This window comes from Cavia porcellus, unplaced genomic scaffold (assembly GCF_034190915.1).
Source record: "Cavia porcellus strain 051 isolate PalLab524CR breed Dunkin Hartley unplaced genomic scaffold, mCavPor4.1 scaffold_17, whole genome shotgun sequence".
NCBI lineage: Eukaryota > Metazoa > Chordata > Mammalia > Rodentia > Caviidae > Cavia > Cavia porcellus.
Window position 1 is genome coordinate 17,390,109 of NW_026947500.1, and position 72,089 is coordinate 17,462,197.

At 46.8% G+C, this 72,089-nt stretch overlaps 1 protein-coding gene across 5 annotated transcripts; it reads right to left on the reverse strand.

The window, feature by feature from the left end:
- Nucleotides 1-13,740: 13,740 nt before the first annotated feature.
- On the reverse strand, nucleotides 13,741-53,353 carry LOC111758019 (endogenous retrovirus group K member 113 Gag polyprotein-like). Of its 5 annotated transcripts, XR_010040043.1 has the most exons (5): nucleotides 53,066-53,353; nucleotides 32,338-32,539; nucleotides 30,799-30,840; nucleotides 15,475-16,526; nucleotides 13,741-13,851 (listed from the first exon to the last, which is right to left on the reverse strand). XR_010040043.1 is itself a non-coding variant. In XM_063227271.1 (4 exons), the coding sequence occupies exon 4, from the start codon at nucleotides 15,352-15,354 to the stop codon at nucleotides 14,194-14,196; it is 1,161 nt and encodes a 386-aa protein (XP_063083341.1). In that variant the 5' UTR covers nucleotides 15,355-16,526; nucleotides 30,799-30,840; nucleotides 32,338-32,539; nucleotides 53,066-53,353; the 3' UTR covers nucleotides 13,741-14,193. The 5 variants fall into 5 exon arrangements, 4 of the variants coding, with proteins under 4 accessions (XP_063083341.1, XP_063083342.1, XP_063083343.1 ...); XM_063227271.1 differs by having other exon boundaries at nucleotides 13,741-16,526; XM_063227272.1 differs by lacking the exon at nucleotides 53,066-53,353 and adding an exon at nucleotides 51,071-53,050 and having other exon boundaries at nucleotides 13,741-16,526.
- Between the last annotated feature and the right edge of the window lie 18,736 nt (nucleotides 53,354-72,089).

The window sequence follows — 72,089 nt, forward strand, 5'->3', positions numbered from 1 at the left end:
TTTAAACATTTGGTGGGTGCTATGTACTGAATTGGGTCTTCCTAAATTAACATGCTAAAGGGTAACCCCCAATGTGGCTGGATCTGGAGATGGAGCTTGGAGCATTTTTCAGTTTGGATGAAGTCACCAGGGTGAGACCCCCATGGAACAGACTGTCCTTATTTTAAAAAGCCACCCGAGAGCTTCCCACTTCTACCACACGAGGAACACCATGTGAAGGGGACCCATCTGCAGTCAAGGAGTACAAACCTCACCAGGGCCAACCATGCTGAATCTTTGAACTTCTAGTTTCAAGATCTGTGAGCGAACGAATTTCTGTTGCTTTTTCACCCAGTCTATGACACTGTGTTACAGAAAACCAAGTTAGCAAGATAGACAAAACTTTCAGTAGTCTCAGAAGTCTGAGGTATGTGAGCTCAGGTGTGTCCCTGGACAGGGTTTCCATAAATGTTCTAGGCTTTTGGTTAGGAATCCCAGAGAAACAAGGGCACCCGAACTCTACCAAGGTTTGAACTGTGACCCAGTCTCAAGCCAGCTCAACCCATACACGCATCAACACCATCTGCTCCCCTCTGTCAGCGACCCTGTGACCCTGTGAAGAGCCTGTCACTGGAGGAGTACCATCTAATAGACAGGAATCTCACTACGTGTGTAATTTTAAATGTTCTTACAGGCTTGTTTTAAGAAGAAACAAGCAAAATTAACATAAGTGGTATATTTTTCTTAAACCATATGTAGAAAATATTATTGCTGCAGTATATAATCAATACAAATATTATTAAACAGTTAGTTTATATTATTTTTTAATATGAAGTCTTTAAAACTCCAGCGAGTATTTGACCCAAAACCAATCCCATTTCATTTCAAGTTTTCAGTAGTTTCCTTGTTGGACAGAGTAAGTAGAGTCCCCACGGTCTCTTACATAAATGTCTGCTCTGTAGTGAAAAACACACAGGCCTCCCGGAAGATAGAACTCAGAGAGAAGCAGGTCATACAAAGACAGCCACACACACACACACAAAGCGGGCAGGGCTGGGGATTTAGCTCAGCAGCATAAGCACCTGCCTTGTAAGAGCGTAGTCCTGAGTTCAATTCCTGGTACCGACAAAAAAAAAAAAAAAATTAAAAAAAAAAAAAAAAGACAGCCACACGCGAGAATAATCAGAGTCTAAAGTGCTGTGATTCACAGGTGCCAGGAACTGGAAGGCAACATGAGGAGTTTGCAAGTCAATATCAACAAATGAAATTCTAGGGTGAGAAATGCAGTAACTGAAATTAAGAGCTAATTTAACAGCAGATTGATTAAAAATAAAGACTAGGAAATTGGAAGACAGACAAAAAAAATCACCCAGAATAAAATGCAGAGAATTAAAGACTATAAAATGCTCCCCTCCAATACAAGTGCACAGTTACATCATGAAATGATCTGACTTACTGTGAGGGGAGGGGAGCGTCTGCATGGGAGTCACTTTGGAAGACAGTTTCCCAAAGCTCAGGAAACCCACAGCAGCGAGAAGCTAGGTGAACTCCTAGCAGGTTAAAAACCAAGATACCCAGGGAACATCAAAGCAAATTAAGGAAAACCAACAGAAAGGGAAATCATTAGCGATCCAGAAGAAAAGTTACAAACATGTAGCTTCACAAGGGCAATAGTAAGACATAGCTATAGCAGACATCGCTTTGCAGAAATTCTGGAAACAGAAAATCACGAAACAATATCTTCACTGGAAAAGAGATCTGAAACGGCTGGCTGCATTTCTTCCTTTTTTCTTTTTCTTTTCCTTTTTTTTTATTCTTTCCTTTGCTTTTTTTTTCTTGCTTGCTTTTAAGTTCTTTTTTTACTTTTAAATGTTTTATCTTTTTTTCTTTTTAGTTTATGGAAAAAATACAACAAATTTTCATAACCAAATAGCAGAATAACAAGTTATTACTCTGTGTTTTGTTTTCTTCAAAGTAACTACTCAGAAGAGACATGAAAGTGAAATTTAGTGTCCGGCTTTGTGTTTCTGGTCCCTGGATCTTTCTCTCAGTGCTGTGTGTCTATTATAAAAGTCCATTTCCTTTTGTTGGCCAGGAAATGTTGGTTAAATTCGAGGGTGTGGGGGACAGAAGTGACGAATCCTAAATAATAATTCCTCCACTGTGATTCCACAGTGGAACTAGAGGAGAATTTCCAAAGTTATTACAGAATAAAAGAAGCATGGCTTATTTTTTAAAATAATTTTTCTCAAAAATTGATAAGCAAAGGATAAACACTGCCTGAGCTGAGTTCCTGCACCAAGGCCCTTCAGACAAGGTGAAGTTGCCACCCTCAACTGCCGGGTCACCCAAGTGTAACTTTAGGAAAGCAGACAGATCCCAAAATGGGCTGGCTTCTCTTGAGAGCAGGGGAATTCTGGTGCTCTAGTCACATCATAAAGAAATCCCTCTGCTTCAACCCTCACCATAGAAAAATGGGGCCAGGCACGGGGTTGTATACCTGTGTTGTAGTCAGGGGTTGTGCAGAGAACAACCAGAATTAGGATATGGAGTTTATAGTATTATTTTTATAATGGGCCCCGGGAGTTAACAGAAGAAAATGCAAGAAATCTATCTACAACACCAAAGACGTAGAATATTCAATCAAGGGCCTGAATCCCACAGCAATGTCCCGCATGAATCCAGATAAAAACCCAGAGCTCATGACAACGCCTCCCATGAGTCCAACTGGAGGTCCAGAGCCCACAGGAAGGACTCACGCCAGTCTCTTTTACGGATCCATGTTGGGAAGACCCAAGGGTCAGCAGGGGAAGCCAGGAAGTCTATGCCAGCAAGGTGAAGGAGCTGTGCTGGTGGGATAAGGATTCTACGCTGGAGCCGAGAAGTCACACTCACAACAAAGACCAGGGCTGTCCTGAAAGGCACCACAGCTGTCCTCAGCAACATGGAGGCCCCCGCTCCTCCCATGACAAGCACAGTCGGGTACTTGCCAGGAAGCCAGCTTGAGAAGTCCATCCTGGAGACCAAGTAGCACATGTCTTCCCCTCCAGAACCAGGAAGCAATGCTCGATGTGAGGACCAAAGCTTCTCCAGGAGAACCAATGGCTCAAACAGCAACTCATGGGAGAACCCACAGTGCCTCAATGCAACAATGCATTAACACCTCAATGTCCTCCTTCTCCTTCTCCACTATTTATGCTGGCAACTTTCGTCAGGTGGAGCATCTTCACTCAGTGCCATACTGATGTAATCCAGCTGGCTTTAAGTTGACCACCATTCTTAATTCATAACAACCTGTAATCCCAGCTACTTGAGAGGCTGAGGCAGGAGAATTGCAAGTTCAAGAATAGCCTGGACTACATAACGAGATGTTGCCTCAAAACAAAGACATCAGGGCCACGGCTTATAAAATCCACTGCTCCATCATGGCCCAGAACTCTCTCTTGTAAAGTGAAGCAGCTTTCATTCATGAACTGCAAACAAAAGCCAGTGACACCTGTGACTCACTTTGGGGCAATCTTGTCTTGACACCTGTGCAGCTGACAAGGTTCCACTCTGCGGTGCTGGTTTCTCTGGAGTGTGACCGCACGCACAGTACTGAAAACCCATGCTCCAGTTCTAGTCAGCAAGAAGATGCGTGCTTGATGTCCATCTTTACTTTCCCTCTTTTAATCATGAAACACTTCCGCCAGTTACAGAAGCACAGGGCAGTGTATAGCAAACCACCCACAGCATAAAAGCGTATGCACCCTGTAGAAGCATAAACTCTCTCCGTCTCACACGGAGCAGGCATTCCGTAAAGATGGTGTGAAAGGTAGTGGATGCGGAAAGGAGGAGCCCCGGCTTCTACACCTGCCTCCCTGCGCTCTCCCAAAGCACTGCCTCCTTGAAGCACTGCCTTCCTCCTTATCTTCCCTAGCAGGGCATCTTTCTACTTTTTATTCTTCGTCTCCATCTTCTTCTGGGCTCCTCTACTTCCTGTTGTCCTCTAAATATCTGCTTTTCGTGAATTTCTGCTCTCCGTGCTCCTCATAAGCAGTCTGTGCAGAACCCTCCACTGGGTGCCTCGTCTGCCTTCTGCTTCACGTGCTGATTACTTTGAACTCGAGTCTGTCTGGAGGGAGGGCTCACATCATCTTCTGATCCACAGCTCCACCTCCTCTAGGATGTCTGATAAGCACCGCAATTTCAACATACCCAACAGAACCCTCGTTTTTCTCAACACAGTTGTCCACTTGTATTCTATTATCCCTGAGTGCACCGTCACTCACCGAGGCCAGAGCCATCTCTTCCCCTGCCCCTAAATCAAATCCATCCTCAACCCCCACGATGTCATAGTCACGCACCTCTTATTACAAGCTTCTTCCTTTACTTTCACCCTGGCATTTAGGGACCATTATAGCTTCTTTGACTCACACGACAGTTCTTACATAGCACTCCAGAGCCCCTGTGCAGCTCCAGTGTGCTTCTAAGGTGCCTGAAAGATCGTGATCGTGGCTGGGGAAAAGCTACGCAAATTGCCAGAGAGACAGTGACTCTTAATATGACAAAGTATAAGTTTACTGACAAAACTTCAGCTTCCCATTTGCAATTAACTTTTAGGAAACTACCACCTGCTGAATGTTGAAGTACTATCAAAAAATAACATGCACACTTGCCTTTTAAAAAACTGTTAAAATATCCCTCCCTTCCCCAACTGCCTATTTAACTGAGCCAGATTTTCTTCAAAATCACTCACAGCAGACTGACTTGAAGACAGAGGTGACCATCTGCCTCCCATTAGGCCGGACTTTAAAGAGACTTGCAAAAAATATAAAACACGGCCATCTCTCTAATTGGTTGAGCAATGTTCCTTAAAGTGAATTAAATCATTTTTAAAATTTCTATTGTATTGTATTGTATTGTATTGTATTTGGCAAATATTAGTAGATGTAACTCACATAATCAAAAGTTTTTGGGGTTCTCAATAATTTTTCTGTGTTAAAAAGGGGATCCTGAGGTCAAAATGCTTGAGAGCCTTTGGTTCCCTAGACCAGCCTTGTAACCAGCCTTCTTCTCTCCAAGGCCCCTGCAGCCAAAGTGACGCTTGTGCAAGATGACACAATTGTATGACTCCCCTGAACACAGGCCTGGCTGGTTCCACCCTGGGCAAGACGGCAGGGAGCATGCTTCATGGTCCTCAGGGCTCCTCTCTCGCTCCTTCCCTATTCTCTGGCTTTGCAATGCCGCCCATTCTCTTACCACAGCGGGTCTTTCCATGTTTCTCCACAAGCTCTAGAAAGTTCTTTCATCTCCCTCCCTCCTGATGAGTTGGTTAGCATGCTGCCAGCACATGAGCACAGATAAACCAATGTAAATGAAATAACAGAGACATTTATTGCTTCATGTGAATGGAGAGTTCCACGGCTCATGGATCAGGGCTGAGCAGGGACTCCTAATGTCACCTTTCGAGTATTGTTGGCAAAACAAAAGCTGGATCCCCACATGGTGATGGTAAATATTAATCCCAGAAGACCAGAGATCTGTGCCCACATCCTTCCCAGCACTCATGATCTGTCTTTTTCTCAAACCCTGCACAGAAGCCCAGCAGAAATGAGATGTTAGGTCACCTACCACAGGCAACTAAATGTCCATGTTCCATTATGTTATGGTCCATGTCTAGACATCCCTCCAAAGCCTCATGCAGTCATAGCTGGTGTTTTCCCAAGTGGCTGCATCCAGGGTGTGTGATGCTGGGATTAATGGCTGATGCTAGGACGCAGGATATCCCATTCTGGGGGTGAGTGCTACCTGCCCTCGGGCAGGATAGAATATAAGGGACAGAAAGCAGGCTCTACCAGTGCCTGCTCCTTCTGCTTCTGCTGTGCGTTGCTGCTGTATCCTGCCTGCTCCGTGATGCTCCTCTGCCAGGTCACCCTGTCTTGGAGCCAGCCAATTATGAACTGAAACCCCTATGAACCAGGAGCCAAATAAGCCTCTCCTCCTCTACATGTTGAGTGGGACGAGGAACTAAGACGCCCTTCCCGTCCTCACATTTCTCACAGCATGCAAACCTGAACTGCTTGGAGAGTTATTTTTCTCTCATTTGCTTCTAAACTCTGAGGCCAAGAACCGTATCTGCCCTGTTTGGTGCTTAACCCCAGTGCCTGCTGTAACGGGGCTTGGCAAATGGCCGGTGCTCAGTGTTTGCCAGATGGAGAAAAGAAAACCGGGTTAAAGGAGGCAAAGCCAAGTTCAGACAGAAATGCAAATCCTGTCTAGAGAGACAACGAGGGGAATTGTTCTAATCTTGAGGGTCGGTAAGGACCCTGCTCAGAATTTCAAGACATCATTATGGCGATTATCACTAACGGCTCAAATACTTCATATTTTACCTAGGAGCTTTAGGAAACTGCTTGCTTGCTTGCTTGGTTTTTCCCACTCTGTAATTCAAGCTGCTCTCAAATTCGCTGTGTAACCCAAGCTGGCCTCAAACTCATGGCGCTCCTCGTTCCTGAGCGTCCCAAGCGCTGGGATTACAGGTGGGCACCACCGTGCCTTAATTTTATTTTTGTAACACTGGTTAAATTTTTTTAAATTTTAGTTTATTAGTGCCTGTGTGTAGTGCACACGTTTGCATTTCTCGTGGGAAGCTGGTACATGTACACAAAGCATCTTAACTCCCTTTTTCTTCCCCTCCCCTCCCCCTCCACTCACCCCTTGATTCTTCCCTTTTGTACATTTTCAGTACACAATGTGTTCACAATGGAGCTGGCACGTGCGCATCCTTGTTTTAATCATGTTTTATTTTATAGAAAAAGTTAAAAAAGTTTCATAACAAGATGATAGGAGAAGAATAATAGTTAAAACATTGCGTATTATTTTCTTTAAAGTGTAAGTATAAGACATGGGCGTAAAAAATGTGTCAGTCAGCATCAGCACAAACCTTCCTTTTCTATGGACTGAGGGACACTAAGAGGGTAAATGACTTGCATTTTTCTCCCTTTTTCCTGGCTTTCCCCTTTCCCTGTCCCAGCTGCCTTTTCTTTTTTAATCATCTTTTCCACCCCTAACCTCCCCTCGCTCCATCTCTGCCCCTCTGAGAACGACTTTGCTCCTTACTTCCTGTTTTCTATCTTTCATTTCTAGAAGGCTTCATTTAAGAGCAAAACTTGACCCAGACACGTACATTAGGCTGCTTTAAACAATTTAATTTTAAGAGGTGTTGTAAAATTATAAAATGCTCTAATATGTGTTTTCAAATTAGTCTTAAAAGTAATTGTATGGGGAATTTTGATAAACACAAGTATAATTTTGAAGATCACCTCTTGACTCTTTCTTTATATTACAGTCCAAGACTGACTTAGTATTTCAGTGCAGCTCTAGTTGGCACTGCCTGGAGAAGCTGCCCTCGGTGCCCTGCCCATGAAGATGGACACCAAGGCTGTTGAAGAACAGGGTTTTAACAAAACTCCCAATTCAAATGCTCTACCAACATTTCGGAAAAAGTTAAGTCAGGTACTTCACGGCATCCCTCCAACAACTATAAATGTCAGATGAGGGAGGAATCTATTTTCCTTGATTTTTTTCATTATTTTTTACAAAAAGAAAGATTCACTGTTCAGGTCCTGTGTTTGTTCTTCTTCTCAAAAGAATTAAAAGGCAGCTCTGGGTTAATAAAGTGATGAAAAAATCTTCCAGATAAAAATCCTGATTTCAGAAAACAATTTAGTATCTTCATACAAGAAACACATAAATGTTTCTGAGATTGGATTGCTCAACATACTTTATGTAGTTCACTGATGAAAGCTAAAAGCAGGAACCTAGCTCAAAACTTGCCTCACCTCTGGGCTGCTCGCCGGAGGGACTCCTAAGGCTTGGGTCCTCTCCTCTGTTGATGCCACACAAAACCACTAGCCACAGCTGCATGATTCCCGGAAGGCAGAGCCAGCATGGGCCTCTGACAATCTGGACTTCTCCAAAGCTCTGTGTTGATGATGGCACAGAGACTCAGTTTTCCCCGGTGGCAATCTGGATAGTTTTGTAAAAATAGTATACAAATGTGGCCAGTGTGTGTTGACCAAGTTGTCTACCATCTGTGTTCTGATGCTTCGAGGCCTGGCATCTCACTGACCCTGGAGGGGTCACGTACTCCTCCAGGGCTGGCCAATTCCTAGACAGAGCAAAGGACTCACCCAGGTACGCCCTTTCCAACTGACGTGGAGCCCACATCCACCTCTCCTCCAGGGGATCTCATACTCTGGGCCTCCGAGCTCCTGAGCTCCTCAGCCCAGGGCCAGGTTCCAGGTACCATGGGGGGAGAGGGAGCCTGAGGCCTGAATTCCACAGCTGCTAGAGCTGTTCAAACCAGCTCACCAATCCTGCTCACCCTGCCTCACCTGTTCCTTCCCGTAGAAACCAGAATGCAAGCTTTGCCTGCACTCACCCTGTTTCCTCCTCCTTGTCAAAGCCCTGGGGTATCTCCTGGGGTCTCCATGGTGCTGACTGCTTCTCCTCTAGGCATCTGTGGGTTATAAACACTCTTTTCGGAACCACTATGATCTGATCTGTTAGCCTTACTAAAACTCATATTTTCTACCAATGCATTGTCTTTTGACACAGCGGGGGAAAGCAGTGTCTCCCTTCCAACAGCCAGATGGCTGGGATTGAGAGGAGGAGAAGCACGTGGTGAGGCAGCTCTGTCTTCGAAGTGTGGGGAAGGAAGCAGCAGCTACGCTGGGCGTTTCAGGCTCTGCTTGTGGGCCTCCCCCATCAGACAGCACACAGCTCCGCGTTCTCTCCAAACCTTTCTCCACAGATCCTGGGTAGCAGAGCATCAGGGTTTCTTGGGGAGGATCTTGAACTTCACGACACTCCCTGAGTTAGGGAGAAAGACCCCAGTGGAGGACTTGGCAGGCAGGAGCTCGAGCTTGCCCAGCTACAGCACCTTGCGGCTGGGGGAGGAACAGGGCTGACATCGGTGCCTGGTGCCGCTCTCATTTCCCAAAACACTACAGTGACCCCAGAAATAACTGGCGACATCCAGTGTCACTTCAGGATGAGGAGATTGAGCAATATTCCTTTATTTTATTTGCCAGATGACTGATATATTCTTCCTCTTTCTATGTTTGCAGAGGTACAATTGACAAAAATTACATGCATTGAAATCAGCTTGCAGAGAGACATCTGGGCTCCCATGTTTATTATAGCATGAGTCACAGCATCCACAGAGTGGAATCAGCCCAGGGCTCTGTCATCAGATGGAAGAATGGGTGGATGCATTAAACTCATTCACAAAACTGTATATTACCATCTGTGATGCCACATACACACATATGTACACACATGCACACACACGATGAGTATTTACAGGTATTTACATGGTTGGACACGGAGGACATTATGTTAAACAAAATAGGCACAAATATTTCATGACCTCAGACATAGGCAGAATCTTAAAAATATTAAACTCAAGAAAGTAAAAGGTGATTGCTAACAACAAGGAAGAGAAAATGCTGGTAGAAGGTTGAAAACTTCAGCCAGGAGGGAAGCACTTAGTGACCCAGCCCACGACAGGATAGTGACAGAAACAATGCACTGTATGTTTCAAAGTTGCTAAGAGTAGATTCTAAATGTTTTCACCATAAAGAAATTGTAAGTCTGTGAGGTGACAGATTCGCTAATGACCTGGCTCAGTCATTACACCTGTAACAGATATAAAAACATCTCACTGTGCATCATAAATGTATACAGTTATTTGTCAACTGGAAATAAAAATTTTGAATGTCAGTGTCATCTTAAAATTGCATATGTTGGGGGGGCGTGCTGGCACATGGCTGTAACCCCACCACTCGGGAGACTGAGGTAGGAGAATCTTTCTATGACTAGATTTTCTGTCTTACTGTAGTGTCACCTGTGTTCCTCCATGTTGTCACAGACTGCACAGTCTCATTTTTAAGACTGCATAGTACTCCACTATGTATCTCTACCACATTTTCTTTATCTGTTAAAGAGTCCTGTTTTCTTATTATACTGTGCTATCTTATTTTCGAGGGATCTTATGATTCCCACACTCTGGTGACAGCCAAATTTAGATTAGGCTTACAGAGAGATCCAACGTGTATACCTTTTGCATAGCTTTTCACATCCTGTGAACACAAAGAATTGTTACAGGAAACTCCTAATATTGTGCCTGCAATCTTTACCCACTGTCTTTACGATGTATGATAAATACATATTTGGTGCCTGTGTTCGAAAGGCGTGTAGGTCTTTGCTCCTGCCTTGCCAATCCTTTGGCCTGGGAGAAAAAAAGGAGCCGTCAGAGGGCCTGGGTTTAGGTCCTAGATTTGTGCTGTACTAGGAGAGAAGGACCGGTGTTGTTTAAGCTTCACCGGAAGTGGGACTAACAGGAAGTAAACATTCAGTCTTTGTTTTGATGGCCAGCTCGCAGCTCCAAGATGGTGACCATTCTCTGATAATAAGAGGGGCTTTGGTATGATGAGCTGACTGGTGGTGGGGCGCCCTAAGGAACCACAAAAGGAGAGATGGTTGCCTTAAAAACCAACTACAGGATAAGAAGATTGCAATTTTCAGTCCCATCCCCTGGGCTCTAGGAGAGGGGCTGGGATTGAGCCAATCACCAGAGGTCAGTGCTTCAATCAGCTGAGCTAAGTCGTGAAGCCTCCACTAAATTAAGTAGTCCCTCGACACCAGCTTCACAGGGTCACATCCCCGCGCTGGGCAGGATGCGCGTCACGGGTGGCACCCGTGCTTGTCTCCAGACCTAACCCTGTGCACCTCTTCCATCCGCTCTGCCTGTACTGTAGCTTTACAGCAGACATGAGGAAGGTGCTCTGTTGAGTTCTGTGAATCATTCTGCAAATTCTCAAACGTGGCAGGGGGTCGGGGTCCAGGAAACCCAGGATCTGTAGTCTGCCTTTTCTATAAAATCACCCAGTATCACAGGAGACACCCAGGGCTGATTCCTGCACTGCCCACCCCCCAACCCCCCGCCACCCACAAAGCAGCCCAGAGCAGCTCTTCAGGTTCAGGGTTGTAATTTGTGAAGGCCCGTCCATCTGTGGCAGGCCACTGGTCAGTAAAGGCTGGTGCCCGTGTCCTTTAATCACATACGCAAGAAACCACAGCTAATTCAGGACAAGCTAAAACATCTGAAACAAATACCAGTGGCAGAGCACCAGATGGTCCACCAACCAGGGCCACGTCACCTAACACAACTGGACAAAGACACAGTGGAGGAAAATCACAAAGTGCACAACGTCTCCCTCTTCTCAAACATTTCTTGATCCTCTTCCCAGGAAAAACCAGTTCCATATGATGAGAATTCCACATGCCTCATCAATTACCACCATCGGGTCTTCTGGAAAACATTCAGCTAAGGCTCACATCCCCATTGATGCCTAAATTATATTATAAGCACCGAGGTTGGAGGAAAAACCGTGGGAAATGCTGGGTCAGATGTGTCTAATTCAGAGACCAGTGAGGGAGAATGTGGGTGCAGGCCCCCCTCACTCAGCTGTGAGACAGTGGGAGGAAGGAATAGCCCAGAAGGCGCCATAAGGGTTTCTTCTTCAATGAGGAGCATCCCGGCTCAGCACAGGACCTGTGTCCCGTGAGTGGAATGTCAGCATTTGGTTCTCTCTCGTTTACTGTCCTGCTGGATGCATTGGGAAAAGGCACTGCTCGTGTATCCTTCCAATGAAAGCACTATTTTTTTTATCAGAATATATATTTGTACACTGCAAAACTTCATATTTGAACACAAGAGATTCGCCTAACCCTAACAGAGAATGTGTTACTGAATGACATTTATAGGCCGTGTTTGTCACCCTCCCATCTTCAGGATCTTAAAGGAGAAAGAAAGTCCAAGAGTAGAACAAGGAGCAGTAGGTCCAAAAGGAGGAGACAGGGTCGCAGATAGATACTGTCACATCTATTTTCATTGCACTGTTACTCACGGTAGCCAGGAAATGGAAGCGAGCTAGACGTCCACTGACAGATGAGTGGAGACCGTGGAATCCATACACGCTGCGGCATGGTGCTCGCTTTTATCAAGGAAGGAAGGAGCCATGTGTGGCCCATGAGGATATTAGGCTAAGTCACATAAAGATAAATACTACGTGATTCCACTTACAGGGGGCATTTAAAATAGTCAGATTCACAGGGCAGAACGGGCGTTGGCTAGCAGTTGTCACTGGCTGTGAGGGGAAAGGAGGCTGTGAGGGGAGCATTGCTGAGTGGGTCCTGCAGTAGTCCTAGGGTGGCACTGGTGGAAGGTGTGGGACTTGTGAGAGGCAAGGTCTAGTGGGAGGCCATTAGGTCACCGGGTGCTCCTCTAAGGGATCCAGGCTCTTGCCTCACTCACCTTTTTACTGGCTATGGCGTTTGCTCTGCCGTGAACCCCAGTCAGGCTGTGCTGCCTCACCACAGGCCCAAAACAACGGGGTCCAGTCCATCATGGGCTAAAACCTTCATAGCAGTGAGTCGACACCAAGTGGGTGATCTCCAGCATTTTTCTATAGTGACAGAAAACTGACACAATGGGTATAGCATTTAGTCATAGAAAATTAAAGCGTTCAAAAGACCTGTCCCAGAAAGTGTGATATGGTTAACAGCACTGTGCTACAGCCTTGGGATGATGAAGGCAAACTGATGCTATGTGTTTATTATCACAAAAGGAGGACAAGATCAGTGATGGCATCACCAGGTCCTCACCCCTGACTGCTCACGGGAGGAGGAGGCAGGACCCCGCCCTTACAGATGAGGGCGTGCAGGACTATCAGGCCGTGTCGATGTCGCTCCCGGCCGGCAGGAAGGACACACGACAAAGTCTGGCAGTGGACAACCTTTTTTTTTATTTTCTCTCCGTACAGCCTGCCCTGGGATCGCTCCCAGCCGAAGCCTCCTCTGGTCCGCTCCCCGCGGCTCCTTCCGTGCTTCGCTCCGAAGCCTCTACCGGTCCGCTCTCCGCGGCTCCTTCCGGGCTTCGCTCCGAAGCCTCTACCGGTCCGCTCTCCGCGGCTCCTTTCGGGCTTCTACTTCCCCCCAGGGGTGGCACCAGTATATATACGGATACAGTGTCCAATCATATTAAAGTAAGCAAGGCAAGCTGATTGGCTAACATATTATTGAGCGGGTTGTTTACGCGGTAAGCAGGAAACTAACGTGCTCGATGGGAGGGGTAATCTAACTCAGGCTTTGCTCTTTACCACAGGCCGCATGATCGCTATATGCGGCGGCTCGGCAATGTGGTGGCTCCCAACATCTCCCCCTTTTTTATTTTAAATAAGTCTACGCATCGCAGCCCGTCCTGAATTGAGTGTAGAGGCCTATGCCCTGATAGGAGGCCCACCAAGGGCTCTCGGCGTCGGCCCGGGTCGGCCGTCCCCGAGTCTGCCGAGGCCCCGAGGCCCTCGTCCTTTTTTCAGGGCCAGGAAGGAACCGGACGGAACCTGGATGCACACAGGCATACACTCATGTCGCTCCGCATGATCCCCCCGGGGCGACATTTGGTTTGGGCGAAACCTAGTAATTCAGCGGCTTTTGTGCGGTATGGGGTAGGGCCTGTCTTAGGTTGAGTCATGCTGGGGAGGCATGCTCTTACCCGTTATTGACTCATCTACCCTGCTATATCATAATTTTTTAGAGGAGGAGTGTGGGAAGCTCACCGTCCCTAGACTCGGTCGTAGGCTAGGCGAGCGAGCCATGCATATGCCTGAGGATCTTCTTGTCCATTTCGGGCTACCGCTATTTCTATTCATCTTGTTGGTTGGTCTGTGATGGATCTCCGGTAGGGCAGGTCTGGTCTTCAGTCGAGGGCTTTGTCGCCCGTGTCAGTCTCTCCGGTACCCACAGTGGTTCTCGTCCCGATTCCTGCAGAAAAACACAAACCGCGCCTCGGTTCCAGCTGATTACCGGATCCGGGCCCATCCATTGTCCTGTCAGGACATCTTTCCACTTCACCCACCCTTTATGGTTGGGGGAAGGGTTGCAGTGCTCCACAGCTGGGGAGCAATTATCATTATTTAAATTTAAAAAATTGTGTGTGAATAGTGCCATGGATAATCGTGCCTTTGGGGCCAGGCCTTGGCCTACTCCCCCTTTTTGTTTTTTATTTTTTATTTTTTATTTTTATCTTTTTTGTTTTGTTTTTTTTTTTTTTTTTTATTGGTACCAGGGATCGAACTGGCGATTGCCTGCTTACAAGGCAGGCGCTTATGCCGCTAAGCTAAATCCCCAGCTCCCATTTCCTCGACCGGCGTTTTTTTCAGCCTGCTCGGCAGAGAACTCTGTGTACCAGGCTCGCCAATCCAGGTAACTACCCGAGGGCAGACACACCTTTGCCAGCTGAATCCAGTCCGCGGGGGTGAGGGGCCCAGAAGACAGGTTCTCCAGCATGGCAATGGTGTAAGGCGCAGTCGGCCCAAAGGTTGTAACTGCATTTTTAAGTTTTCTAATCTGCTTTATCTCAAAAGGCTCCCATGCATTACGTCCCTGGCCCACAGCTACTTGTACAGGAAATATCCCGTAGGGGCCACTATCTATCCCAGGTGGTGGATGTACCTCATGAGACAAACGTCCCCCCTGCCAAAGCCGCCTGTAAAAATACCGACCCGCCGGCGGCGGAGCATAAGACGGCGGCCGTGATTGGGCGGAAAATGGGGGCCCGTGCATCACTTTCTGTTCTGGCGAAAGGGGAGGGAGCTCCCACGCGGCCGCCTCGTGGCGAGGGATCGCTTCCGGGAACAGCTCCCAAGGTGGGGCGGAAGGCTTCGCCTCCCTCTCGCGCCAGGGGGCGCTCAGGAGCTCTCTACTCCTCCGCAGACCAAGTTGAGCGGAGCGCAATTCGCGGCGCAACGCTGGGAAAGAACCCTGCGACTCCTTATCGAGCGGCCTATCCTCTTGGCATCTAGGCTCCTTGGTCTCATCGTTGTCTAAGCCTTCCTCGTTCTCGGAGTCAGACGACTCCGAGGCCTGAGCCCCGTCTTCCTCCTTTATATCTTTGTCTCCTTTGACGGACCCCTCCCGGGAGCTCCCTGACTGGGCCTGTTTGAATGCCCTACGCACTTTAATGAGCTCTTGAGAACCTTCCCTGCAACCACCCTCGCTCTTCAAGCATGCATATATCATTTCCCACAGTGGCCGAGCGAAGACCGAAGCCCCGCCCTCCCTTTCCGCTAGAGAAAGATCCCTGCCCAACTTCTCCCACGAGGGCAGGTTTAAGTGCCCTGTGGGCAAGAACCAGGGAGCGAAACTATCAATCTCCTCAAAAAAGCTCTCCAGCGTTTTGCGTCCCACCTTGAGGTCTCTGGACTTTAAGAGCTTCCGGAGGACCTGTACCAAGGGCTGGGTGTCGTTACTCGGTACGTTACCCATATTTAATATGTTACTCACCACGTGAGGCCCAAAAATCCGCCACTTACGCGTGAGCCTGAGGGGAGTCTAAAAACCCTGTAGGTGCGCGCCACCCAGGGCCCAGGTTTATCCCCTACTCACCTGTCTCGCAGTGCTGTATCAAGGAACGTTGTCCACTACCACGTCTCGGGGGTGATCAGTTGTTCCCCGTACGGGCCACCAAATGTCGATGTCGCTCCCGGCCGGCAGGAAGGACACACGACAAAGTCTGGCAGTGGACAACCTTTTCTTTTATTTTCTCTCCGTACAGCCTGCCCTGGGATCGCTCCCAGCCGAAGCCTCCTCTGGTCCGCTCCCCGCGGCTCCTTCCGTGCTTCGCTCCGAAGCCTCTACCGGTCCGCTCTCCGCGGCTCCTTCCGGGCTTCGCTCCGAAGCCTCTACCGGTCCGCTCTCCGCAGCTCCTTCGGGGCTTCTACTTCCCCCCAGGGGTGGCACCAGTATATATACGGATACAGTGTCCAATCATATTAAAGTAAGCAAGGCAAGCTGATTGGCTAACATATTATTGAGCGGGTTGTTTACGCGGTAAGCAGGAAACTAACGTGCTCGATGGGAGGGGTAATCTAACTCAGGCTTTGCTCTTTACCACAGGCCGCATGATCACTATATGCGGCGGCTCGGCAATGTGGTGGCTCCCAACAAGGCCGTGTGACAGAGAAACCAGCCCCCTGTGTACCTCTTCTGTCGGACACAAATCCACACCTGTGCCTTAGAAAATTTGCACAGAATGGCCAAGATATTGGCCTCTATTGTTTCTATAATAAAAAAGCCAGTTTAAGATTAAAAAAAAACAAACAAAATGCATTAAGCATTTTTTCTCGTATTTGTTTATTTAACTGCTCGTGGAAATGACTGAGATTTTAGAAAATACCATCATGAAGTTTTGTAATGGGAAAGATATCTTCCAGTCAGTTATTTCAAATGAAGTCCATTTACAGAATGGAGCCTTTCCAGAACGTTCTCCGGAGCCAGAATAAAGGAGACTGAGAACTTTTTAAAATATGATTAAATGAAGAGATTTGTGTGCCTTCTCTCCTAAAGCAGCTTTTGGAATTTTTGTTGGTTATGGCTTTGCTTGCAGCAGGAATGCCAGTTGGAAATGAGATGCCAGAGAAACACACCACTCCCTCGCCCTGAAATGGAAACATGAATCTCAAAAATCTATAAATAAAATATATGCTAAATAACTCACCGTGGAGTATTACTGAAGCCTGGCCATTTCTGTTATCGATTGTTGAATAAATCAGAGTCAGCTGTACACGGAACAGTATCACAGTGATTGTTCTTAACCAAGGAAGATTCTGCCCCTCAAGGAAACAATTTTTTTGTCTTTTTAAGACAGGGCTTCACGTAGTCCAGGCTGGCCTCAGACTCACAGCCTTCCATGTACCAGCATGCCAGCTAGGAGACTCTTGATTTGCATGACCTGGAGATGCTACTAGCAACTCATCAGTAGAAGTGAGAGTGCTGGTAAACACCCTACAGGGCACAGCACAGCCCTCCACAACAAATTATTATCTGGTCCAAAAGGTCACTGGGGCTGAGACCGGGAAGCCCGCTGCTACGCACGCTGTCCTGCACTTTGTGCCTCCAGTCAATAGAGAGGCCAGTCAACTTCAGTCCCTGCCAGGAGGCAGGTTTTCGGAAAGCACACTGCTCGCAGCTGGGAAATACATACTTTCAATGTGGTATTTGTATCAGAATGACATCAGTTCTTCCCAGCTGGGTAGAATGATCAAATGCAGGCAAGAGAGCGTGGCCCCTTGGAAGAGGACCAGCATTCAAGAAGGCTTCTTTTTTTTTTTTTTTTTTTTCTTACTAAACCTGGAAAGAATGTTGGTTCCAAATCAGTCTTCAAAAATGAGCTCCATATAAGTAAATATCATGTTTAGTTGGATTTATTCCATAAAAGGTTGCATTTGGTAAACAGCATAACACGATTAAGTTAAAATTAGGGAGGAAATCAGATGCAGAAAACACTCAGGTAGCAAGTCAAGCAAAAGTGTAAACTGTTCTTTACAAAACTATGTGTACCCGGGCTGCCCACCTTAGGCTCAAACCCCCTGCTAGGACTCTTTACCCTGTCGGCCTGAAGTATAGACGGGCGGACTCACTGCCGTCTCAGAGATGGACCATCCACAGGTGGTCCTGCGCCTGCCTGCTTGGGATTTTTACAGCATTTCATCATGAACATTTAAGGCCGTCCCCGGCTGCCTCCACATGGCCACAGCTACCTCCATTCTCTGACCTTTCCTCCACATCCTCTGCATTTCTTACACACTCATGTACGTGTGTACACAACCAAAGACCCTGGGGAAACATTTACACAAACAGAACCCTTGTGCACAGATAGTATCACAAGAGATCTGACACTCTGAGTGGATAAGCTGTCTTTTGTGACAGTTGATTTTTTATGCCACGCCTTCTGGTCTGAGTGTGGAGGTGCCAAAATGTGTTCTGTGCCCTCCCCTCCTGGAGACTCTGAGGGCAGCACACTCTCCAGCACAGCTGCCAAACCAGCCCAGAAACCCAGCAGAGGAGTCTTTCCTCCGATATTGGCAAACCTCTGAAGAAAACCAGTTTGCAAAATCCCAACTGAATGACCAAATGCAGGTGTTCAGTGCTTGCACTCGCATTTGACAGTTAGAAAGGAGAGTGGGCCACTTTCCACGGCTGCCCTTGACGTCGTCTTCCTGATCATGCTCCTCTCGGCCTCGTCTGTTTCTAACTGAACTGCTTGGGCTTTCCTCATTGGCTTAGAGGCACAGGCTTTGCTAATCACTGTTCTCACAAAAGTTGGATGTAATCTACTGCCTTTTCCTGGGCTTTTCACTTTGCTTATGGCTTTCTTTTGCTCTCCATGGTTTTGAACTGCAGTCCCCTCCTCACCTGTGGCCACTGGTTTGTTCCGGCTGAAGGTCACGTGTGAGCGCTAATCTCAGCGACTTCTGCACGCACCATCTTTATCTCTAAAGCAGAGATTTTACTCCAGCAGCCTGCTTAGCTGCTTTCCTATAGGCAGGGACTCCGGGATCTGAGGTCAGTGCATTCATGTCCCTGCCGTCCCAGCAGCCTTCACGGCAACCAGAGTGGACACATGGGGCAGGCAGTTCCTTCTGCTCAGAAGTTGCCAAGGGCCGGGCTGGGCATGGCCACATCACCTCCCCTCTGTTCCTGCTGGCCGAAGCTCAGCCACACACTCCTGCTCAGATGCAAGGGCTGCTGGGAAATATCATCATCCTACGTCCCCCAAAAAGATAGGACTTAATCGGATGAACATGAGGCCTTTCTCTTGCAGAGCTTCAGGCTCTGTTTCTTGCTTAGGAAACTCTTGCCCACCTTCAGAAAGGTTTCTCTGTTCCCTTTGATTTTTCTTATTGGTAGGTGATCAGGAAGTCTTCTGTGTAATCTACCTGGAGGTTGTTTCTGAGAGTACTATAAAGCTCTCAGTGGGTAACCACTTACCCGGAAACCTTCCCCTGCTCTTCTGACAGAGCTCTTCATCAAACAAAGTTTATATAACTATCAACATGAACTTTCTTCTATTCCTTTGTGTGCTTACCATTCCCAAATCAATGCCATCCTGGTTAAATCTCTGTCTTTGTGGTGTGTCCCTGGATGTTTTCATCTGTGACATGAATTTCCTGGCTACGTCTTTACTGCAGAGGTTGTTGGTGATACTTGATTTGTGTCAGGAAACCAGTGCAGAGTGGCTCTGCCCTGTGGTCCTGCAGAGGATGCTGCCTGAGTTGCTGATAGGAAAAGCCATAGGCAGTTCACCCGGGAACTCTGCCGGGTAACAGCCGAGGGGAGATCTCGAAGGGCAGAGCATCACTTCCAGGGGGTGTGGGTCACTTCCCGGATGGGTCCCTGGGTCACTGCAATGTAAGCTGCCCCCAACCCTGTGCCACACACGTGTCCAGACACCTTCACTGCTCTGCAGATGCTCAACCCCGCCAGAACCTCAAATGCTGCCGGCATGGTGCAGAGACCAACTCCGTGCAGACCAGGCCCCCTCCCTGGACAGAAGTGAGAGGAGGCCAAGGCTGTGTGGAATCTTTTCTGCCTTCAGGCTTTATCTAAGGCCCCCTGATTAGTGCAGAGCTCCAGACGATTAATGAGCAAACCACTAAAGGCCACCGAGAGAGACGGCGTCAGAGGCCACCCCGTGAAGCCTCCTACAGAGCGTCCAGCTGGCCAGGGCTAGAGCTGCGCGTCATTCTGGGGCAGCAGGGACCCACGCTGCCTTTGTCCACTGGAGTCCACAGAGTGACCAGGCGGGGGCGGGCAGCACAGAGGTCCTGGGAAGGCCAAGTAAACAGATGTGGTTCCTCACCCGGAAAACTCTGTGGGGTAGCTGTTGACCCACTTGGGACTGTCCTTTGTCCACGCAGGGTGAGCACGCTGAACAGGCCTGCTGTGGAGTTCTGTGTTAGGCAGTGTCTGCGGACACAATGCTTGACAGTGGCAAATGAGGCGCCACACTGACAAAGCCCCTCTTGTCACTCTCAGGGTGAGGGAGGTGGACATCCTTGAGGGGTAAGAGGTTCCAGAGCACAAGAGAGGCCGTGCCTGGTGCTCAGCAAGTGGGATCCTGGCGCTGAAATGTCCCGACTCCCTCCCAAACCACCAGCCCGCCTCACATCCCAGCAGAGGATGGGTCTTGCCCCACCAGCAAACACTTAACAACACCCAGCATCTGTACAATCCTGAGGTTGCCACACTGAGCCAGGAAGGATATAGGGCATGCAACTAAATTCCAACCGAGAGAGCAACGCTTTTAAATGCATGTGCTTCTCGTGCCTATTTTTTGGCAGAACTTGTCTTGAGAGCTCACAGCATCGATAACAGACATGACGCTCCTGGCGGAAGACCTGGCCAAGGGTTTGTTATCATTCACACTTCAGTTTTCACAGATTAAAATTTCCATGGGAGTCTCTCCTCGGCAGGAACAAGTCCTAGAGTTGAGGCAGCCATTCAGGGCCAGCTTACTAACACCTGATTGCAAATGCTGCCTGCCCTTGAAGCAAATGCTTGTTATATCCCTAACGCAGTAACCTGTCAGCATTTCACTCAGGCAATTCACAAATAAATAAGTCTCCAGATCCTTTATACTAGTTCAGTGAAATGTATGAAAAACTTGCAGATGAAGGTATTCTACTATATTAAAGATGAATTCAATGACCACATACAGAACAATGATTTTAATATGTGATACAATGTTCACACATGCACATCTCTTTGGCCACCTACTGACCATGACAGTGGCTCACCTGTGAACTTTCTATTTGCTCATTTTCACAAGGGCTCACATAGCTGCCACACTCCACAGGAATGTCCAGCCCCGAGACCTCCCCAGAGTCGGAGAGGCCCTGGTTCTCCTTGTGTTCTCTCATACGCATGTTGGGCCTTTGACCAATCCACAAGTGGGCCCCTAGAGTGGTTAAATACACTGCCGCACCAGGAAGTAGGGAAGACCAGTTGCCCCAAGAAGACACCCAAAACTGCCCTCTCGAGTCCAGTAAAGCAATTGCAGAAATGCAAGGAAACGATGTAGGAACTGCAGTTTTGCACTCAAAGTGCCAACTTGGGGAATTTTTCCTACAGTAAACTCAGGATGGCCCATCAGTGAGCTTTGGCGGATAAAGCCATGAATTTAGAGCACTAGGTGATCCCCGCCCAGAGTGGGTCCCCCAGGAACCTTGGGCCTGGGAGTAGGGTGGGAGCCAGGGCTGATTCGGAGTCTGCACATCTGCCCCTGTATGGTAAATGCCCCTCGGGCCAGATGGCCAGACCTCCTGTACCGTGCACTCAGTTCTAAAAACAGAGAGGTTCCCAGCGTGAGGGCACGAGGAGGTCATGGGGAGTCTTAGCACCGGGCCAAACAAACATTTGAGAAACCTGAGCCTTTGGCCCCACAAAGGAAATGGGAATGGAAGATACCATTGCTTATTTAAATAATCGTCACACAGAGGCATTATCCTGTGTCCTATATTTAGATTCCAAGGGGCAGAGCCAGTTTCACAGGGTGATAGTGCTAGAAGAAAGATTTCATCTTAAACTAGGATTATTTTAAAAATACACTAAAGATTCATCCCAGGGAACCCTAAACAGATCCTGCTTTCTGAGACTGTGACCCAGAGATTTTGAGATGTCATGATTTAATTCCCAGCTTTCTTGGAGCATAATTTTTTCTATTCTAATCACTCGCTTAAGATAACAGTGCTTTTCATGTCCTCACTACTCTTTCTGGCATTTTTCATGACCAGTCCCATATTGGTGTCATCTCACATGCCCAGGCCCTGCAGGGGCACAGAAATGCATGGACAGTGTGTTGTGTTCTGGCTCCTTGCTCTGAGGGCCTTGGCCCCAGCCAGATGTAAACCATTTTCTACACCTTCGTGCATCGTTTGCTTCCTGTACTGTTACGGCTTATAGCTACGTGTCCTTCCGGTCACCTAAAGGTGGGGCTTTTTGAAGGTGGACAAATCTAGGGTTTGTGAATGCAGATTAAGGGTGTCGTAACTAAATTACTGATTGGTTTAATGTAGTTCTGCACGTGGATAACAGAAGGTCCACACTGGGTGTAAGGGGTACCAACCAAAAGGCTTGGAGCTGGGACAACAGGGAAAGACGCTCACTGCTGCTGCTCGCCGTTCTGTTGCCTCCCCCGCCCACTTTGCCACCACCTGTCTCCTCTGCAGTGCTACCTCTGCCTGCCACCCTGCCTTACAACTGACCACGGAATGAAACCTTTACAACCTCCGGCCAAAATAAACCTTTCCTCTTTCCACTTGTGGGTGTTGGGTATTTTGTCCCAGCTGTGACAAAAGTAACTAAGACATGTGTTTATCACTATCTCCTATCAGTATTCACTTTACCAGACGAAATTTTCTACAGGATTCAAATTTTAGTGGGAGGGCTGGGGATTTAGCTCAATGGCATAAGCGCCTGCCTTGAAAGCTCAAGGTCATGAGTTTGATCCCCAGTACCAATAAAAGAAAATTCTAATAAGAATCTTATGCCTAACAATCAGATGGGAAAATTACTGTCATATCAACTTTTCTTTTTCATTATTATGACAGTTTAGTTATCTTTTATTATGATAGTTTAGTTTTTATTCATTATTATGATAGCTTGGTTATGATTTAATTTTTTTATTCCAAAAGTCAAAGCTCAGGTATTAGAAAGTTTCCTGCATTTCACAGCTTAATGACAATACACTAAAATCAATCCCTACTGGACATAGTGGGGCACTCCTGTAATTTCACCAACTCATAAGACTAAAGCAGGAAGATGGCAAGTTCAAGACCAGCCTGGGCAACTTAGCAAGACCTTCCTTGCCAAAAAATTTTTAAAAGGCTGCAGGTATAGCTCAGCAGTAGAGTGCCATTGGCTCACTCCCTAGCACTGCTATCAAATCAAATCACAGGAATAGTGGTATAACCAATCAACTATGTTATCCAAAAACCTGATTCTAAAAAAAAAGCCCCTGATGTCTATAGGAAAATACAGTCTAATAGACAATACCCTTTAGCTATGGGTTATAAGGACTCTAGAAACTAAAATTAAAATAAATAACAACTCTCAAAAGCTTCAACCTGGATCAGATGTTAACCATTTCATCTGCCTGATGGACTTAGACTAGGCCAGACTGAGCTCCTTCCTTCCACTTGGGCCACGAGAAACCCATAGCACCATCACCAGCGCAACTGGGACTCTTGCCTCTCACCCCCACTGTCAGGCACAAATTTGCAACATAAAAGGACGTCTCACCAAGCATGAATTCCTGTGCATCCGTCTCCTTGGCATCAAGCCAGTCAGCACCCGCTCTCCTGTAACCTGCACTTTCACCTTTGTTCCCTGAGAGGAAGATGATGCTTGCATTGGCCTGAGACAGATAACCACAGTCCTGAAGTTCTGAACACTCTCCTCTCAGAGATATGAACTAAGACTCACTTCCAGGCCTGGCCACCAACCACAGCACCTCACCATGATCCTCTGATTACTGTCAGATGTCACAGGAGACACAAACAGGGATCTAGCCACACATCAGCCCAATGGACTGTTAATCACCTTGGACAAGATCTCTGTGCTGCTAATCATGCAGCCATCACTTTGCACTGGGGTTCCCAACCCCTTTGCCCTTTTTGATACTAGATTTAAAAGATGCCTTCCTCTACTTGCAAATTACTCCCATAAGCCCCTTCCGCTGGGAAGGTCTGAGATAAAAGGCCAAGTTAACTTGGACTTGATTTCCACAGGGTTTAAAAACTCTCCCACTGTGTTCAGAGAGGCTCCAACAATAGATTTGGCGAAGCCACCAGCACTTTTTCTCCAAGGTTTCTCTGTCCCTTCTAGCTCCATCATGGTCCCCTGAGCCAACAGCGTAGATTCAATCTGCTAAAATACACCTCTTCTGCCAGTAAAGCCTATTCAAGGTCTCTGAGCTGGCAATGCTGCCATGACTGACCTCCATCTATGTTGCCTCAGTCTTTTGTCACCCAAAACCTGCTGACATACTTGCTTGGCCTAAAAAATGCCTTATTCTGCCTTCAATTAGATCCTATTAGCCGGCCCCTCTTTGCAATTGACCTAGGCTCAACCTCCCAGAGGTTCAAAACCTTGTTCCCTTTTTTAAAAAGCATTTCTAATTCATGATACTTTCAAGATGCCTGCTGGAAAGACACAAAAGCTTTGCTGCAGTGTCTGGCAGAAACTTGTTACAAGAAAAAAATTCTGCAAATTTCTTGGAGCTGCTGGCTGTGGACCCTTGAGTTCACAATAATGATGTTTATTCATACTGTCAGTCCCCAGGATCACCCCGTGGCCTACCTGTGCAAATACTTGGATCTGATCACCAAGGGCTGCTTCGCCACTTCCCCTCCATGCTCTAACAGCCACTTCTGATCAAGAAAGGTGACAAGCTCACCTTAGACCAAGGCCTGACTGTCCAGGTGCCACATGCTGTACTGGGATAAACTGTTCTAAAAAAGTGGATTCCCTGACAGATGCTGAGTATACCCTGTTTATGGATGGAAGGAACTCTGCTGGAATGAACTCTGATGGGCTAGATATGCTGTGGTCACCTTAAACAAAACTACATTGGCCAAAACTCCCCCGCAGAGATGACCTGCATAGCAAACTGCTTTCTCCTGCTGTTTGGAAACCTGCCACCAGTGATGCAGTTTTCCAGTCCAGAGGCCTACAGCCCCTCCAGGGATCAGACTGACCAAAACATCAACCCCAGCCACCAGACCTACTCCCCCTGGTCCCCAGTATGTTCTGTAAACTCAAAGCCACTGCACTAAAAACTCAAACCACTGCACTGGCACCATATTCCTGCAGCCAGCTCAGGCTTCACTGACCCCAACCTCCCAATCCCTACCCATATTGAGAAGACAATAAAAGTCCGTAGGCTCCTACTGTAAAAAAGCTTCCCTATATATGGCCTACCCTTCATCATTGGCAGCAACAATGGGCCTGCATCTGTAGCAGAATTAACTCAAAAACTAGATTAAAGAAAGCTACATACAGCATACAGAACACAAAGCTCAAGAAAAGGTAAAAAAACAGCTTGCAATTCACACATATGTATCTAAAGTGCATATTTTGTACCTCTACAAGTTTCAGAAACCCAGCCTTAGATCTGCTGAAAAATTTACGTAGACAGCTCCTCCAAGGCTCACTCTGAAGAGATAGTGCACTCAAAGCCCTGCTCTGTTCACTCTGGGTGCTGACCAGTCCACACATGACTGGAGCCTGAGGACATCTCTCACGGGATTGTTCCATGTGTATTCCCCTTGATTTTTGTGTCTTTTCAGGTTGTTGCCCCAGTCATTGCTTCCCTGCCCCTGCACCCCAGCTAGCTGTGTTTTTCTGCCTTAAACTTTATGGACAGTTGCACCAAGATAATAAAACAATCAATCAAACACTTGACCAAGATTCAGTAAATGTCAGGCACATTGGACACTCTCCTAGATCAGATTAAGTCTCTCACTCTCTTGTCAGAGTAATATTACAGAAAAGATAGGCCTAAATTATGTCTCTTCCTAAAAATGACTTGGGGGAAAACTTTGTCATAAGGCAATCTTGGGGAGTCTGGCTAGGGCTCATCAAAGATCACTGCCAACTCTATGTTACCGCTTCTAGTTGGGCCTTGCCTCAGAAGATCACAGTAACATGCCCAGCAAAGATTTACTGGGGAAACAAAAAGAGGAGGGAAATATAACAGAAAATGTGCCCCTTCTCATCCAGGATACTTCAGTTTGTTAGTTGCCCAGGTAACAGTCCCTGTTCCAGTTCCAGCTGCTTCTGCCTTTTAGAAACAGCTGGTCACTGTGATGCACAGCTGGTCACTATGATGCACGTTGTATAAACCAGCCCCCAACTGACGAGCCATTCTGCTGCTGTACTTCCTGCCTGCTTGTTTCATATAAGCCCTAGCCCTAGAGATCAGGGCCTGATATTCTGGGAATGATCCCCATCAGTGCCCATGGATATAAATAAACCTGCCTCTAATCCTGGGTATCATTTCAGTGTTTCTACTTGTCATTGCATTGGCACATGCCTGTAATCCCAGCATTTGAAAGGCTGAGGCAGGAAGATCCCCATGAGTGTGAGGTCAGCCTGAGCTACACAGTGAGACCCTGTCTCAAAAACTCAAATCACATCACATCAAATCAAATCCATCCATGGTCTCTGCCTTTTGCCTACATCTGTTTTAGTGTGGCACTGAGCTGAGCTTGGATGTAACCTTTATTACCTATATCATAATCAAAATGAACCTTTTCTGTAGGTGCTTCCCCACCCTGGGCTCCACTGATTCACCAGAATTCTGCCTCATGTAATTCTTTTTAATTTCACCCTGAGACAACCCATCCTCACAATGTCAGTGCTCTCCTTAGGAAAACCTCTTGTTAAGACAGCACACTGTGATGATACGTGCATACCCATGTTGACAGCAGCACAATTCACAATAGCTAAGCTGTGGAAATGGCCTAGATGCCCATGTACGGGGGAATGAGGAAAGAAACCGTGATAGATGTATACATGATGGAATAGTATTCAGCCATAAAGCAAGACATTATTCTGTCATTTCCAAAAAAAAAAAAAAAATGGATGGAACCAGAGACTATTGCACTGAATGAGATAAGCCAGGAACAGGAAGTTGAATACCATATTTTCTCCTATATAAACAATCTAAAACCAATTTAATAAATATGAGAAACTATAGGAAACTAAGACTTTTAGAGATGGAAAAGGGGGGTGTGAAAGGAGAAAGGAGAAGAGGAAAATGGGAAGGAAAATAATCAAATCATGTTACACACATGCACCAAAAACAATCTGGTTATGCTGCAGCACTGATGTACACCAATAAAACAGTCTTTCATTGGTCTAACATAGTTACTATCTGGCTCTTCACAGGATATCAACCAATTACTTTTTGAAGCCCTGGTGTACGTAACAAGCCCGATTTTCTCCCTCTTGTCCCTCAGACCTGTTCCCTATGTCCTGGCAGAGGTCAAAGCCTGGTGTCCAGTTCCCCCAGTTGCAGATGCCCATTTAGAATTCACGATACGCCCTCCAATTCCGTAGCCAGGGCAGGGAGAGAGTGTGGTGGCACTGAGGCTCTTCTACAGATTCCCGCCTCCCTGTTCCATCTTTGGTTCCAAACATGTTAGAGATTTTTTTTCATGACATCTATAATGATGCCTTCTGGAAATGCATTTCTTTTATTTACGAAATGTCTTTCAGGGAATACCAAGCCCAAATGGAGTCCAAATACCACTGTTCCTCTTGTAGAGAAATTCCATGTGACTCTGGGAGTCACAGTGTTTACTCTTCAGATTTGGTCCTGAAAGTACAGAAGCAACAGAAAGAGGGTTTTTCTTCTGCACATATGATCAGGCTTCCCTGGGGCAGGTTGTAACCTGGGGCCCCCTCTGCACTGAGCAGAGAGCCCCAGAAAGAGACTCACAAGTCTTCACCAGCACTGAAATCACTCAGTTCAGTTTAGGTAGCCCACTGTGTATCATGGATGTTACTCTGATTAACCCTGGTTCTTCTCAGGGTAAGGAGACTGAGAGAGACCAGAAGGAAGGAGACACAGGAAGGAAGGAAAGCAGCGTTCACTCCTCCCACCAATAAGGGGTCTTGCATGCAAAAACATTTGAATAAGCAATGTATCGAGAGTGAGTTTCTCAGGGAACTCACAGAGTCCAGAGGAAATTGGGAGAGGCCGGCTCAGAGACAGAGCAGGAGAGGTCAGGACCCAGCATCTCTGCATCGCTGATTGAGGGCCCCTGGCAGGACTTTCCCCAGGAGCCAGCCTGGACTTTGAGCCCCACCCTCGCTCCTGAAAGCAGGCAGCAGCAAACTGCCTGGAGTTTGTGCATTGCGGTAACAAGGGGTGACTCCGTGAGTGAGGAATGTGGGCTGCAGGACACAATCAAACCACCTCCAGGACCACGCCACAGCGGTAACACCCCAGACTTCACCCGAACCATGAAATACGCGATTCTTAATCAGCAACTAAGACTGGGGTTCGCTGGAGTTTGCATTATTTCTCTACCCTTGTATAACAAACGTCTACAAACTCCCACTTATTATCTCACAGCCTGCGGGGGCAGGATTCGGGCTCATTGTGGCTGGATCTTCTTTGCCCAGGGCCTCACAGGCCTGTGATCAAGGTCCAGCGTGCCTGGGTCTCACATGAGGCTCAGGTCCTCTTCTAATGTCTCATGGCTGCCAGCAGAATTCAGCTCCCACCCTCACAGTCCAGGGCCCCGCTGTGCTCCCTGAGGAGCCCTGCATTCCCCGCAGGGCTGCCACAGACACCAAGCCACAGGGACACGGAGCACCTCCAAAGCTCCCAGCACAGCTGCTGCCCAGGTGCAGCCGTGAGCACACACAGCCACCAGTCAGCCCTGACAAGAGTGTCACCACTGCGGTTAAAACAAACTGTGAGGTTATGCCACAAATTCTGTAAGTTCTTGGAACAAAACTGTTAACATCCATAGGACTGGATCAATTGTGCATGTTAGTGTCTGGTGACCTGAGGAACTCCTGAAGATAACTATGTAAAATAACAACCTTAGTTCTGTTCCTACCACCTTGTCTTGAAGGCCTGTATTGTCAGTGTTTTGGGCTCTTTGATATTATTACTTATTTGTCTTTTTTGTTTCCATCTCCATCTATTGCTGATGATAATTGTTAAGCCAGTATATTAAATATACTCAGAGAAAAGAAACCCCACAGAATGGGAAAGAATTATAGCCAGTAACCCCTCTGACAAAGGACTTATATCAAAAATATATAAAGAACTGAAAGAAGTTCAAAACCCCCAAATTCAAAGACCCTCTCCAAAAGTGGGCATCTGAGATGAACACACAGTTCTCAGATAAAGATATACAAATGGCAAATAAATACATGAAGAAATGTTCACCATCACTGGTCATTTGAGAAATGCAATTAAAACAGCATCGAGATTTCAGCTCACCCCGGAAAGAATAGCTGCCATCAAGAAATCAACTGATAACAAATGTTGGCGAGGCTGCGGGGGAAAAGGAACACTGCTCCACTGCTGGTGGGAGTGTAGACTGGCGCAGCCACTATGGATATCACTATGGAGATTTCTCAGAAGACTGGGATTGGAAGTTCCACTCAACCCAGCTATTCCTACTGGGTATTTTCCCAAAAAACCTGAAGAGGTCATGTCACATGGGTGCTCATGTGCACCCATGTTCATAACAGCACAGTTTGTAATAGCTAAATCTTGGAAACAACCAAGATGCCCATCAATTGCAGAGTGGATGAAAAAAACATGGTATTTTATACAATGGAATATTACTCAGCTATAAAAAGGATGATCTTGAGGCCTTCATAGGTAAAAAGAGACAACTTGAGACTATCCTCATTAGTGAAATAAACAAGAATCATATTTTAAAATATCACATTGGGTCTGTACTGTAAAAAAGTAATAAGAACTGTAGAAGTAATAAACCCAAAATGTGTAATTGCTATTGCAAAAAGAGGAAAAGAAAGTGCTCTAAAGGATATAACTGCATGTATGTTTAAGAGTGTAAGATAGATAACCATATTACTAAGTTTTTGTTGGATCATTGAGCAGAACTGTTTGCAGTCTCACTGTTAGAATGTCCACTTTGTATGCTTTAATTTTATAACTTGAACAACTATTTCTAAGACGATAGTATGTAATTTATCAACTAGTAATTTCTTAGTGTTTATTTTTTTAATTCTGTATTGTTGCTACCCTTTTTTTCTGTTTTGCTTTTTTTCTCTTTAAATAAAATTTTAAAAAATATTTAAATAATTAAATTAAATATACTTGGAGCAACACTCAGATTGCTGATTGGCCTGGCCAGGCTGATGCATAAATTTAGGCACCTCACATCTAATGTGGTTTTTCTTCCTCCGATGCTTTTTGCACCCTGACTCATACACCTTTCCCAAGATATTCCCAGCATAAACCAGCATTCTCTTACAGTCTGTTTGGTACATGTGTATCCCAGCTTTTATGACTGCAAAGAAGCCACCCAAAAGAGCAGCTTTAAAGCAGAACAGCCATGAACAGTATCACCCTTCCTGACCCTATGGCTTGACTAAGTTCAACTAGGCAGGGGTTTGCCCACTCACAGTTCTCACCCTGGTCTCCCGCCCAGTGACAGCCAGATAGCAGCTGTGGCTCAGACCATGTTTGAGATGCCCAACAAGATTCTTCACTCTTATATCCGGCTCCTGGGCTGGAAACTCACTCTCCTGGGAGCTGTGACCAGGGGCCCCTTAACAGTTCCTCCAGGGGTGGTTTCTCATGACAAGCCCAGGGTAGGAGGACTTCTTACAAGGCAGCGGGAGGTCCCCAGGGCAAGGGTCCCAAGAGAAACAGGCCCAGCTGTGTGGCTTCTACCAGCCAGGCCGCATCACAGAGCCTCAGCCAGACTGAAGGGGAGGCTCCACCAGGCTCTGTAGATTGGCGTTAAACTACTGTGGGGTTTGACTACCGGCCCCTCAGATCAGATAGAACTGTGGCTCTGTCCTCCTCCAGGACCATTGACTCTGGCCAGGAAGGACACTACAGCATTTTCAGAAAACAGGACAGGGGTGCTGCCAACCAACAGCCTTGTGGCATGGGTGTGATAAACGGGGAAAGAACAAGGAAGTCTCCCCTCTTCTTCAGAGGAGGAGCCCATCCCTCACCACTGCCTTTGGACACTCTCTCTAGCTAGTTCCTTTAGGTCTTCAGCTTTCCAACATCGACTCACACCAAACTCTGCAGCGAGTTCCAGGCCTTCAAACTTTGCCCTCATCCTCTGACTCTCCAGGGCACAGGGGCCATTCTGCATCCTTCCACACTGACCCAACAGGCAGCCATTGTAAGCCTACCTGGTAAATCCTTCAGTGGACCCTGGGAGTCACGCGAAAAGCCTAGGAGAACAGAGAAGTGTGAGGTTGGAGGATGGCCTCTGGGGCTCTCAATGCCTCCTGAGTGAACTCACTCAGACTCCCCTCCAAACATCCCAGGAGAAAAGTTCAAGCAAGCAGTCTTTGTGACAGTCACTGAGAAAGCCTGGGTCCTGAATGCTTTGCCTCATAAACAGGAGTGCTGCCCATGTAGCTATGTCCACCTCCATCCTTAAATTTAGGAGGATGCTTGAAGGGATTTCCCTCATGAAAAACCACCCAGCATATCCTGATCAGCATTGTCTCACAAAGATTTAGAGTCTTTTGATTTTTTTTTTTTTTGTTATTGTTTTGTTTTTGTTTGTCTTTCTGAGACAGTGTTTCACTATGCAGTTTAGGCTGGCCTTGAACTTCCTTTGCAACCCAGGCTGGCCTCAAAATCACAGCAATCCTCCTGCTTCGGCCTCCCAAGTGCTGGGACTACAGACATGCACCATCATGCCTGGCTGGTGTTAGAATCTTTCAATGGTTTGTTTTGACCTATTTCCTCCAAATGATTTTTTCCCTCAACAGACACCCTCGAAATTGCCCAAAAGAAAATCCAGGTCATTCCTGCTGCTTTGTGAAATTAAAGGAAGCTGTTCATAGGTTCCAAGAGCTACCTTTTCTAAGGATCTGGGGAACTGTGACCCAGATACCAGCCACGGCGCACATCGGGCCAGACTGGGGTGACACATCTGGAGGATGGTGTGCTAGTGCCCTCAGGGTTTTTTTTTCCAGCTGGCTTTGAGGACTGGCTTTGATCCACAATCTACAAAGTGACATTTTTGTAAACCAAACCATGCATTGATTTCCATGATAAAATCAGAAATTCTTTCCCATGGAAAACAGTTAACCACAAGTTATAACAAAAATTAGACTTTAAAATGTTGTTACTTTAGAAGGAAAATTATAATTTCCCCAGGAAACTGGCCAAAAATAAATCACAAAGTGCACATACTGTATTAAAAGTTTAGGAAACCTGTCAGAAATTACAATTAGTTGGGCAAAATCCACAGGAGGGTAGAGAGCTTCTGTTGTGACACTCTCAACTTCTAGCTATTTCTTTTAAAAGAGTTTTTATTGCCAAGCATGGTGGCACATGCCTGTAATCCCAGCACTCAAGAGGCTGCAGCAAGAGGATTGCTGCAAGTTTGCGGGCTGCCTGGGCTATGAAATGAGTTTAAGGCCAGCCTGAACTGCACAGTGAGACCCTGTCTCAAAAAAATTAAAAATAAAAAAGGGTTACCGTTTGAGTGTGATCTTTTCATTGTTTGCTGTATTTAATAGTATTTCCCTTGTGAAAATTTTGTCATATTTTTCTTTCACTAAAATTGTTTTGATAGGGTTTTCTTTTCTGTGTAAGTATAGATACATTTACATAGAACCAAGTTGCAACATTGAATCAGGAAGAATTTTAACATGGCTTATGGGAAAGAAGTCCCTTCACAGGGCCCTTGGTGGGCAGTGACCAGCACTCACCTGAACACATTCTGGGGAAGATGTGAACCACACCGCAAGATGGTCCATGGCGTGGGCTGGAGCTGGCTTCCTTCACATGGGATGGATGACATTTCCTGCCCTGAGCTGGTGTCTCTCATCCCAGACTGACACCACACAAGGGCAAACTTGCACACAAACCCGTTCGCTCTGCTTCTCCTGCTCAATAGGATCGCTCTGCCATCTGTGTGGGGAGAAAGCTGTCAGAGAGCAAAGCCAAACCACCCTGCCCATGAGCCCGTGCAGCCATGGAGAGCAGGAAGAGGATCAAGAAGCCAAACTGCACCTTCCTGTGAGCCCACAGTGTAGGAGCTGGGTGAAAGAACAACCAGCCCCCACCCGTTCACAGCCCTGGGAGCAACTGGCTGATTCGCAGAAGTAAAAAAAACAGATAAATAAATAACTTAATGCTTACATTGTTTGACTGACATTGCAGGCCTGAAACTGATAGTCTGAGCATCTATTTGGAGAACAACAATATGCATTATAATGATTGTCGGGAATTTCCTTCTGTCTTGTTTTTAAAATCCAATATTTTGGACTAGAGATATAGCTCAGTGGCACAAGTACCTACCTGGCAAGTGAGAGGTCATGAATTCAATCCTCAGTACAAAAAAAAAAATCCAATGTTTCATTCTGCTTTATTGTTTTGTTTTATTCCTGAATCTGGTAACCTGAGCAACTATTTTGGAGAAAACAATATGCAATGTAACAACCCCTGTTAAATTCCAATTGTCTTGTCTTGAAAACCTATATGGTTGTTGTTTTGCTTTTGTTCTTGTTGATTTTTTTGGTTTGTTTGCTTACTGATTTTTCTGGAATTTTTTTCTTTTCATTTTAAAACAGAGAAAAACAGATGCCTCCCATCCATGCGGCATTTCCCCAGTTTCTCTCACAGATCTTCACAGTTTCCCAGGAAACACACTGGCACACATTCCCATGGGGCCCTGAGGAACTTAAGGCCATCCTCAGTCCCCCAAAGATGACACATCACAGCAGAGTTCAAGGGACTATTGCACGTCTGCTTCTGGGGAAAAACGCTGATATTGATAAAGCCGAGCACATGCCAGCACAGGTTCCCCTGGCACCAACAAGCAGTGGAAAGAACACAGCATGTGCTTTCTCGCCAGGCTGCTTTGGTTGTGCTGGGAAAAGGGTACCATGGACTGTTCCTGAAAGAAAAAATTTAGATTCTTCTGCCAGTAAGAGCAAGGCTGAAGCAGAGCTTGTGCCCTGCACAGTGAGAATTTTCCCTGCTCGACGCAGATCAGCTCTGACTCCACGGCCTCCACTGCACGGTTTTCCTGAAGTAGCCAGGAGAAGCTGCTGGGATTCGCTGGTGCCACTCATTTCTTCTTACCTTGGTGATGGAACTGTTCATTGCCAGGCGTCACGGTTTACAGCTGGATGCCCCCACCCCAGTCCCTCCACCTCCTGGGCAGGAATTTGGCAGGCGACTACAACAGGGCTTGGGGCTGACTTGCGCCCAGGCAGTGGGGACCCACAGAAAGAGGCTGCTCACTGGGGCTGTGGTCACCCCTGCTCCTCCCCCTCTCTGCTTCCTATCTGCCACGTAGCTCTCCTCCACCACGCATGCGCATTGTGAAATGATCGCCACAATAAAACAGACACAGCCCTCGCCACACGTTGGTGCCACTGTGTGCACACATGGGGGGACTCTTAACCTCAAATATGCAATATGTTATTGTTAAGTAGTCATGTCCGGCCCACAGAATTTATTTATCTCAGAACTGAAAACTTGTACTACGTGACCAACATCTGTCCATTTCTGCCTTGCCTTAGCCACTGGTCACCATCATCCCACTCTCTGCTTCCAGAAATTAAGTTTCTAGATTCCATCTATGTGGCATGCTGCAGTATTGTCTTCCTATGTCTGCCTCAGCTTAGCATAGAACCTTCTAGGTTCATGCATGTTGTTACAACCGGCAGAATTTCCTTCTTCTCATGGGTAAATAATATTCTGCCACGAACATTTGCCACATTTCCTTTATCCGTTCAGCTGCTGACGTACAGTTAAGCTGCTGACACATGCTGAGATTGATTTCTTATCTTACCTCTTGTGAACAGTGCTGCAGTGAAAAAGTGCAAACATTCCCTAGGGGATCCCAAAAGACTTCAGGCAGCCAAAGCATCCCAAGGAAGAAAGAACAGAACTAGAAGCGTCAGACTGCCTGATTTCAAACTATACTCAATTAGGAAGCTATGTAATCAGATCAGCACTGTACTGGCATAAAACCAGACATACAAACCAACAGAAAGCCCCGAAATAAACCCACAAGTAAACAGTCAACTAAACTTCAACAAAGATGCCAAACGCAACGTGGAGAAAGGACAGCTCTTCAATAAATGGTGCTGGTACAAGCAAAAGTAATGCTTCTGACTGAGACAAGGTTTCTCTGTGGAAGCACACTTCTTTTTTTTTTTGTCTTTTTCATTTTTTATTGGTACCGGGGATCGAACTCACGACCGCCTGCTTGCAAGGCAGGTGCTTATGCCGCTGAGCTAAATCCTCAGCCCGGAAGCACACTTCTTGACAAGTACTGGTCTGCTTCACTGGTCTTCACACTGAATTTTCCTCTTTGCAAACTCTACTTTTTTTTTTTTTTTTTGAAAAGTGGCCCGTTGTGTTTCTTGGGGTGCCCAGAGGTACTTTTGCAGAGCAGGAGGGAGAAGTGTCCTGCTGGGCCACCACCATTGGCACCGGGAGGCTGGAGGCTCGAGCAGGCAGAGTGTGAGTTCTGCACGGCAGAGCTGCCGTGCCCTGCATGGAGACACTCAGGACCAGCGGCGCTCAGAGGGTGCACCCCGGACCAGCAGCTTCGGCACCCCTGGGAACGTGACACAGAGATCCAAATACATGGTAAATGTTTAATACTTTTAAATGATTGTAATAAAAGACATTGTCATTAGTGCCCTTCAGGTTCTCTCCCTGATGTTAAATACACGCGTCCCACCCTCTGGCCACTTTCTGGGGCAGTTCTGGAAGTCTTCTTTCGTGTCTTTCAAGGTGTGCCTAAAACATGGTGAAAGTGTTCCCAGGGCGTCCAGCCGGTCAGGGCAGGCTCAGGAAACACCGTCGTGTCTTCATCCACCTTACCCACCGCGCCTGAGGCCATGGAAGTTCTGACTCTTCCAAAAGCAAAATGATCAGGAAACGTAAACCTGCTGAACCGACTCAGGTCGTCAAGGCAGCAGCGACAGGGCAACAAAAGATGCTCACGAAAGGATTCCCAGAACCACTTCACACAGCGACCACAACAATGGGAAGAGTGTGTTCAAAGCAAGGAGTGTCTTGAGGTGAATTAATGGCAACATATATTTTACTGTCATAAAGCTTAATATGCAAGCACATCTCATATTTTTTGATCACGTCTCATAGGTGCACACAGTCCCCCTTCTTAAACCTGCTGATTCAGAAGCCCTGGGTGCGTTGGAAAGCCCTGGCGGGGTGTACGTGTGGGTGCGCATATGCGTCTGTCTGTCTGTCTGTCTTAGGTTTGAGAACCATAACCACAGCCCCACACAGAGGTTTTGTGGCCCTGTAATTTCCCATGCTGCCTTGGCTCGGATGAATACACCATAGGAGGTCACATGCAGAAAGGCAGTCTGGTTAAATCTGAAGAACAGAGACTAAATAGACTCAACAGTGACTCTCGGGGGCCTGGCGCTGTGTGGGGGGTACCCACAGCCTTGCTCGGGGTCGGGGTCCAGGGCCCAGGGTCTCACAGCCTTGGGGTCCTGCACAGAGCAAGGCCCGTGGGCCTGAGCCTCAGCTCACCCCCTCGGGCTCTGTCTCTGAGCCGGGGAACGCACAGCTCTCGGCGGGTCTCAGAGGGCTGAAGCTCAGCTCGCTCTATTTCACCCAGGCCCTTCGGATTCAAGTCCTTACAGACTGATTTGCTTTCACTGTTGAAGAGCCAACCTCCTCCAAAGAGGTTTGAAAGAAACCCGCTGGCCTGGAGCTTTCTGAAATGCGTTTCTCATGCTGTTTGTGGGGGGCGCTGTTCTCATGCCTGGTTCCAAACCCATGCGCGACCTTGTCCTCCCTGCCTGGGGACAGCACTTTCCAGAGGGACCGAAAGGACCCCGAGAGAGGCAGTCAGGGCCAGGCTCTGCCCAGGGTCACTCCCTGGCGGTCAGTGCTCTGTTACCACCCAGGCTTCAGACCTTGCTGACCTCGTTAACCTGGCTGTGTGTCAGGAGGCAAGCTTGGACTTGCTAAGCAACGTGCAGCACACAGGGTGCCACCACCAAGAGCCCCAAGTAGCAGGGCACAACTCCTGTGCTCCATCCCTGCACCTCTCTGAAGAGATATCTGTGAGAAAGGCCTGACACATGACACCAGGGCCTGCTGGGTCCTTCAGACGCTCACCACAAGGCAGGAGCACGGTCATCCAAGTCACACATGGTGACCACAGGCAGGCAGTCAGGTCCTCTGGAAGATGCCCGTGGCCCCCAGAGCTGACTTTTCAGGTTTACAGAAGGAGGCCACATGTGTCCCTCCAGTGCGGGCACCCGGTCAGGCCCTGCAAGAAGCTCAGTGTCCCCAGCTGTGAATCAGAGCTTGGGGGCAGAACATCTCCGTTCACTTTCTATTTGCACCTGGATGCACAGTGAAAAGCACCACAGTCCATGGGGGGGGGGGGGGAGAAGCACCTGCTTTCCACCTCCATCGCCTGAAAAGGGGTCATATAAGTCAACCAATCAGCAAAGCAAAAAGTCCCTCACTCTTCATTGATTTGCTTTCCAAGGTTTCATAACACTCAGTCAACTGTGGTCCAATATAGGAAATGGAAAACTCCAGAAGTGATTCATAAGTTTTAAGCTGCACTGCAAGCCCTTCCAAGCAGCATGATAAATATCGAGGTATCCTGCTCCACCCCACCCCTTTGTCTAGCATTGCACACACGTCCCACCCTGTGGAAGGCAAGAGATCACATTTGCCTAACTTTTATTCATGCATATGGTCATAATTGTTTTTATTTACTTATTACTGTGAGTAATCTCTTATTGTGTCTAATTTGTGAGCTGGACTTTACCATAGGTTTATATGCATGGGGGAAACCCACCTTCCACAAACACCCCTGGGAGTCTTGAAATGCTCCCTGTGGATCAGGAAAGACTGCTATAAAAGGGGACAGATACCTGATCTGCTTCATCGCTGTTGTCTTTGGCGGTTCTCTGGGAGAAGAAGCCACTTCTCATCAACTTGTGACTCTGAGCAAGCATGGTGGCTGAAAGGACCCAGGCACTTGGGTCCTTGGTGGCACCTGCGTGTAATCCCAGCATGCTGGAGGTCAAGGTAGGAGCTCGAGGCTAGCCTGGCCTACGTAGTAAGTTCAAGTCCCGCCTGAACTACACAGCAAGACCCTGTCTTGAAATTTCCCTCACAAAGAGAGAGACGTGGACGAGAGGGAGAGAGACAGACAGGTCTAAAGAGAATGTGTGTCATCAGAGCCACATAACAAAGCCACTTCCTCCTCACCCACCACTGCTCAGGAAAGGGTTTCTGCTCAGAGTTCAAACACTAGATCCAGCAGTGTCCATGTGTGCCCAGTCCCCCCAGGTACAAGACAAGGCTGCTGGGACTGTGTCCATGACGTTTACCAAAACTTCCCCAGTGCACCACTGTCTCTCTCTCTCACTACCAAGGCAGTCGGCAGAAGGGAGACTCTGGACAAAATCACAAGAACCTACCCTTCCCCGGAAGCTGGCTCCTGGAGAGCTTTGAAAGAAGAAAGCCAGGTGCTTCCCCCTCATGGAGCCTAGGCAGGACTGCACAGAAAGAAGGGGCTTGCAAGGAGGCAGCATGCCATCACACGTGTCAATGCCGGTAACCAAGGGAGCCCCCTCCCCGAGACAATGCCCTCTGAGGCCATGTCCGTGCCGGCAATGTCTCTGTGATGTGTCTTCCGCAACGAGCTGCTCTCCTGCCTCAGCCTGACTTTGAGTTGGGCTTGCTAATAACGGTCCTCTCCCCCACTCTCGGCATTTTTTCTGATGAAAGATCGCTTTTCTCTTAGAGTGAGTCTCCCCATAACGTATGCCGTGTGTGTAAGTTTAGAGTCCTAAGTCTGTGCATCGAAAGAAAACTGCGGCTAAACAGATCGGCGTGCTCCCAGCATGTCTGCACATGGCACACACGGGAATTCGGACTCCTGTGCTGAGCAAGGGAGAGGCGGGAAGGTGAACAAGCCTGTGGCAGTGTGTGTGGGAAGAGTTCTCTAGGAATGGTTCCATTCCTCCCCCACTGTGGAGTAGATTTAGAAATGCAACATCATTTCACGATGCCCAAGATTCATTTTCAAAGATTTCAGAAAAAAAAAAAAAGAAGGCAAAGGTGAAGCAAGTGGGGTAAACGCTTGACAGTTTTTGAGTCTAGACTTGTGGTACCTTGGCTAGGTTCCCCAAAACCGACAGTCAGTACAGGATTTGGGAGGTGACCTGGAAGTACACAAGGAAGACAGGATGTGAGATAGGGAAAGGAAGAAAACCAGAAGTGAGGGTTGATGAGTGGGTACCGTGGGACCCTCTGTGAGACTGAGAACCGTGTAACAGCCATCCCTTGAGGACAGGGAGCAGGAGTGTCTGTTAACCGACTGCCCCTTGAGCCTGCTAATTAATGTAGATTCCCGAGACCTCTGGCCTGTCCTGATCTGCTGCTGGCTTCCACCAGGGGGCACCAAAGGGCCCTCTAGGGCCCTCCAGAGACCCGGATCCTTGACTTCTGCCTTAGAAGAAATCTTCTTCTGCATCTGACTGAAACTAGGCAACTGAATCCTGGGGCAGGTGCTACACATGATTTTCCAAGCGTGGGTGACAATGGCTTGAATTCAAACCAATTCTCCACACTGACTGTGGCCCAAGTTTGCTGCTTTCTGGCCACTGCTGGCTTTCGTGCAGGCTGAGCTGTCCTTGCAATGACTTACTCTCTTACGAACAAAGGTCTAAGGAGCTTTCCTGTCATCCCAGCGGCAGACTGTAAGCTGTGGTACGTCTCAACCCAGTAGAAATGCAAGGGAGGGCCGTAAACCACGTGCAGTGTCATAGTCCTGACAAAGCTACATTCTAGTTGATGGAACAAGAAATACACAAAGGAAATTTTAAGGTACGACAAAAGGGACACAGAATTTTGGGGACATGTATCCCTGATACCATCGACTTCAACTCACTCATTTTATCCACAAGAAACCCCAGAGAATCTCTCCTGGATCAGGCTTTCCTGATTTCTTTTCCAACCAGCTCTGATTTCTGGACTTCTACGTGAGTCTCTGCATTGTCCAATTTTGGCAAGAATCCTCACCAGAATCCCCACCCTCGATTTCTGATCAGATCCGTCTTCCACCATCCCCAGCAGAACGGTGTCCACTTCTTTCCTGTCCACAGCAAGAATCCTGTAGGTGAGCTCACCCAGACTCTGTCCTTCGCCTGACGTTCCCTCTTAGTCATGTGCCACCCACCGACCCTACCTGCTCTGTGGCTACGTCTCACCAGTCTGTCCTCTCCCCTGCAGGAACCCACGGCCGTACCCACTGTGCCTAGTGTAGTGGGAGGCCTGTCTTGCTGTGCTTAGCACATGGATGTATAATTTCCTTCTTTGATCACATAGGACAATTATTTGCCAAGACTGGGGCTCAGGACTGAGTATAAGGCCCACATGCAGTAGGGTCCGTCTAGCCGATGGTCCTGCATGGGTAAGGTGGCCCAGGAAAGGGCACAACACTAGTCTCAGATCAGAAAGGAACTGAGCGCTTGCGACGATTCTTGCTCACTCTGCTTTATCTCTGTGTCGCCAGGAGAAGTTGGGTGATGCTCGAGCTGCTGCATGAAGACAGGCCCAGGTGCACCACATCCAGATCAAGGGCAGGGGCCCTCGGACCTTCTGCGCTCAGTGTGCAAGCTCCCCTCCTCCCCGGCCTCACAGCACCCCTGCTGCCCCACACAGGGCTTTGGAGGTCCTGTGAGTAATCACCCTACATGCTCCCCCGGGGTCTCACGCCCCTGCTCTTCACTCTCCATGGCCTCCTGAGCTCCTCAGTGTCCTCAGTTCACTCCTCTGTCCACTTCCTGCTCGGGCTCCTTTGGTCACTGCGTGTAGCAGGACCTGAGTGTGTCCTGCATCACTCCTCCTGGCCTTGGCGCCAGCACAAACAAGGGGGTGCCCCAGTGTGCCACCGGCATCTTCTGTCCCACTTCCAGGGCGCACCAACTCCAGCACATGTTCTAACCTCAAAGATGACACTGGCTCAGGGAGTCAGTAGCCTAGTGTAACTTTTTAACAATCAAATTACATTTCAACAGATTTTGAGGAAGTTCTCCAGGGAATACGTCTCAAACATAAGCTATTCCAAATATAAAAGCAGCTCTCATGTCTGGTTTTTGTGAAAGTCCAGCTTTGCGTGTGTTTTTCTTGGACTGAGGGCATCATCCACCCACCACTTCCGGCTGGGCCTTCTTCCTGAATCCAATGATTCTGAGTAGAAAGAGAAGCACCGACTTTTCACCCCGAGTGCTGGACTTGGTTGGCTTCCACCTGCGTCCTGCTCTGAGAAACGTTTGCCATCAAACCTCAGCCTTTCCTGAGGGCTACGTCACACACCGCTCTGTTCATGGGCTGCTTCACCAGAGGTGTCAGCAATGGCAGAATGACAGAGGCACTGAAGATGGCCCATTAAATCACGCACAAGCATCTGATGCCTATTAGCATAATCCCCAGGTGGAGACACACTCCAAAAAATTATTATTTAAGAAGTAGAAATTTTAAATAGATGGACAAGAATGCTTAAGATAAGTACAACAGGAAAATGTTTAATATACACATTATACAAAGATCACATACTAACTCGTTTTTTAAAAATCTATTCCCTTAACTGGAAAACTGTCACAAATAGTTAAACCAGCCTAAGGTATCCCAACCAACTACTGTTGATGGGTGAAGACAGACAAGACACCTTAGAAACACCAAAGCAAATGATATTTGTCATGGCCCCTTGAAACTCAGTGGTCCCATGATGCTTATTAACTACCTCCCATGATCCCCACTGACCCATGATGCTCAGCGACTCCCATGAGCCTCAGGGACCCCATAATCCTCCTTGGTCTCCATGATTCTCAATGACCCTTTAACTTTTCACCCAGCCCCTAGACCTAGACTTGTTCAGGATTCCATTTCTTCTGAGAACCTAGCCTTTGAATAAGGCCGACTGACTTGGAGTCAAGAATTTCACCTTGGCTTTATGGAAACACCATTTATGATAAAAATCTCAGAAGATAACTCTTGATAGATCTTCTTAAAGCTGGAGGTAGAGGAGAACTCAGGTGTTTTAAACATTTGATCAAAAGGCCATGTTACAATGAAAGAATTCAGTCATTAGTTATGAGGAAAATGCAAGTTAAAACCAAATGCAGGAAGGGAGAGGGTAAGAAAAAATATTAGGGTGTGTTATGTACATGTGCCAACTCCCCACAAGGAATGTGAACATTATGTACTACACACGTATACTAGAAAACTAAAACAAAAATAAACAATTTGGGAGGAAAAAGAAACCAAATGAGACATGACTACAAATCCCTGAGGATGGCTAAAAATAAAAGGCTGACCGTGCCAAGTATGTGTGGGGCTTCAGAGCAGCCAGGACCCGCCAGCACTGCAGGTGGGAGTGGAAGAGAGTGGAGCCACTCTGAGAGTCCGTCAGACAGCTTCATGTGTACCTGGCATAAGGCACAGAAAGTCCAATCCCAGCTGTTCACCAAGACCTTAGGAAAAACTTATCCATGAAACTATGTACATATGAACACTCATAGCATCTGAATTTAAAATACATAAAAAGCAGCTCAGATATCAATCAACAGGAGAATGTGTGCACAGACTGGTATTTACAGTGGAAGGTGAAAAATGGAACAAGCAACTGAGAGCAGAGCAACATAGGTGAATCTCAAAAATATTTCCAGCTGTAACCCCAGCACTCGGGGAAGCCGAGGCAGGAGGATTGCAAGTTGGAGCCAGTCTGAGCAACTTAGCAAGTTAGCAAGACCCTGTCTCAAAAAAAAAAAAATACAAAAACGGCTGGAGATGGCCCTGGATTCAGTCCAGTACCACACGCACACACACACACAAACACACACATACACACATACGCACACACACACATACACACATATACACACACATGCACACACATGCACACACACATACACACAAGCACACACGCACACACATACACACACATGCATACACGCACGCACACAGACACACACGCACGCACACACACATACACACACGCACGCACACACGCACACACACAAACGCACACACACAAACGCACACAGGCACACACATACACACGCGTGCGCACACATGCGCACACATGCACGCACACACATACACATGCAGACACACACGTGCACACACGTGCACACACATGCACACACCACACACGCACGCACACCCACACATGCACAGATACACACATGCATGCACACACACATACACACGTGCACACATACACACGCACACACACATGCACACACACACACCACAGGAAATTGTGCTGAACAAGACATGCAAGCACAAAGTAATGTGTATCATACACTGTGAATCTACCTTTAAGAATCTGTTGAACAGGGGCTGGGGATTTAGCTCAGCAGTATAAGCACCTGCCTTGCAAGCAGGCGGTCATGAGTTCGATCCCTGGTACCGATAAAAATGAAAAAGACAAAAAAAAAAAAGAATCTGTTGAACAAACGAAACTAACTCACCCAAGAAAAGGTCTGATCAGTGCTTGCTTCTGCTGAAACAAAACTCAGCTTGGCTGAACAGGAACTCAGGGCATCTTTGAGGCAACGTAAATGTCCTCTTGATGAAGTTTGGGGTGCATCTCTCACAGCTCATTAAATTATATACTTAACGTAAAGGATTTCTATATTATTCCTAACAATAAGAGATCAGAGGCATTGTAGTGACCTGCCACAAGGCAACAGTTAAGAAACTTGGTTGTACGTCTGATGGACCATAATCAAAAAATAAAAATGATCATAAGGAGGACATTATGAAAACCTACGCTGGGTGTGGTGGCATACACCAATAATCACAGCAATGGGGAGGCTGAGGCAGGAGGATCACTGTGAGTTTGAGGCTGACCCAGGCTACACAGTGAGTTCAGGGCCAGCCTAAACTACACAGCAAGACCCTATTTAAAAAAAAAAAAACCAAAACAAGCATTTCACAAGATGCTCCCAAGCGGCAGAATGCACACCATTTTCGATGGTTCAGCTATTTCCATGTTAATATAAAGACATATATGTGCACATATGTATGTACATGCCGTCCTTCCCTTTCATGAAAGAACTCCAACAAGACAATGAAAGTTGTGTGCGGGAGAGCGTTGTGAGTAGCTGCTATTGATTTTCCAAATACTTCAAGAAGCAGCTTTCACCTGCTTCGCTGCTGCTCACGGCTTCTTGGAGTTTCCTGCCCGCAGGACTGCTGAACCTGAGCTGTGGCTGAGGTCCTCGAAATCCAAACTGCTTTTTCAATGAAGCAACAGGAGATCCTGAGTGGCTATTTCTTCTTCAGTTTGGTTAACAACAACCAGATGCAAAGCTTCAGTACGATTTTCATTGTCTAGTGGTCTGGAATCCATTGCTCCCTGTGCTTGCTGGGCTCAAACCATGTTATTCAAATGCATTTTGTGTTCACTAATCCTCTGAATGTGTTTAGCAGGATGCACCACGGATCTGCCCTGTGACAATGAACTTGCAGATGCTAATGTGGGAAACAATGGCTCATCATTTCTCCAGGAGCAGAGGGCAAGGATGGGTCCCCAGCCTGGGGGAAAATCAGTACTGCTCCCAGCTCCTGGCCACCTCTTCCCCCAAGGACGCAGGACCAGGCAGGGCTGCAGCCACCTGTTCTTGCCTTTGCTTCCCAGCCAGGCAGGGGGCCTGTGTGCCCTGGCGCCAGGAATGCAGCCTCCTCTGCCAGCACCCCTAAAAATCAGCAAGTCACCTCCTCCACACCCGTGGCAAGCAACAGCCATGCACTGCATGCATACCACAGGTACACGCCACACACACCCCACACACACCATGCACGTACACACACACCACATGCTATGCATATTTCACATATGCACCTCACCACACACACCACACCATACACACAGGTACACACTACACATCTGTACTGTAAATGCACCGTGTACATTGCATACCATATTCATACCACACACACACAACACATACACGACACCACACCACACACACATATCCCACACCATGGCCCTGATACCCTGCACACCATACTTACACACTCACACTACACTCACGTCATGCCACACAGCACACACATGTAACACAACATGGGACAACACACAGTACACACCACACACACCCCACTGGACATATACCACACCACACCATGCTCACACACAGAGCACTGTCACACATCACATGCTTACACATACACCACACACAAAATACACACATGATACACAAAATACAAACACAATGCCAAGCACACACTACACAGACACACCAAGCGTACACACTCACATGCAGCACTTACCACACACACACACACACACACACACACACACACACACACCGGGAAGCTGAAGCTGCTAGAAGCAAGGTTACTTAGAGGTGGAAGACAAACTGGGACCTCAAACCAAAAGTCACGCGTCAGTAAATTATCCAGCCAGCCAGGAGGCCTGGCAGTTCGTCCTCCTGGGTGTGAAACTGGGAGCGGGAAGCCAGGGCCAGCTTCCCGCTGAAGCTCACCCAGGAGCAGGGCTGAGCACTGACCAAGAGGAGCCGGGAGCTCAGGGTGCTGCACTGAGCAGGAGGAGCTCGGGAGCCCTCGTCACGGAACAGAGCCCAGCCCTGCAGCACGGGAGCGGGAGAAACCATAGGGCCCGGTAATCCAGGACGGAGTGTTCACAGACATTTTTGTTAAAAGTCATGAAAAAGCAAGTAGGTAACTCACAGAAGGCCGAAAGGAGGAGTGTGATCAGGGAATGAATGTAACTGCTGCAACTGATCTCTTTCTTTGCAAAGACCACCAAGGAGGAGGACGCTGGTGATGCCCAACATTAACCAGGGTGCAGGGAGGGCAGACGCATGTCAGAGCAAACTTAGGAGGAATCTGCAGTGATTTGCAGGAGAACTGCACAGGTTCTCCAAGATGCAGGGCAGACGCTCTTGCTTCTTTACAAAGGCAGTGGAGTGGAGATGACTTCAATGCTCATCTGAAAGGGCTCTTTAGAATTGCAGTTCAGTGAATAGAAAAGATGTGGTATTTTTATGCAATGGAGTACTACTCAGCAGTAAAGAAGGATAAACTGGAGACTTTTATAAGTAAATGGGTGCAACTTGAGACCACACTCATTAGTGAAATAAATAGAACACACATGTAAACACTGCACTGCTTCATTCATGTGAGAAGCTGAAACATATATGTGTATGTTTATGTATATGTCTATAAAAAGTAATTAAGATAGTTATACTACTGATTTCTCTGACTCCACTGAAGAAAAATATTTGTTCTGGTATTGTCTGGCTGAATGCAGATGTCTTGTGCTCTGGGAGAATTACTTGGGGAAAACAGTGCACAGTGTATGTACCAGTGTTGCCCCTGTCTACTGATATGTTTTGAAATTTTGTTGTAGTTTTTATCTTCTTTCTCTTTTTCTTTCTTCTTTTTCTTCTTTTTCATCCTCCTCCTCCTCTTCTTCTTCTTTTTATCCTTGAAATGAAATGGACTTCAAAAACAGTACAATTGGGGCTGGGGATTTAGCTCAGTGGCATAAGCACCTGCCTTGCAACCAGGCAGTCATGAGTTCGATCCCCAGTGCCGATTAAAAAAAAAAAAAGTACAATTGTGGTTCAGGCATTGCATGCAATGCTGTTCAGTGCTAAGAAGAATGAAAAAAATACACCACTCAATGGTCTGGAAGACTGCCCAAGTATATGGGTGAATTTTTTAAAAGCTGAAGAGTGAGGGAAGGCAGAGCTCCCATTTTGTAAAATATAGAAAGACACATTTATGTGTGCAGGAGGATTCTTTTGCATACATATGTATAAATATACAAGTTGCACACACAGAACAATTCGGAGAGAAAACAACAAACTGCTCATAATGAGCTCTGTGTGTGTGTATGTGAGTGTGTGTGTGTGCACACATGAGTGTGAAAAAAAGATTATCTCCAGAATATGTGAAGAACTATCACTTAGTAAGAGAGACAGGCAGGCAGGTAGAGAGATGCTCAAAACACTGGATGCAGACACTTTGAGAGGGAAAATACTCAGGTCAATGGGAAACATGCCGAAACGCCTGACGCTCCTGTTTCCCTCTGACTCCCAGCTGGGTGTGCCACCGGGTGGGGTGAAGGACTGGACCCCTGGGAAGGAGCCCTGTGCTTTTCCGTCCTCCTGGAAAGTCCTTCAGAGCCTCCACTCTTCAGCCTTCCAATGCAGACTCTTCAGTGTTCCGTTGCAGACCCTTCGGCCTCCTGACACGGACTTGCAGGGACATTGCATGCACTCCAGCCTTTGGGCCAGACCCTTCCCCTTCCAACGCACAGACCACCTTTGCACGCTCCCTCGTCTGACTCTGTGGCTGACCATTGTAAGCCAATTTGTAATTTCTTATACTGTTGTATATCTTGTGTTATATCTGTTTCTCTAGTAAACCCTGAGTGATATACACAGTCATCAAAAAGAATGAACTGGAACCATACTGATGATGGCTTCTAGAGAATTCTATGACCAGTTACAAATAAAGCCAAAAACAGAAAAGCATCTATTTTATTGTTCTTTTTGTAAGAATGAAGAAAATCTGTGTGTGTGCGTGCGCACATACATGCCCACAAGCATGCATGCAGTAAACAGTGCAACTCACATACTGTCACCATAAGCTACTTGTGTTTTGAGAGGAAAAGAAAGAAAAAAGTGAACACAAAAAGAAAATTCTTAAAATGCAACATCATAGTAAGATTCATTAATGTATTCATGCTTGTATGCATAAATGGAAAGCTTTATATATTATCTCCTCTTTTTTGTCTCTTACAAAACTGTGGCAGATTCCCACTCATTTTGATTCTTCAGAAAATGTTCTCTCTCTGAAGAGTGGACAGAAATTGGCAGGACATAACTTCATAAATGGCTTCCAGTGGCTGCTTGAAAAAGCAAAACGACACTTCTGCATTCAAACCCTCAGATGCCATTGGACTGTCATCAAATAATCTGGTTTTTCTATCTAGCTTGTGATTTCCCCTGGAGAAACAAGTCTATAAATGTTTTAAATGGGTTCTACCTCTCATGCTGAATAAAATATTGTTGAATAGAAAATTGACTCCAAACAATTAAAAATCAATACACTTTGAGAGCCAAAGTAGGATGGGAAAAGTTTCTTTGTTCATAATGCAATGACCAGGCATGTGGAACAAAAGAATCAACCACTGACATTGAAAGAAAACAATGGAAGAGCATTTTTCAGCCTTGCAATTGAGGGAGAGCAAGAAACTAACCTTGCCTGTGTCTTATACACATGGCCATCTGTTATGGATTAAGAACTGGTGGTCAACTTAACGCCAGCTGGATTACATCAGCATGGCGCTGAGTGTAGATGTCCCACCTGAGGAAAGCTGCCAGCATAAATAGAGAAGTGGAGAAGGAAAAGCTGTTGCTCTGAGGCATTGAGGCACTGTGGGTTCTACGAGTTGCTGTTTGAGCCGTTGGTTCTCCTGGAGAAGCTCTGGTCCTCACATCGAGCATTGCTTCCTGGCTCTGGAGGGGAAGACATGTGCTGCTTGGTTTCCAGGATGAACTCGTCACGCTGGCTTCCTGGCATGTACCTGACTATGCTTGTCATTGTCGGAGCTTGGGGTCTCCATGTCACTGAGGATGGCTGTGGTGCTTTTCAGGACAGCCCTGGTCTTTGTTGAGTGTGACTTCACGGCTCCAATGTAGAATCCTCATCCCACCAGCACAGCTCCTTCACACTCTGCCATGGACTTTCTGGCTCTACCGCTGACCTTAGGGCCTCCCCGGCACAGATCCGCAAAAGACACTGGTGTAAGTCTTTGTGGGTTCTGGACCTCCAGTTGGACTCGTGGGAGGCACTGTCATGAGCTCTAGGTCTACATCTGGACTCATGTAGAACATTGCTGTGGGATTCAGGCCCTTGGCTAAATATTCTATGTCTTTGGTGTTGTGGATAGATTTCCTGCATTTTTTTGTGTTAACTCCTGGTGACCATCATAAAAAATAATAGAAACTCCATGTCCTGATTCTAACTGTTCTCCTCCCAATCCCTGACTAAAACAGCATCTATGTAGCTTATTGCTAATGCACCTGCCTTGAATTTATTGTTCCTGGTGTCAAAATCATTTGTTCAAAATTGTCCCTGCATTTGCTGTCATGATTTTCTAATTAAGAACTCTTTCTAAATGCTCTGATTTTTACCTTCTTTCAAAATTAGATTTAATGCTTGAGTCATAGTATTCAATTACATCTTAAAGAGTTTAAATATGTTTTAAGTTTCTGTTATTTACCATTACAACTTAAGTCTCATGCTTAGAAGATCCTAAAGACTCTACCAAAAGAGTTTTAAGCTGGTATACAAATGCAGCTAAATAGCAGGATATAAAATCAACATTAAAAATTAATAGTGTTTTAAACACCAACAATTAACTGAAGAAAAAATCAGGAAGACAATTCTACTTACAATTCCACTTCACAATAATAAAATATCTGGGAATTATTCTAACCAAGGAGGTAACAGAATTCTACAATGAAAATTTCAGAACACTAAAGAAGAAGAAAATTAAAGAAGACATTGGGGGTTGGAAAGGCCTTCCATGTTCATGCATCAACAGAATTAAAACTGTTGAAATAGATATACCACCACAACCAGCCTACAGGCTTAATGCAACCACCTGTCAAATTACCTATGGCATTCTTCACAGAACTAGAAAAAAATCCTAAAATTTATATGGAAACACAAAGACACACAGTACTCAAAGCAATCCTAAGCAAAAACTAGGCTGGGAGGCATCGCAATAATCAATTTCAATATAGTACAAAGTTACTTATAACAAGAGTAGCATGGTACCAGCTTAAAAACAGACACATAGACCCAAGGTACAAAGGACATGGGAACCAAGCCATGCCACCTCACCCATCTTTTCTGGGCAAAGGAGCTGTATTAGTCACATTATTGGAACAAAACACCCAACATCTGCAGCTTCAGGAGGAGGGGTTCATTTTGGCTCATGGTTTCTGAGGACTCAGTCCACGGTTGGTGGTGAAAAGCCACTCACCTTGTGGCATCCAGAAAGCACAGCGAGGTGGAAGCCAGGGATGAGGATCCTCTCTCCCAGGTAGCACCCCTAGTGACTCACTTCATTTTCTAGTTAATGTTTCATTTTTATTGGCACATGTTTGCAGTACATATTGATTACATTTCTCAGTGATCCACCTCCTTTAACCAGGCCCCACCCTAAACAATGCACTCAGCTATGAACTCATCAGTCCCCGTGATCCAGTCACATTCCCCAGGCCACACTTCTGAACATGAGACTTTAAGAGCACATTTTAGAGCTAAACCACAACACTGTGGCCCTCGTACTTAAGACTCATGTTCATCTCACTATAAACAACGCATTCAGTCCATCTCTCAAAGTCATCAAGTTTTAACAACTCCAGCACTGCTGAAAAGTCAAAATCAAAGTCTCCTCTGATACACAAGTCAGACTCTTAGCTATGAACAACTGCAAAATCTAAAAAGGAAGTTAAATATTTCACTATACTATGACCCGAGTGCTGGGATTACAGGTGTGAGCCACCACGCCCGGCGGCACCTTTCTTTTTGTCCTTGTGCAAAGTAATTGATTCCTTTTAAATGGCACCAGTTTCTTGAATAGCAATACCTCTTTTGATCCTAAATTTACATGTAGCTCCTTCTAGGGGAAAATTCAAGTTTTCTCAGTTTTTCAGCTTTGTCTTTTGTCCCCTATTCTTGATATAAATCTGTCTAATAGAAATTAGCAGTATAGAGTCAGATGTGGTGGTGTACTCCTGTAATCCCAGCACTTGGGAGCCTGAAGCAGGAGAATCATTGCAAGTTCAAGACCAGCCTGGGATGCAAAGTGAGCTCAAGACCAGCCTAAACTGCATAGTGATACCCTGTCTCAAAAAGACAAAGAGGAAGAAAAGAAGAAGAAGAAGAAGAAGAAGAAGAAGAAGAAGAAGAAGAAGAAGAAGAAGAAGAAGAAGAAGAAGAAAAAGCTAGTAGTACCCAAGTTGCAGCCTAAATGTTGGACTATCTAGAAACTTCCTCTGCCAGAAACTTCCTCTGTCCATTTCCCTTAATCTCAGTCTCCTGCAAAGTTTTTGACTTGGGCAAAATGAAACCAATTTTCACCAGAGTATAACGCACATTGCCCCTAAGCCAGTGGAGTCCTTATTCCCAGCTGAAAGCGCCTGAACCTGACCTTTACTGTCTACACTACTATCAGCATTCTGGTCTACTCAGCTCCAAGTAGAACTGCCCCCATCAAGCTCTGCTTACAGAATTCTAAAGCTTCTCTAGCCATCATCTCCAAAACTTTTCAAATTCCTCCCACAAACCAGTTCCACTGACTTCTGAACCAATAATCAGGACCATCACAGCAATGGCCTCCCTTCTGCTTACCATTTTCTGTGTTAATCACTTTTCTGTCATTGGAGCAATATATCCAACACCTGCAACTTTAAAAAGCAGAATTTACTCTGGCTCTCAGTCCAGATTGATTGGTTCCAAGTCAGAAAATGCAAGACAGAGAGCCCAGGTGAGAGAATGCCACTCACTCCATGACAGCCAGGAAGCAATAAAGAAGGAAGCAGCCAGAAACAGGAATAACCTCCTCTGGGTAGTACCCTTGGTGACTCACGTCCTTTAACCAGGGGCCACCTTCTGATGTCACTTTCAGCATCGGTGGATGAATACAGCACCACCATGATCCAATCACATTCCAGAACCCTGGCCTCTGAACGTGAGAGCTCTAGAGAATATTGTAAACCTAACCTATAACAGAAGCCAAAAGTATATGTTGGAGAAAAGACAGTCTCCTTAACAAACTATGCTGGAAAAACTGGATATACACCTGGAGAAAATTGAAAATAGTACCCTATCTCTCATCTGGTACAAAAATCATTCAAAATTGATCAAAAATCAAGGTACAAGACCTGAACTTTGAAACTGCTAAAAGAAAACATAGGGGAAACACTCGAAACCATAGCTCAGGCAAAGACTTCCCAAATAAGACTTTAGAAGCACAACAAGGAATAGGAAAAATCAACAAACGGTCTGCATTGAACTAAAAAGTTTGTGCCAGCAAAGCAGAGTGAAGCGACAGCCTTCAGAATGGGAGACAATCTTTATCAGCTACTCTTCTCACAGAGGATTCACATCTAAAAAGAACTCGAAAAACCTAACACCAAAAAATGAAATAACCCAGTCAATAAATGGGCAAATGGATTGAACAGACATTTCTCAAAAGAAGTACAAATGGTCAATAATTATATTTTAAAAAGTTAAAGAGTATTAATGGTCAGGCAAATGCAAAACCAAAACTACACTGAGATTCCACTGCAATCAGAATGGCTGTCATAAGGATGCAAAAAACCATCAGTGTTGACAAGGATGTGGGGGAAAGGAAAGCTTCTGTGCTCCAGGCGGTCATGCAAATCAGCGCAACCCCTGTGGAAATCAGTGTGAAGGTTCTCAAGAAACGTAAAATGGAGCTACGGGTTGACCCGTCCTTTCCACTCCTTGGTATGAACCCAGGAGTCAGAGAGTGGAGGAGACAAGACCTGTATACCGACGCTTGTGGCAGTGCAGCTCACAATAGCCAAGATGTGGAAGCAGCCTCGGTGCCCATAAACAGATAGGTGCATTTTCCAGATGTGATCCGTATGCACACTTGAGTATCAGTCTTTTATAAAGAACAATAAAATTTTGTTATTTGCAGAAAAAATGACTAGAACTGGAAATTGTTGTATTGCATGAAACAAACCACTCAGAGACACAAATACATTCACCTAGCATGTGGAATCTGAAAAAGATGACATGAAAGTCAAAGGGAGACTCATATTAGAAGGTAACAAGGAGTTGAGGGGTGTAAAGGAAGCTAACAGCAGGGGTGCACATGATCATCTGTGTATATCACACACATCAAAACTGAAAGAGTTTTGCCCTAGAATAAGCTACACCATGTTACAGTGGTGGGAGACGGGATCAAGGGATGTTTACCCTGAGGTCACTTCCTTCTTCCCCTATCACAATCCTTTTTTCTTTCCCAGTGCCTGTGAAAAAGTTCCAATCATCTCCTCGTGCGTCATCAACGCCCTCCCTGAGCACCAAACCCGTCAGAGGTTATATGTGTATCCCATACCCTACGTTCTGGGCAGAGGGACCCAGGCCATCCATGGTCACAGACTCCTTTCTATGTCCTTGGAATAAAGGCTACTTTTTTACTTTATATTTTCCTCTTTAATCGCGCCAAAAACTCTTTCAAAAACCAAGTATGTTATAAAGTAATAACAATAAAAGGAAAATAGAAAAACCCACAATCCCTGCTGAGGAGTGTTTTAAATAACTGCTGATGACACAGTTTCTAAAAAGCAAGGCGGGCTGCTTACATCTCACCTTCTCAGTGAAGACACGGCTTTTTGCAAGAGGAAACTTCAGAACAGGAATGCATTGGTGTCCAGGCCTTGCTTATCGCCCAGGGAGCTGGGGGCAGGAGAGGTCTTCAGCTTGGATGACGGAGTCTCTCGTGGGTCGGTTCCTCCCCACACCTCCTGCTGACACCACCACCGCCACCTTGGGGTCACCCTGGAGCCCACAGAGGCAGGTCTCCGTGGGTTTCAAAAACACTGTGGCTTGCATGGCTGGGAACCACTGGCCCACAGCTATCCCACAAGCATGAGTCAGCTCTCGGCTCTTTTATCAACTGCCTCACCCCAGAGCCACTCCCTGGATAGGGGCAGACAAGGTCACGGGGAACCAGGCAGTGGTTCACACTGCCAGATTCACACAGCGCAGTCTCACTGGGCTTTTGCCTGAACTGAGGCAGTACAGATGGACCTGAGCCTGGATCTTCTCCCGGGATGCTGGTTAAAGATTTCCATCATGACCTTCCATCAGTATATTTTTTGGTAATACTGAAGCTTTACATAAGTACAGGCCCAGTCCCTATTTGTTTTATCAATTTTTTAATTTTGAGATTGCAGCTCTCTCAGTTGCTTAGTTGCCCAAAGTGGGCTCAAATCTGTGATCTACAGCCTCTGCCTCCCAGAGAGCTGGAATTATAGGCATCTCATTGAATTCTGACCAGTGCTCTCCAAGAATGAACTGAACGCATCATCTGTGCCACTGTCCACTAGCACTATAGCATGTACCAGGAACGCAGAAGTTACCTTCTTGCTTTAAAAGCTCATATACCATGCTCATTATGCACCTGTCCTAATGCCTAACAAGCTTCTCTGACGCTAAACCTTGCCAAGACCCAGATAAGGAAACAACCATAGAAGAGGAGTCGCATCCCTCGAAGGGGCAGAGTTTTATGTCAAATCCAAGAAGTTCACCTGTGATCATGCAAACCCTGATTAACCAGTGATCCTCACACTGTAGTCCCTGACGACAACATCAACATCACCTAGAACTTGGTAGCAAAGAAAAATGCCAGCTCCCTGCAGACCACTAAATCAGACACTAGGTGTGGGGCCAAGAAATCTGTTTTTCACAAGCCGCTCTGGTGAGGTGGACAGACATTTGAGCTTGAAGATGGTTGAGCAGGTCCTTCAGAATAAGCTCCCTCAGGACAGTGTGGAGGGGAATTCTTGGGTGAGTATCAGGAAAGACTCACTAGAAACTTTGCCAGCTAACAAGTTCATAAGAAGCTTCCTTTCCGTCCCCTCCCTGGTAATCGGTGGCAGTGTGACAGACTGCGGCCCTTCCAGAGGGAGAACCAGCAGCAGCTCCTGAGATCCACGCCATGTTGGAACTTAGGACACTGGGAAGCCAAGCAAGCACCTCCCCTCCCTGGTAATCGGTGGCAGTGTGGCAGACTGCGGCCCTTCCAGGGGGAGAACCAGCAGCAGCTCCTGAGATCCAGACCATGTTGGAACTTAGGACGCTGTGAAACCAAACAACCAGCCTGCCTCCCTGCTAAGCAATAGTGAACCTACTAATGCACGGCCTAGAGTCAAATATCCCACTTCCCCTACCCCCCCCACCACCCATTAGCAAATGGGAACCAGAAATCTGAGCATTTCCTGGGAGGTTGACCATAGCAAATAAGGGGGACTTCCTTCTACCATCTCTTTGAAGGCAAATATTTTTATTACTGTTTTGCTCTTTTCTGATTAATGGTACTGCTCTATTCAATATTGTTTTGATAAGTTCTATAGTGTTCTATATTTCATCTCATTTTGATATACATGAAAGAACAACTATTATAAAGATAACAAAATATACTGTGATACCTATTACTGTTATCCTGGTAACCTGCTGTGAAGTTCTGTACCAATTTCACTGTACGACCTTAATTGGCTTTATTCTGTCTTTTCTGTTGTATACTTTCAAAATAAAATTTTTAAAGAAAGCTTCCTTTCCAAACAGCATCCAGGACCCCAAAAAGAAAGCGTGTTTCTAAACATATCCGTGAGAAAGGCAGTCACTCTGTGAAAATAACAGTCCCTTTACCTTTAGAAAGCGCTCGTGTAAACCCAGTGATGGCCTGATGGGATACAGGCAGAGATAACAGTAGGGGTCACTTCCCCATCACAGGGACAAAGCACCTGGCGCTCACAACTTAAAGGAGGAGAGGTTTATTTTGGCTCCTAGCCTGAGCAGTTTGAGTCCACAGCTGTCAGGCCAGGCACAGATCAGCGTTGTGGAAGAAAAGCTGCTCACGTCACGGCAGCTGGGAAGCAGAGAGAGACAGGAGGAGGCAGGGGAGAAGACCCCTTTCCTGGTCACGTCTGCAATGGCCCCTTTAACCAGGCCCGAACCTCCTAACAGTGAATCAGCTGTGAACCCTCAGTGGACCCACCTCCCTGACCCAATCACCTTCCAAACATATAAGGCTTTCAGGGACGCTAAACATGAGACTTTAGCCGACAAGCAGCGGGCAGGTTAGGAAGCTGCTGTGGACTTCTGAGAGATAAGCTTGGTTCCAAATGGGGTGGGAACAGATGGAAAGGGGGGCTGACCTGAGAACCCAAAGGTAGGGAGGCCCTGAGCTTCCCCATGTTCATCTGATCATCTATTCATGCCTTTCTTCCCTTAGCTCAGTGGCAAACATGGGAAATGTTCAGAGAGATGGGATAACCCAGTTCCCCAATATTCTCCACCACGTTTCCAGAGCAAAACTTTGTCAAGAAGCCTCATTTGATGAATAGCATTGGTATCAACGGTTTCAGGGAAGGTCAGAGACCATGCAAGTTTGGTTCACGATGTAAGAAGTTACAGAATCCAGGGCCCTCCAATGTGCTGGCTGTGTGAGCATCATGGGGTCACCCCTGGGATCTGGCCAGAGTTCCAAATGCCAGGAAGAATCCGTGGGCAGGTGGGAGGGTCATGCAATGTGATTCGCTTGAATAAATTTGTGAGCTAGATGTCTGGGTCACCAAGGAAGCCTGATGGGCTTTCTCCGAGGAGAGAACTCCATTTCAAAAGGCTTCCAGGGGCAGAACTCACTGCTGCAGGCGGCAGAAACAGTAGCAGAGTCCACGACCACAATCAGTCACCCTTTTAGAGGTCTGCGTTATGCAAGCACACACAAGAACCAAAGAAAATATTTGTCATGAGAATTCTGACTCAGGAACATCTACAGGCTAGAGGCACCAGGAATCTAAGCTTGAAAAAAAAAAAAAAAAACACTAGGAAAGTAGGGCTGTTTCTCCTGCTCCTGGCACATACATGGCTTTTTACCGCATTTTGTTCTGATTTCACCATGGTGGGAAGCTGAGCGCCACAGTGATTTCTCAACTCAATGTTCTGGGTGTGTGACTAGGGCAACCTCTGGTAAATGCTGGTTCCCTGCGGCAGCCTTTGCTCCCACAGCTCTGTGTGCAAGGCGGGGAGACTCCTCTGTGGGTCTGAAGCAAGGACTCTGCTGTGATCTGCTCTCTGTCTCTAATGGAGGCATTGTTTGCCTTGGCGGTAAAGGAGGCCCAGCTTCCTCGCCTCTAAATGAGACCACTGGATTCCCGGTTCTGGGTGATTTTAGACTAACCAAGGCCTCTAACCTACAAGGCCTCCCAGCCAGACAGAATGGCACATGCCTGTAATCCCAACACTTGGGAGGCTGAGGCAGAAGGACTGTAGTGAGTTCAAGGCCAACCTGGACTACATAGCAAGACCCTGTCTCAAAAAAAGAGACCTGTTCACATTGACCTACTTTAGAAATGAGGGAGGTGCTGTTATAAGGGTCTCAAGGTCTGGCCCTGCTTTCTTCTGGCCTGCATGGTGCCCACCAGCTTCAGTGCCGCCCTCCTCTCTGCCCGAGGTGGAACTGGCCAGTAGTAAGTGGGCTGCGCCCCACACAGCCCAATGGTCCCCCTCAGCTTTCCTCTCTGCTCGTCTCTCCCACTCCTCTGCTCTTTTCTTCCCTTCCCTTCTGCCACTCTTCTCTGCTTTCACTTGGTTCCCAGTTTTCAAGCCGTCTTTACAAAAAGCTGTCCCGTGAGCCAAATCGATGAGACTGCTTCCCACCATCCCCTGGTCCCAGGCTGCCATCTGAAGGGCGCGGGAGAGCTTCACAGGCGCTGCCTTCCAGGAGTGGCTGCTGAGTCCTAATTACAGAACAGCATCAGCCCAGATGAGCACCCGTCTTCCCCGGGAAGCAGCAACCACATAAGTCATGAAATATTAAAAGTAACACTGATGGTTTGCTTTGTATTTGTAACGTGAAAGCCTGCTATTATCTGATGACCTTAACCTCAAAGAGCAGGCCACACAACGCTAGATCAAATGAGGTTTTTAAACAATGCATTAATTTAAAATATATACTTTTGCTTATTTCAAAATATTGCTTGATACACAAATCTAATAATTGAGCAAACATAACAAACAGTTGAGAGGATATGGCAGGGACGCCAGTTTAAATTTCTGGGCAGCAAAAACATTTCCCAGCATCCACTGCAGGTGGTTAAAGCCATGTGATTGAGACCCAGCCAGTGAAAATTATGCATAATTAGGCCAGAGCTTTATAAACATCTCTTACAGGTTTTTCTTACTCTCTATAGGTAATATTAAGTTCAGAGTTTGTCATTGCAAAAATGTATCCAGATTTACACAATAGAAAATTACAACTTGAACCATCTAACAAAACTTGTAAAAGGCAACATAAAACTAGGATAGATAATGCCACAGAAGCTACGCAAGTGGGCAATAAGCACATAAAAAGATGCTGGGCACCACTAACTATTGGGGAAATGCAAATCAAAACTACAGCAAGACACTACTCCTAGCTACTGGAATGACTGAAAACCCAGGGAGTGCTGGAGGTGTGTGGAGAAGCTAGAACCCCTGTCAGCCCTGATGGGACAGTGAGGTGTGCAGCACCAGGAAGGCGTGGTGGCTTTCGGAAGAGCCAGGCAGAAGTGCTGTCGGACACAGGCACTCAGCTCCTGGGTATGCACCCCAGCCATCCAAAAGCTCAAAGAACTCGCCGTGAGCCAATCATCGTGCAGTGCTATTCACAGCACCAACAAGCAGAACCAGCACAAGCACCCATCAGCGGAGAATGGTGGGCAATACGTAACCAGCACACTCAGTGGGACAGCAATTACCACCCCTGCAAAGCAGAGGGAATCCAGATACACCCTACAGTACAGAAGAACTCTGAAGACATAAGTGAAATAAGCCAGAAAATGACAGATATTACGTGATATCATTTATAGGGGGTGTCCAGAGGAGTCGACATAAAGACAGGAAATGGGGTATAGGTTACTAAGGGCTGGGGGTGGGCAATGCTAATTTACTGTTTAGTGAGTGCAAAGTTTCCATTTGGGATAATGAAAAATTTAGAAGTGGATAGTGTGATGGTTCTGTAACATCACAAATAGAATTGATGCCACCAGTTGTCCACTTACAATGTTTCGAATGGTGAATTGTATCTATAGCTCACCACACTTTAAAAAGGCAGAAGAGTTGAACGTGGTGGTGCACACCTGTTATCCCAGCTCTCGGAGAGGGTAAGACAGGAGAATCACAAGTTCACAACCAGTGACTTAGAAAAACATTCAGTGGAGCTGGGGTAGTAGCTTAGTGCAAAGGCCTTGGGGTCAGTTCTATGCAGAGATGGGGCAGAGGATCGTCTTGAATTTAAATCTGAAGTGAGGTATGGCTTTATGTTGAACAGACCTTTACGTTTCATCCTTGCATTTCCTAGCTCAGTCTACTGAAAAGTCCAAATAACAAAAACGAACACAACATCAGTGGACACTCCTAGCACCTGAACTGCCCCTAAATGCCAGTTCTCAAAAAGGAAGGAGAATCTGAAGTAAGCTGTCACCTTGAGGGCTGAGCTGGCAGTGTACAAGACGAGCCCCAAACATCTCGTTAGGGGGCCCCTCCAGGGCCAAATAAGCCCAAGAGGCCTCTTGTTAACCTCCCACTCATCGCAGAGGGAAAATTTGAGTATCGATGAGTGTAACATGCAGTATGCTTACTCACCTGAGTTCACAGTAACTTTAAACCCCTCTGTCATGTTTAGCATGTGCTAAGACATCAACTCATTTACCCTGAAAACTGGCAAGCCCAGAGACAGAGTCAAGCATTTTTATTCTGCCTTGTCAGGAGGCTTCCAAGTAACACAATGTTGGCAAGGTAAGTTTCCCTTTGTAGAACTGTTCCAGCTCTGATAGAAGGTTAGCAGACAGACAAACAGCAGGGCCCATGGTGTCGCCATCTCCCTAGGTAGGACACACGAAAAGGAACCTCAGGGAGGGAGGGAGGAGTTCTGTTAGGGGCTGTGCTGGGAAGCACCACCACCGAGCAGGAAAATTACAAGACTTAGAATGAACCCCAGCTTTCATGCAGGCCCCGTTTTCTAAGGTTTGGGTGTCTTCTTTCTAACCTAACAAGAGGCTCCCAGGAGCAATCATCTAGGACAAGCAGGGCCCCATGGTGGAGGTGTGAGATTGCTCAGGAGACCTGGCCCGTGAAGAGAGGGGAGGTGGGCCATGTTCTGGCAAAAGGAGACCCACAGACAAACAGGTAACCAGGGCAGAGCCAAAGAGGGACTCAGAGTCAGTAAAAGACACCTCGATGACCAAGGATGCTCAGTGGGGAGAGGCTTCCTTAGATTGGCTGTTCAAGCGTTACGATTACTAGGGCTTATGACAGTACACCTGCTACATACTACAAGCCTCTACTTACCCACTGCAAGGTCCCACAACTTTCCCACTGCAGCCCAGAAGCTGATCTCAACCTGGCTGAGATGTCGTTGTTTTGTGACTAAAAGCTGCTGGAGGAAGAGTCCCCATAACCTCATAACCCTCCCAGGTTCATTTGCCTGGGAAAGTTTTGCTTCTGCTTTACAATTGCTGCTTTTTGATTTCACTCTACAACAGAGACCTTGCTCAGTCCTCTTCCGACTCTACCTCGTAACTCTTTCTGAGTCAAGACAAGAACCCGGGCGCTCCACGGATGCAGCCACCATGACAAAGAACCAATGGGACATGACGGCAAAAAAAACTTTCTTTTTTTCAGTCCTGGAATCTAAACACACAAGAGCAAGGTGTCAGCAGGGCTGGCTTCTCTCTCTGAGGTTGCAGAGGTGTCTTCTCCTTGTGTCCCCGTGTGGTCATCCTTTGTGTGTGTGTCTGTCCAAATCTCCCTTCTCATCATCACACCAGCAACACTGGATGGGACCCTGCTCCAGCAGGCCTTTAAAGGCCCTGTCTGCAAACACATGCAGTCGTGTTCTGAGGCACCAGGAGTAGGGCTTCGGTCTCCGAATTTGGGGCACACACATCCTGAGGGATCCATGTGAGATGTGAGGGGGACACTGAGCAGGCTTTGTACCATCAGCCTGGAGTGCAGAAGAGCAGCTGAGCTGGGAGTGGTGCAGAGCCCAAGAGATCAGATTCCTGAGGTGCACTTGGTCACTGGAAACCTTATGCCATCACAAATGAGGCAGCCTGGACATCCAGGTTCTTCCTTACTGTGCCTTCCAGTTGTCCTGGGGACTAACTCCAGGGTCTTCACACTAAGCTACATTCCTAGACCCTTGTCATGGTTTGTGTCTAGGTGGCCCCCCAAGCCTCATGCAGTCATGGAGACGGATGAATCTAGCATTTATGATTGGTTCATTGTCCAGGGCTGGGATTGGCTGTGTGAGTGATGCACCTGCCCAGAGGCAGAGCCAACATACAATGTAAGGGAGGAAAGAACGCTTGTGTTTTTCCTCTTTTGCCCTTTGTACTCTGGCTGTTTGTTGCTGCCATGAATGGCTTCCCCTCAGCCATGCTACCCTGCCTTGTAAGCTAGCTGAGTATGGACTGAAACCTCCAAAATTGTAAGCTAATTAAACCTTTCCTTCCCTAATTTTGGGCATCAGGTATTTTGTCTCAGCAACAAGAGAAAAGTAACTGAGAAACCCCTTCTCGTATCTTTTACAGTAGTGCCTCAGTTCACAAAAAATTCTTTCATAGTTCTGGGCACAAATCAAATTGAACAAGCACTGAATCAAAGTGTGCCACAAATGTCAGGAGTCCCCGAGCTTGTCCGATTTGATTCAGTGCTTGTCCGATTTGGTTTGTAACCAGAATCATGCAAAGAAATTCATGAACCAAGGTATCGCTGTATTTTTCAGACAGGATCTTGCTTAGTGGCTACATTTCTTAGTCTCAGCTTAAATTTGTGATTCTCCTGCCTCAGCCTGCCAAAACGCTGGGATTACAGGCATGTGCCACCATGCCTTGCTCAGATAAATTTTATCAATATATTCTCCAACAGAAAACTGAGGGCCCTTTGGAGAAGTATCCAGGGCCATGGCTAGAGCAGAAAAAGTACAAGACAAGCCTAGACTATCATACAGCTCCAGAAGAAAAGAAAAATCCAAAGACAGGAACCCTAAAAAGGACCCAGGGGTCAATGTGAAAAGGTACTCACTGGTCACAATTGGAATAATTTGAGCAACTCAGTCCTAAAGCCAGGATAGACGAGGACTCCAGGCACCCATGCAAACAGGGGTAAGTGCCCAGCAGAGGACAACAAGCCCTTCTTGGCCGAGGAGAGCTGATTCGTGTGCAGAAAAATGATGCAGTTAGGAAATCACCAGGTGGTGCCAACCTCAGTCCTGACAGCTTCAAGCAAAAATCGTCAATAGATGCCGAAATCAGTGACCAACAGGAGCTGAGAAGTGGGATTCGTGAACAGTCTCGAAGCATCACCTCATAAAATTCTTACGCCAAGGTCACAAGGCTAAGTGAAATCAGTGAGACTCAGAAAGGTAAAATTTGCATGGTTTCTCTAATAATTCAAAATATAAATACAGAGTAGAGGTGGCAGGGAAATGTGGAATTATGATGCAAGGAGCACAGGGTTTTGTTTGGCAAGAATAAAAGAATAATACGGATGGATGGTGGGATGATTGCCCGACATGATGAATGGATTTAATACCACTGAACTGTATGCTTTTAAATGATTAAAAGAGTCAGGTTTATGATATCTTTTGCTAAAATAAAAGGTAATGAATTCTTTAAAAAAAAAGAGTCAAATAAAAGAGGCAGGTTAAGGGACAGGGCGCAGGCTGTGTGGAGACAGGAAGGGGGTTAGAGGTCGAGGAGTGAGAGGGGATGGGGAGTCAAAGTGACTGCGATGCAGTGGGCATCCGTCCCCTAGGCTGGGCGTAATCACTGTGTCTCACACATACACACCAGTAAGAACCCGAAAGTAGCAAACAGAGTGTTACCCGACAAAGAGAGGAACAGTAACCTTACAGTGAAGACCCCACCAGACCCCGGCTTCCCGAGCCAGCACTGGGGCCATCACTCCACGGGACAGGCACACCACTGCGATGACCCTGACCCATGCCCAGGGAGGGGCTTCGACGTGTTCCTGCCAAAGGAACCTGCAGGAGCTGCGTCTGAGCCTGCAGACATCGGAAAAGCGCTTGTCAACAACTGCACCAAGCAGCTAAACATTTTGCACAGGATTCAGGGCCATGAAAGATCATGAAAACTCTGAGGAACCATCCTAGACCAGAACAAGAATGAGGCGACAGAAGCCTATATGCACATGGGGTGCGGGGAAGAGAAAGGATGTCACCAGGATGCTCAGACCACAGGGTCCCTGTTCCTCCAGGCCGAGGCTCGGGGACTCCTGACATCCAACCCCACCTGCCCCACACCCCACGCTGCCACGCTGAGACTCAAGTCCACTTTCTCTCGCAGCCCTATGTCACCTGCCTGAGAGGAGATGGCACACACTCAGCTACAACGACAACTTAGCCCGCTCCTCAGCCCGGAGGACACCCAGGGTAGCAAGCCAGCGCCTCCCTTCAAGCCAGAGAGTTCAGCTCCCTGAGGTGCTCCACATGGGGGCCCTGGGTTCCTGAAGGCTTTGATTTAGGGGACTGGGATGGGGCTCAGCAGTAGAGCACTTGCCTAGTGAGTCCAAGACCCTGGTTCAGTCCTCATTACTGTGCACACACACATGTACACACAGACACACAGACACACAGACACACACACACACACACACACACACACTCCAGATTGTAACTTAATACCCAGTTTTATTTAAAAGCCATATATATACAGATACACCATGTGTTCATGCTTGAATATATATGCTTATACACACACCATATATATATGCTTATAATTGGAAGGACACATACTGAAATGTTATATTTAAGTGGTAGTAAGCTTGCAGGTAATTTTTTTTAATGTCCCATGTAATCCAATTATGGGACGCTTAAAATGAAGCAAGACATGAAATAAACAACGTCGGTAATTTTAATTTTAATGAAAGTCATGTTGCCTTTGAGAAGTTTACTGAAGGAAAGCACTGACCCTGACATTACTTTCATTCCGTGAAAGTTCAGTGACAGGGTAATGATCACAGAGCCAGTAGCAGTCTCCAAACAACGGCTGCCTGGCCGCTGTCCCAAACTGGTACTTTTCCAAAATATTTCTGAAAACTAGGCCAGGGCTTGATGAGAAAAAGAAAAAAAAGTTGATCTTTTAGAGGATTCTGAGTCCAAACAAAGACTTTGGTCAGAAATGTGCTAAGTTGGGGCTGGGGATTTAGCTCAGCAGCATAAGCGTCAGCCTTGCAAACAGGCAGTCGTGAGTTCGATCCCCAGTACCGATAAAAAGGAAAAAGACAAAAAAAAAAAAAGACGTGCTAAGTTGAAACATCTGAAGTCAAATATGCATTTAATATGCAATTTACCATAGTACAGCCTGGCCTCTGGTACCTGAACACCTGCCCAGAACACTCCCGTTAGCCTGAAGTTGGGCAGACTCATCTCATACAAACCTTTTTTATTATGAAATGCTGAATAAACTTTTAATTTTTAAGTGTTATATTGGCTTTCCAGCAGTATCACAAATACCTGAGAAAAAATTTCAGCTTCTAAGGAGAAAAAGTTTATCTGGCTCATCATTTTAGAGGGTTCAGTCCCTGACCCATTGGCCCCATGCTTTGACGGTTACGTTGCAGTGGGCTGATAATAGTCCAGGTTCTTGTGTACTATAGGAAAGGATTCCCAAGGATTCACCCAGTAGTAAACAGCAAACAGCTTCATTTATTGAAGATCACAGGAAGCTGTGCTCAGAGCAAATGTATGCCAACAAAAGGTGTGGGCGTGACAGAAAAGCACTGCACACAGGTCAAAAGAACACAAAAGTAGCAGCAGCCATGGGAAAGGGGTAGACAGGGCTGGGGATTTAGTTTAGTGGCATAAGCACCTGCCTTGCAAGTGTGTGGTCATGAGTTTGATCCCCGGTACGATAAAAAAGAAAACGACAAAAAAAGGGGGGGGTGGATAAATTAGGCTTTCAGAAGTTACAGCCCTGACACCTCTGCCTTAGCTGCCTCCCATCAAGTTTCTAGAGGTGATTGACAGGAATGATTGACAGCGTGCTGAGTCACCTTAGGGGGCTCTCAACACCCATCCCTGTCCCAGGGTTCACCCTGACCTTCATTATACTTATGAGATGCAGTGCATATTTATGAGCTTGTAATAAGTTGAGAACAGGGTAAAAATAACCAGGAGGTCAGTCAGGAAATGCAAAGTGCCTTTGCTCTCACCTAGAGGCTCAGAGAGGTCCTGAACATTGTTATTTTATTCTCCGCCTCTCCTAGGACAGTGGAAGCAGGAGGAACCCAGGTTGCTGTCCAGAATCAGACAGAGGGGAGGGAGGGACTCACTGGACTCTGTTGTCTCCAACCGTAGTGGTGGCACAGCATGGCCAGAATGTGCAGAGGCACAGAACTCACCCAAAAAGACTTTTGTTTTACAATCAATTTGAAAGGAAATGCTGGCAGGGGAGTCCCTCAGTAGGAAAGCACATGTGTGAGCTACTGGATGTGACCAAAAAAAGCTGCTTGAAAATAAAATGAAAGACAGCCCTGAGCAGCTACTTTACAGATAACAATGCAGAGGAAATTCTAAAATTCACAAGCCTGACACTGCGTGGAGGACAGGCTCGGCTGGCCCAGCCTGTCTGGACTCAGCCGGCCTTGGCAGCCAGTGCCCACTGCAACTTGTAGACAAGCATAACTCAGGCAGACGCACATCTTGCTGCACTAACTTACTCCAAGGACAGACGGGCTCAGTTAAAGCAATGACTGATTCTCCTGGCTCGTCAAGCCCCTGAGCTTCCTGCTGTGTGATTAAAAAAAAAAACATTCAGCCCTTCCGGGGGTCTGCCTGACATATGACCCGGCCCATATAACCAATTATAAAAGAACCTGCTATCAGCTTTTCGTGTTCCCATCTCAAACATATATGAGTCTGTTTTACCCCAAGATGAGGCTGATGATTTGGAACTCAACTTCCCCCTGAATAATACAGCTGCCTTCCAGCTCCTGGATGCCTGTGTGTCTTCCATCTGATTTTTTTTTTTTTTTTTTGGTCTTTTTCGTTTTTTTTTATCAGTACCAGGGATCGAACTCACGACTGCCTGCTTGCAAGGCAGGCGCTTATGCTGCTGAGCTAAATCCCCAGCCCCCTTCCATCTGATTTGGTCCTGGTTTTTTCCACAACAACAACATGTAATTGTTGTTCTATTAACAATTGTTATTCTATTATCTTGTTATGAAGTTTTTTTATACCTTTTTCCATAAGAAAAAGAAGTCACATGAAACAATAATAAACAAGCAAATGGCTCCATAATTTTGTGTTCTCCTAAGAGCATTAAAAATGTGTAAATATGGGCCAGGGATTTAGCTCAGCAGCGTAAGCGCCTGCCTGGCAAGCATGAGGTTGTGAGTTCAATCCCCGGTACCACCAAAAAAAAAAGTGTAAATATCCACAATGATCTCACTCCCCCCTCCCAGAAATCCTTAGATCACTGGGTGTGACTTCAGGAAATCCATAGAAACAGGTTCCAGAGTGCAGAGGGACTTTCTTTAGTGACTGCTTCTGTGTTCACAGCTCATCCGCAAGAGCCTACTTCTGTCCCAGCGAGTAGATGCTCTGTGTCTGAAGACAAGGCCTGGCTCAGCGACATTCTCTCTTTCCTCTTTCTTCCTGTCCCCGTTTTTTTCCCTGGTAGACATCGCTCTAGACATCGCTCACAACTAGCAGCCACACAAACACAATGAAGTAGAATACTGTTAAGAAACTTTGGAATCATACAGAAAAACTACCCAAATTACTTTAAGAGTAGAGACAGTGCGTTGCTTGGGTTTAGAGCCCAGACCCCTGCTTCACTGGCAGAGCCCCAGACTCTGTGCTACTTTCTCTCCAAGGCTTAGAACTGCCACTTCCAAATTCTACATCTCCCGGTGCTTCACCAAAGTTAGGGGAAAAATGCACTTTTCCAGACGCAGTGGCTCTCAAGCATGGTCCAGAGAGACCTGAGAATCTGCAAGATCCTCAATGAAAGGAGGAAATGAAATCAAAATCATTTTCACAACCATGGTGGTGCACACCTGGAATTTTAGCACACTGGGAGGTGAGGCAGGAGGATTGCCCAAGTCCAGCCTGGGCAGCTTCGCCCCTTAGCAAGACCCTGTCTCAAAATAAAATAGGGCTAGGGTGTGGCTCGGTGCAAAGTCTCTCAATGCAACTTACAGAACAGGGAGAAAAAGAAGAAAAAAACTTTTTCATGATATCGCTAAGACGTTATTTTCCTCCTCCCTGTCTTCCATAAATCTTTGATAAAATTTTCCAGAGGCTAAATAATGAGTGATTTGACAACATACTGAACACAGAGCCAGATATGAGACTCTAATTGTACTCTACTAAGGTAAGCCTTAAAAATATTCTGAGACCTATAAAAGAATGTCATTATTCTTAACACTTTTGATTTGGAAAAATACTTTTATAAAAATATGCTATTTATTTTCTCATGTAATGGTTTGTTACTCTTGGTTTTAAATAAATTGAAGGGTTGATATTCTTCAGTATGTTTTAATTTCTAAAATGGTAACTATGAATAGCTATAATCAACATAAACAGAAGTTCTTTGGGATCTTTCACCATTTTTCAGAATATAAAAGAGGCCAGAGACCAAAACTTTTCAATAGTCCTCTTCTAGGATGATTGAGCAAACATTTTTAATGGTCTCGTCTTATTTTGGCCTATCTGACACAATCTGTTGGTGACCAGGCATGTTAGCTATGTAGGTGTCTGCATGGCCATGCTAACTACATCCCCCAAGTCCTTGCTCAGTGTTCTGAGAGGAGAAGGGAGTAGCCGCCACCCTGCAGCTCACACGCGTCCCTTGTCAGCCAAAGCATCTCCAGGTGAGCCGGCCTCTGTGGCTCCACCTCCCCTGGACTGTTGCTTCTGCTTCTCCAACACCTGAGCTATTCATGTATAACAAAAGGCTTGCCTTCTGCAGGCCATGCATACCATCAAGTGTGGAGGAACAAGACAGGACCTCGGAGCAGAGGTTTAGCTCAGTGGCACAGCACCTGCCTGGCAAGCGCAAGGTCATGAGTTCGATCCTCAGTACCAAATACAAAACAGGTAAGAAAGATCTCAGTTCCAACCTACAGAGCTCATAACTCTGCTAGCCAGCTGGTCGAATGACCCTGGGCAGCCCGTATTTAATCACAACAAGCAAGGAGTTGAATGGAAAAAGCAGGAAACCTGAGCAGGATCTGGGGAGGGGTTCAGGGACCCCTCAGAGCAACAGACGGTGCTAGTTAAGGAAAACTACCCAGAAAGTCTCCAGGTGGCCTCAGCTGGGGCCTATCCTGCCCCCTGAGGCGTCACCTCATTCTCAGTTCAATCATGCCCAGGCCACACTACAGCCCCGCACATGTGTTCAGCCTCAGACGTCTCCAACACGATCTGTGCTTTTGGTCTCCACCTTGTACTTGTGAGTTCCAGGTTCTTGTTCTCCCCTGTTTCATGTTTATCTTCAACCCTAGCTGCCCTCCTATGAACTGCAAGGTCCAGCACCAGACGCAGCTCCCACCCCTGCATGGGGTTAGATTCCTGGAGTGCCACGTGTTATACCAGGGCAGGGACAGTGTCTGAAAAAGGTGGGATACAAAGATAGGGAGTTACAGTGTCTGAGAAAGGTGGGATACAAAGATAGGGAGTTACAGGTGCAGTTGCGCTAGAAGATGCAGCACCCTTCCTCCTCCCTGTGTTTACCAAGCCTCTCGAAGTGTGGGCTTCTGAGATTTTCACCCCGAAAGACTGTAACAGCCAGAGGATCACACACAGAAGCGCACCCACAAAGAGCAACTGAGTGGGATGGATGGCATGGTTTCATGGGTATATGGCTACCTGCAGATTTGTCAGGTTGTGTACGTGAACTAGGTACAGCTTTTTGTGTTTCGGTTACACCGAGAGAAGAAGAGTGGGATAATGGCGAACACAGAGCTGATTGACAGAGTGGCTCAGGTCTCACATGAGAAGCACACTTGTTACCAAGCAGTGGAAAGTGCAGGAAAGGTCTGAACGGTGCCTTCTGGCGGTTTGTGAAAGACCAACAGCTTCTTATCTGGGGAGACTGGTGTGCGAGCCTTTGCACAAGGGGGGATCGGAATACATGGACCATGTTTAGACTAAAAAACGGTCACAAGGGAGATGCACAGCCATTAACCCCGCCTCCTCATCTCTCAGAACACACCGGCCCGGCCCATCGTTCCTGCTGCCTTCAGAGGCAGGGCTGGGCGTCGTCTCTGGGCAGCATGCTAAAAAACGAGGAGGAGAGGGGCTGGGGATTTAGCTCAGCGGTATAAGGACCTGCCTTGCAAGCAGGTGGTCGTGAGTTCGATCCCTGGTACCGACAAAAAAAAAAAAAAAAAAAAAAAAAAAAAAAAACGAGGAGGAGGCTGCTGGGTGTCGCCTCACCCAAGGGGAAGGCAGACTCATAAAGACACAGTGAGCCTGCTACGCCTTCTTCACTGCTCCTGTCCCCAGCCCACGTCCGCTCTTTTCTCCAATCCAAATGATCACGGAGCTAAACAAACCTCTCCAACGGATTCGGACGTCAAGGTAGCCACACACACACCACTAACCACACTCACGGAAGAGGACTTCCAGCCTGCGTCAGAAGGCAGCAGGAATGGTGGGGTGCGTGCATTCAAAGCGGGGGGAGGAGGGCTGACGGCAACACGTCTTTCATAATAATTTTTAAATTTACAGTCACTATTTTTGAGATCCTATATTCTGCTTTCTTGTCCTATTTTCTTTTACTTTCGCTTTTATTTTTCATATATTTGTTGAATTAAATTCCCTGCACAGGAGCAGTACTAAGCATATTGTATGGCAAAATACATGCAGTTTGGGCAGCCGTGGTGATGCATAACTGTAATCTCAGTACTCTGGCAGCTGAGGCAGGAGGACTGAATGAGTTTGAGGCCAGCCTGCACTACAGAGTGAGACCCTGTCTCAAAAACAACAGTAACAAAAATGCATACTGTTTTCTGCTTGGAGAATTCATGAGCTACCTATGGTTGCTTAAAAAGTTACCCTAAAAGTTAGCAGCTGAAAGCAATGGCATTTATTAGCTCCTAAAGTTTCACAGTCAGAAATCCTGGAGTGACTTAACAAGCCTTTCTGACCCAGAGTTTCCTAGGAGGTTGCAGTACAGTTCTGGTCATTGCTGCCATCATTTGAAGGTCTGTGGGGGCCAGAAGAACTTCTTCCGAGGGTATCACGTGACCAAGCTCAAGTGCATAGCTATGGAGGACACTCCGTCCCTCACCATGCAGCAGCCCCTGCACACAGTGCACAAAGTCCCGGAATGAGGGGGCAGCAGTGTCTCTTGGAGCCGAATCTCAGAAGCAATATGTTATCACATCTGCCGTCACTGGTCTCACAGAACAGTCTGGAAGGCACCACAGGCAGGCGTGAATCGCAGGAGTTGGGGGCTGCGGAGGCTGACTGCCATGAGGGGTTCACCACTGTATGCGGCCACCGTAGATTCCTATTGTCCTTTTGTCAACTCCTTTACCACTTTCACTGTTTGGTTTTGACTGGCATTATTCTGTTTTATTTTGCTTGTTTTATTCTCTTTAAAATAAAATTAAAAGCTGGAGTTTTAGCTCAGGGCACAAGCGCCTGCTTGGCAAGCGTGAGGTCATGAGTTCAATCCCCAGCACACAATTAATTAATTAACTTCACGAAATTAAATTTAAAAAGAATGCTGCTCTGAGACTCTAGCTTGACTGAATCCCATAAAGGGCAGCCAGTCACGAGGTGTAGAGGAATGGGCTTCTTGTAAAACGATCACAGACCCTTGTCCTAAAACTCCAGAAATCCAAATATCTTTTCCCAGCAATTAGAGCTTCCTTCCCTCCAGGACTCAGCAAGGGCTGACCCCTCTGCACGATCTTAGGGAAACTGCACCCCAGGAAGAATCCACTCCTGTCTGAAAAAAATGCAGAGAACGCAGATGGCAGCTCGTGGTCCCCACGGATGCGCTGGGCGCCCTGCTCCAAGTCTATATTTAGCAGGATCTGATTGAGGGAGATCACGTGCTCAGAACGAGCTCAGCCCGGAACATCAGCTATGATTTACTTCCAGAGGCAGCAATAAATCTCTCAGCTGGAACTTTATTCTGCTGCCGCTGGAGAGGCTCTTTGTCCATTTACATCACGCCTCAAAGCTGTAAAGAGGTAGAATTGGAGCAGATGAGCGATGTCTATATTCATATCTGTAGCTATAATTATATCTATCCGCTTCCATTGGGTTAGTCCATGTTAAGTATTATTAATTATGGTCATTTGTTCAGGATTCAGACAACGAGAGGAGAAAGGCAGCTTCCACTAACATGTTCTTACTTCACTGTGGATTTTCCACTGAGAAAAATACATTCTGAATTTCTCTCAGCTCCTGAAAATGGCAGTTCCACCTCAGCAGAGGAAAAACGACCCTACTAGGTAAGAAGATCCGAGCCAAGTTAGACTTCGGGAACATAGTGGCCTGGGCTCCAGACGAAGCCAGGGGAATTAGCTTCCTGTCTATTTATGGGAATTCAGATGGAGGGGTGGGGACCCATGGGCACATCGTAGAAAGGACAGCTCCACTGCAGGGGCCAAGACCTGACCTAATCAGGACATGTGTATGTGGCTGCCCCTCCGGGAAAACTCGGGGCCTTGTGCCAGCCTTGATGAGTGTACTCACCAGTGGTTCAGGAAGGACCAGAGGACTGAATCAGGGAGGTGCACAAGCAATCCGGACTGCGTAAGCCAGGCCATTCTTCTGACCTGTGGAGTGAAGGGCTTGTGCCCATTCAGGTGCGGCTAAGCATCCCTTCCCAGGTAGAGTGGAAGACCCGTGCCTACCCCCAACACCCATCGACCCCCCCACATCTACCTGTGCACCCCACTGTTAGCCAAGGTAGGCGGGAAACGTCAGTTGAGCCTTTTCAACAATGAACCCTGACAACATTAATCCCTTATGGTGGCTGCTTTGTGTGACAATAAACCAGCTCCCCTTTTATTCCACCATAATAACATTAGTAACAGCCCTCGGGGGACACTGGAGAATTAGTCACTGAAATGCAGCCAGTTACCTGTAGGGAGCCCCGAATGAGGAAGGCTCTACCTGGACTTCTTTAGGAATTGGACCCAGACTTCTAAGACTCCAGACTCGACCTCAGCTCGTCTAGAATGTAAGTGGTGTCCTTTTCTGGATCTCATCTAGGAATGACGATCTGGCCCTTGTCACACTGTGGGCTCTGCCCAGATTTCACAGCCATGGGCTACTCTGCACCCTGGTCAGATGCCGGTCCATTACCATATGGCCGGCACTGCCTGGGAGAACTCTTCATGTTGAGAAGACACAGAACTGATTGGCCTTGGTTTTCATCCTATATTAAGAACTCAGAGAGAGTTTTTGTTCTGTTTCATTTTTGTACTGAGGAATGGACCCGGGCCTTCACACTGTGCTACACTTTTTTTTGAGACAGCATCTCATTAAATCATAAACTGCCCAGGTTACACCTGAACAATTCTCCTGCTCCACATCCCAGCAGATGCCGCCACACCAGGCTCAGAGTGAATTCTG

Excerpts from the sequence above, each read along its gene's own strand:
- LOC111758019 (XM_063227274.1), bottom strand. The coding sequence starts at position 15,354 with ATGGGTAACGTACCGAGTAACGACACCCAGCCCTTGGTACAGGTCCTC.